The 72,089-nt window shown below is 36.6% G+C and overlaps 1 protein-coding gene across 1 annotated transcript; it reads right to left on the reverse strand.

The window, feature by feature from the left end:
• Positions 1-7,135: 7,135 nt before the first annotated feature.
• Positions 7,136-38,113, reverse strand: LOC149183131 (cold-responsive protein kinase 1-like). The gene is made up of 6 exons (XM_089418678.1): positions 37,794-38,113; positions 37,477-37,604; positions 37,167-37,380; positions 36,833-37,064; positions 36,579-36,729; positions 7,136-7,595 (listed from the first exon to the last, which is right to left on the reverse strand). The coding sequence occupies exons 1-6, from the start codon at positions 38,104-38,106 to the stop codon at positions 7,266-7,268; spliced, it is 1,368 nt and encodes a 455-aa protein (XP_089274804.1). The 5' UTR covers positions 38,107-38,113; the 3' UTR covers positions 7,136-7,265.
• Between the last annotated feature and the right edge of the window lie 33,976 nt (positions 38,114-72,089).

Raw genomic sequence — 72,089 nt, forward strand, 5'->3', positions numbered from 1 at the left:
AACAAAGGAACTAGCAAGTCAAGAACAAGTTCTACTCACACAACTGGAAGAAAGAAGGAAACAAGAGGAACTGCTCTGGAAAAAAAAGTCAAGAATCAAATGGCTAAAAGAAGGTGAAAAAAATACTAAATTCTTTCATCACACAACTATCCAAAGAAGAATGAATAATACCATCTCGCATATTCAAAATCCACAGGGAGACAGAATGGAGAAACAGGAAGATATTGAGAAAGAGCTCACTAATCACTTCAAAACAGTACATCAAGAGCCGCCTATAGATAGACAACCTACAATAAATGAAATACTTCAGCATATTCCCAGAATTATAACAGAGGAGCATAATCAGCTTTTGCTGAGACCAGTTACCTTGACGGAAGTAGAAGAGGCTTCAAATCAATTGAAAGTTGGGAAAGCTCCAGGACCTGATGGTTTCACCTCTAACTTTTACCATCACTTTTGCGATTTAATCAAAGTAGAAGTTTGGAATGTGGTTGAAGAATCCCGAGCTATGCATTGGCTACTTCCATCTCTCAATGTGACATTCATAGCTCTCATCCCCAAAGAAGCTCAGCCAAGTACTCCAAAGAAGTTCAGGCCCATTGTGTTATGCAGTGTCATATACAAAATCATCTCGAAAGTCATTTCCAATCGCCTCAAACCGCTCCTTCCTCTTCTCATTTCATCGGAACAATCTAGATATGTTGAAGGACATCAAATCTTGGACGGCATCATTTTGACTCATGAAATCATCCACTCCATAAAGAGAAACAAACAGGTAGGTATGCTTCTGAAAATCGATCTTTCTAAAGCCTTTGACAAACTTAGCTGGTCCTATATTAAAAATATGTTGACTGCCTTCGGATTTAGCCCGACCTGGGTTAGATGGCTTATGAATCTCATAACCTCCCCCTTCTACTCCATTCTAGTTAATGGAATCCCTTCCAAACCCTACTCCTCATCCAAAGGAATCCGTCAAGGTGACCCATTATCCCCATTCCTCTTTATTATTATGGCAGAAAGTCCGGGTCACCTTATAAAGCAGGCTTTTCAATCTCATGACCTTAGAGGCATCTCTGCCCATGGAACCTCTGTGATCACGCATCAACAATTTGTTTATGACAATATGATTTTTGGACACCCTTCTGTTAGTGAAGCCCGCACCTACAAAGATCTTCTAGAAACTTTTTCAAAAGCCTCTGGAACCACTATAAATACTGTCAAATCTCAAATATTCTTTTTCCACACTCTTGTAGCCACTCAAAGAATCATCGCTAGAATCATCGGATTCTCACAAGCCAAACTCCCATCTCATTATTTGGGCACTCCACCGATAGACTCATCCTTAAAGCATACATCCTGGCAGCATCTCATTGAGAAAATTGAAAGCCGCCTATCATCATGGACCTACAGAACTCTCAACATGGCAAGCAGGTTCGTCCTAATAAAGGCAGCCTTACAATCCATGCCTCTCTATCTCTTCTCGGTTCTTGCAGCTCTGAAATGGGTGCTCAAAAAAATCAAAACACTGCAATGCAACTTCTTATGGGGATCCACAGGGCAAAATAGAAAATGGGCGTTAGTAAAATGGGACATAGTTTGCACACCAAAAAAGTAGGGAGGTCTAGGATTGCGTGACCCGCAACATAGCAACACATTAATGGGAGCACGAATATGGTGGCAATGGGTTTCAAGCCCACCAAAGCCATGGGCACAACTCTGGACTGCAAAATATGCAAACAATCGTCCGCAGCAAGAGCTGATAAGAATCACTACCATGGATACAGGATCTCTAATCTGGAATGTGGCAAAACAGCACAGAGAGATCATCCAAAAGCATAGCTTTTGGGAGATACGCGAAGGGAGAACTGCGTGTTTCTGGATGGATTCTTGGCAACATAGACCAAAAATTGCAGAAATTCTACCCTGCACAAATCATAATGGAAACAACATCAACCAGACTGACCATGTAGCACAATTCTGGACTCAAAGTACCAATCAGGGCTTCAGGCAATGGAAACCTACTGCACAGATAATACAGCAAGAAACTGAAGCCTATAACTTGGAGCTACACAAAGAAATCACCAGCAAAAGAATTAGATATAATACTGGAAAAGATGTTCTAAGATGGGGATATACACCTAGAGGAATATACACAAAAAAAGAAGCCTACCAGTTGATGCTCCAAACACAGGAACCAATTGATCCTGCTTGGAATCACATATGGACTATAGGGATATGGCCAAAAATCTCTACTTTCACATGGATGTTATATCATCAAAGAATTCTCACTTGGTACAACTTAATCAAGAGAGGATTCTAGGGACCCTCCTACTGTCCTAATTGTCAAAATCATGAAGAAACTATTCAGCACCTCATGGACTCCTGCCACATGGCTAACCAATTATGGGAAAAACTTACTTTCCGATGTCAGTGACCCTGCATAATCTTAGGGGATATAAAAGGCACCATTTGCAACTGGTCTCCAGAGCCATATAATAGCAAAATTCTCAATAAGCTATGGACAATTCTGCTGGGCTTCATTTTCTGGACAATTTGGAAGGAAAGGAACAAAAGAATATTCAAAAACCAAAGAACTACTTTAGAGATCATCTGGACCAATTTATGTCAGAATATTCAGGAAACCCTAGCTCTCCAACAGTGGAGTGTTGAGGACTTTCCCACCGAGGCACAAGAATAGAGCATATGGGCAAACTGGAAATTCAAGCTCTAGCAAGCACAATTTGATCCCAACAGAGTAAGCACTATCACCAAGCAACCCTCACATTAGAATCCCCCCCCCCCCCCCCCCCCCACAAAAAAAATGTGATCAAGCTAAATTTTGATGGGGCCTCTGAGGTCAACCCAAGTAAAGCAGGGCATGGTGGCATCTTCAGAGATCATGAAGGCCGACCTTTGCTAATATACTTCGGCTCCATTGGATGGGACACGAATAATTCCGCAGAAATGGAAGGACTGCGGAAAGGTATGAACTTAGCACACCAACATAATTTTCATCCCATCATAATAGAGGGGGACTCTTAAATTCTAATAAATATGGTTACTCAAATACAACTAGGAAGCATTGCTTCAAGAGTTGCTAAAAGCTGGAGACTAGTGGCTAGGCTTGAATTAATTGAGCAATGGATGAAAAACAAAAGAGCAACCACATTTATTCACGTCAAAAGGGACAACAACAAGGTATCTAATCTCTTAGCAAATATAGGAGTTGAACATGATTAAGTCCTACATTCCAGCACAATCAACATTCTACATGACCAATCTCAATTGCAAGCTTGCACTTACCTGGTGCACAAGGACGCACATCTGCCAGATGCAGGTGATAAATAAGGAAAGTAAGGTGGCAATCGACTAGGTTGGCATGTGGCGAGACCACATGGCCTCCCGTAGGTTGGCACAATGGTCCAAAATTGGCATTTACAACAGCCATAACTGCACTTTACATGAGCGTTGTCTCCAACCTGTTAACTGTCACCAACCTCGGCTCTGTGCAAACATGAATCCTCAAGAGAATTTCACCTCTGCTCCTGCCCATCAACCTCTGCAACCTTTGCCAATGCAATGCCTCTGCCCTCAAGCCGCGACTGTACCCAGCTCCTGCACAACCACCGGGAGATGTTGCCACCTCCTTTGCTGCATCGAATTCGGCCCGGGCATCCACTTCACCCATAGCCTGGATTGTCATTTTATCTTCCCTTCCGCCCTAGATGCTCATCCCTCCGCTGAGCAGTCTGCAAGCTCAATTGTGTCGTTGCACCACATTGTGCCCAATTCTGGAAGGAATTCGCATACTCCTGTAGACAGCATGGCAAGAATGTGACACCGTATGCATAGTCATAGGGGCGGGAGCCAAGGGAGCCTGAGTCACCCCCAACATTCTCCTGCTTTGGACACCACTTCCTCTCTGGCAGAGCAAGTCCCCAGGCGTTACCCAAATACACGCAGTGGAAGAGGACGCCTCCACTCGGTGGCCCCTGCCTCGCCTCCCAGTAGTTTTCCATCCATTTCTGCCTCGTCTCCCAGAGGCACTCCACCCCTTCCTCAACTGCAATCCCAGAATACCCAATTCACCTTCCACTCCACCCTGAATAAGCCCATCATCACGGCCACTATATCCATTGTCTTTCATGAGTCGGAGCAGATCACTGAGGAACAGGCCACAGAGGTTGGTGGATGCACCAATGTAATTGTTGAATAGGGAACGATGGGTGGTGGCAGCACCAGGGCAAATGGGGTACTGAACATTGCAGGTGGTGGGCGCACCACAGCAGGATGCAGCCACACCAAAGCCATACAAAATACGGCTCAGACGAGAATACAAGGAGCAGAAGATGATACGTGCAGGGAAGGAGGTGAACGAGGCTCTGCATGCAGATGAGGTAATGGACCCTTATTGCTATCTCATCGAGGAAGAACACCCGGTATTGCAGGCTGGCAACATGGAGACCTCGCTTTTGGCAGGTGGCGACATGGAGGAATACAAGTGTTTCATCGTGGAGGAACACCCTCCGTCTACACCCTGTTCCTAGTCTGCCACCTTGCTGCTACGTGTCCGCCTCATAGTATGCCACCTGTCTGCCACTCGGCACGCCATGTGTCCGCCACACAGTCTGCCACTCAGCATGCTACGTGTCTCAGATTTTTTGGGAATCTGATTTCTAGTTTTTTGTTTCAATGGGGTTTCGATGAAAAAATTATGGGTTTTCGACTCTTCAATTGGTTTTTTTTGTCTCATTAGATACAATTATAACAAACTGGATGCTTTTCTAGTTTCCCCTGCATGGGCAGCAAGCAAATTTTCTGAACTCTTTTCTGTTATGAACTGGTTTCCCTTTTTGGGCAGTCCAGACCTTGACTTTGCTGGTTTTTGCCATTCCTTTGGCATTGTTAAGTATAGGCTAAGTCCTCAGCGTATGATATATTTTTTTCATTAATAGAATTAGCATAATTTAGAAAAAATAATAATAATAATAATTTGGCACATTGTATTTGGCCCATAGGCTTCACCTAAATAAAACCTCTTTTTTAGTGTTCTTAAATATAAAGTGGATTATGGAGAAAATATGAAAAGAGATTTTATTTATTTACCATACCTCTCATTTAATTATATTTTTATTTATTTACCATACCTCTTTTATTTACCATGGTATTTAGCACATAGGCTTCGTATATAATTAGATGTTGATCTCTAATCATATTTGAAATATTTTTATTTATCTATCATAACTCTTTATACATCTTTTATATTTATTTATTTACCATACCTCTTTTATAAATATGGTATTTGGCACATGGTATTAAAATGGTATTTGGCCCATAGGCTTCACCTAATTAAAACTTCATTTTTGAGTTTTTGTAAATATAAAAAGGTTTATAGAATAAATATAAAAATGGGTTTTATTTATATACCATACCTGTAGTTTATTTATATTTTTATTTATTTACCATACACATTTTTTAAGTGTTAGTAAACTTCTTTATATTTAGATTGTGTTTATACATAATAATAATAATAATTAGATTTATTTTTAAATATGGTCGATTAAAAATGTTAAATATTAAATGTTTGATACAAGTGGATATTGGTGGCCACCCGTGAAGTCCACTTGGACCCCACCATTGTTTCTTTCAGTTTTTTAGTTTCCTTAATTGTAGCACAGTTTACTATTTTTAGCAGTTTTTCGCTTCTGGAGCCGTTTTAAGGCCCTAAACAATGTTTTTTGGGAAACTGGGAGCAACATGGGTCCACGGACTGATGTTGCTCTTCCAAAAGTTGTAGTTCTTGGATAGATCTTTCTAACGAGATATTGTACGTGTCAAACTGAGATCGTATGCCAAACTTATGACCCCGAGAAGTTGATGTACCAATTTACCTAAACAGGGCCCACAGTGTGGCGCTTCATCTTCTAAGGTTAGCCTTTTGGATGTTTAGGGTTTTTCATTGTTTCTCAACAATAAATAGGCCTTCGAGCCTCATTGTAACACAGTTCAAATGCATGTAGCCGCCACATCTCTTCTCAGAGATAAGCTACCATCGCCCTAGCTGGTTTATTTCTAACTCTGTTTGTAAGCATATTTCAGTATTTTACATTAATGAAATGAAGTATTATTTCCGTTGTATCTCTGTGTTTATGGTTATCTCTGTAATTTATTGCGTTCCTGTTTAAATCAGGATCAATGTTAAACATTACATGTTAAATATTTACGTTTGCATTTAGGTTTACATGTTTATGTTAGATCTACCCCTTATGTTTATGTTAAATCTACTCCTATGGGCGCAACATTAACTAGCTATTGGAAGAAAAAAAATTAACATGGATATGTAAATAACTTATTTAATTAGCATATGAATTGAGTATATTTGAATTGGTTGGATAGAATGGTTGTTATCTACTACATTCAATTTCAATAATCAAATAATTTATGTTTTTACAAAAGTGAAAATATAATATTTTCTTTACCTTTAATTACTTTATGTTTTTATAAAATTGATATAAAATTATATTACTTTAATTACATGTGTCACCTTAATGTTTTTATAAAATTGATATAAAATTGCATTACTTTAATTACATGTGTCACCTTAAACATGTAGGAATTGCATATCACTCTCATAATGAGTTGTAGAATACCCTTATCCTGCCAATAAACTAGTAAGATTTGTATATTGTTATATTATTCTCATTAAATTAATTTGAAATTTGTTACACTTCCCAGTTAAATATATAACTTTTTTACAATTTTAATATTTTATAGAATCCTGAATCCATTTATATATTCCAAAATAAATTTCAAATGATAAAAAAATGTTATACCAAATTTCTACCCAATATAATCATAATATTCTAAAAATAAGTAAAATAATTAATCTATTTATACATTTAAAAAAATTCCCACATGATAAAAATTTCCAATTTAATAAAAATGGTTTTACCGCCAACCAATATCTCCAAAACTTACAACGTTATTGCATTTGCATTTGTAAACACATCCATGCATCCAGCATTCATTTCATTCTCCCAGTCAAATTTCATTAAATCACAACTTCGCCTGTGCACACACTATGCTCAGTATTTACTTCACGAGAAAATTCTTTAAAGATACATTGAATGCTCAGTATCTAATGAATTTGATTAATGAGAGGGACTGAACCCCGAACGTTCTAGTTTACAAAGCTTCTTGGTGTGCCTGCATTAAAAATTAGTTTCAACAGCAAACAGATTGTAAAAAGATAAAGACCGTTCCGTTTAACGGGGAAGTAAAGAGACGCTGATAGATCCGTGAGATGTCCGAATTGGAGCAGCAGGTTGGGTCGCAGAATCCGGTATGGGAAGAAAATTCGCAGGTGTGTCTGTAGCGGCATCTATGAAAGCGGGTCGTGTGGGCCGAGCAATTACCTCTGAATAGTTGGTTAACATTGACACAACCTGTGACATTGCAGGCCGCTGCATCCATGAGCCCTGGATGCATAGAAGTGCGATAGTAATCACTCTTAGCGCCTGCTCTCGCGGGTACTGCCCCTCTAACAATGGATCAGCAATATCCAAAACTTGATTCTGCTCGAATTGATTCCAAGCCTGTATTATCAGCAAAATAATGAGCACAATTTTTACAGACACATTTACAGATGTGTTTGATATACAATAGATAGGCTGGCTCTGTATTAGACAATTTTTTTACAAGCACATTTGCCACCGCGTTAGATATACACACAGAGGCTAGGCCTATATTACACTTCTGCATGCTTCTTTTCATAGATGGCATGATAAAAAATGTCTGTTAGATATGCTGGGATGGAGTACCCCTGTTTAGTTCAAACATATTGTAGGAATACACGTCAATAACTTTACAAAGCTTTTTCAGGGTTGTTACGCTATTTATGAGATAAAGCTATATAGTCGAAGTTTTCAAGGCAGGTTCTATCTGTTTCATTACTTCAAGTGATTGGAAGAACTTTTGAAATAGTAAGTTTTTTATTTCGAATGACCATTTTGTTTTGTAACATTTATAGTTGTTGGTGGGGAGAGGATGTTTTTAGATACTTTTAAATGGGTATTTATATTTGGAGTTTAAATTAAATAATGAACAATGAAGTAGAGTATTCATATATTTGGAGTTTAAATTAAATAATAAACAATGAAGTAGTATTTTTTATTATTAGTGAATGGAGTTGAGTTAGTTTTGTAAAATTATGTAATCTAATCAAATAGAAGGTATTGGTTTTTTTAATTAAGGAAGAAAGCTAGTTTTGTAAAAAAAAAAAAAAACAAGTTAAATGTATCTCAAATTAATTGGCAATGTATCAAGAAGTTAAGTTAATTTTGTAAATTCAAGTTAATAAGTTAAATGTGGTGGGGTGGCATTGACAATGTATCAAAATGTTAATCTAGCTTTGCAAAATCAAGTGAACAAGCATAAAATTAGTGAGAGCTTTTGTGACTATCCTCCATGCTCTCTCTAACAACCCTACATTGTCATCCTTTAATCTTATTTGAATACTTTCCATAGTTAAATGTATATTGTCAATGAATTTCTATCCTATCCCTCTTTCACCATCCCTAATCTAACTTGAATTATTTCCATAGTAAAAACCATTGAGCACCCTCTAGTTAGTGAAATTCACTCACATGAATAGATGATTTAGCTCTAAGGCCACTAGTACGGCATCTTACCTCCTCCCAACTAAAAGTAACTAGAGGAGATATTTTGTTTTATGATCCATATTGTAAATAGTGATCCCAATGATGATGACTAGCATTCTCTACATGCAACAACCTACAGGTGTTTCATATATCATTGAGCCGAGAGGCTCATTCTATAGCCCAGTATGATGTGTAACTCTATCTGTCCATCATCAAAGATGAAATTTTGCTCATATTGTCCCAAAAAAGAAAAAAATATTAAATTAAATAACTATACAAAAATATTTAAATAATGTTGGTCATAAAAAAAATTGCGCGTGAAGAAATTAGATCCCTCTCGGTGCATATTAGATCCGTATTTAAGATGGATCTATGTTGGTTCTCAATTCAATCATTTGGCAATGATGTTGACTCAATACACACGGGGTACCTTCGTCATTGTTCCATATGAAGTGTTAAATTTTTTTTATTAAGTATTTAAGTAACAATCATGGGTTGAAATCAGAAAATGAATCATGATGCTTCAAATTTATACTATTTTCCTTGATTCCCCTCTGTGGCCATCATATGTATTCTATTCAAGCTTTGTCACTATTGGGGAAGGTGTACTACCAAAGAAACTTGACAAGGGCAATGTGCCCATATGCATTTTGTGCTTAATGCATTTAATTTGTTTCTCTTATGTTGTCCTTGCTTTTGATATGGCTATTACAAGAACCCCAAAAGGGTCCATGCCTCATATTGCAATGAGAAGAAGGAAATTGAATTCCCAAAGTTGATGTTGTTATATAAAGGAAAGAGAAATAGTATGATATAAATTGAAAAAGTAAAATGAAAAAGATAAATAATGAGAACTAAAATCCAAAGAAGTTTGAGCCTCACTTCCTTGCTATGAGGATATCATCCCAAGTCCTAATGCAATTGATGTATCAGTAAATAAATGATTTAATTTATAATCCTAACCCCTACACAATGAAATTCATATAAACAAAAAGTACATTTCAAAGCAAAAGAAAGAAAAATGCAAGAAAGGAGTGGAAAGACAATGTCGAGAAAATAATAACTTGACGCATGAATCACTCCCTTTACAAAGAATCCATAGAGATGATCATTACATGTGGCATTGCCTGCCAATGACACCACTCCCATGAAGTAAACCCCAAACCATACCATAGTCATTCACATTTACAATTTGATTTGTTTGTTGGTAAAGACTCTAATTCTTAGGTACTACCACAACTAATAAGGTTTTATGATGGTCCTCACATACTTAAACTTGAAGGATTTCATAATGTCATGAGCTAATATGAAGATTGAAGAATATACGTAATGTGATTTAATTGATGGCTTTTATATTAAACATAGCTCACTTTTAATGACTTTTATATTAAATATAACTCACCTTTTATGTTACAATGGTATACATGTTATTTAGTCTCGCTTAACTATTTTATCCCCTACATGTTGATCATGGCACAAACAAGGTCCTTTCAGAACATTAATGATTTTCTTCCACACTTTCTTGACGATAGGGCATACCCTTTTCAGGGTGGTTAGACCTTGAGACGACATAATGACTTGTTAAGATACCCCACCTTTAATGATGAATGTTGATCCTTCTCATGATGATTTTGCACTTCATGATAATGATATTCCTTTTTAGAGAGGTCATCAAGCCACCTACCTTGATGATGTTATGCACTGCCCCTCATGGGCACTGACCCTCTAACAATGGATTAACAATATCCAAAACTTGATTCTGCTCGAATTGATTCCAAGCCTGTATTATCAGCAAAATAATGAGCACAATTTTCACAGGAACATTTACAGATGTGTTTGATATACAATATATAGGCTAGCTCTATATTAAACAAGCACATTTTCCACCGTGTTAGATATACACACATAGGCTAGGCCTATATTACACTATTGCATGCTTCTTTTCAGAGATGACATGATAAAAAAATGTCCGTTAGACATGGTGGGATGGCATACCCCTGTTTTGTTCAAATATATTGTAGGGATGTACGTCAATAACTGTATAAAGCTTTTTCAAGGTTGTAATGCTATTTATGAGATAAATCTATAGAGTCGAAATTTTCAAGGCAGGTTCTATCTGTTTCATTAGTTCAAGTGATTGGAAGGATTTTTGAAATAGTAAATTTTTTATTTCGAACGAACATTTTGTTTTTATAACGTTTATAGTTGTTGGGAGGGGCGTGGTGGGAGAGGGGATGTTTTCCGATATTTTAAATGTGTATTTATATTTGGAGTTTAAATTAGATAATGAATAATGAAGTAGTATTATTTATCATTAGTGAATGGAGCAGTTATGTTAGTTTTACAAAATTATGTCAATAAACTAAATTTAACTTAATAAACAGGTAGTGGTTGTTTTATTAAGGATTGAAGTTAGTTTTTGTAAAATCAAATAAATAAGTTAAAGTTACCCAAAATTAATTGGTAATGTATCAAGAAGTTAAGATAACTTTGTAAAGTCAAGTTAATGATTTAAATGTGGTGGCTAGATATTGACAATGTATCAAAGTGTTAGTTTAGCTTTGCAAAATCAAGGGAACAAGCATAAAAGTAGTGGAAGATTTTGTGATTATCCTCCATGCTCTCTCTAACAACCCTACATTGTCCTCCTTTAATTTTTTTTGAATAATTTCCCTAGTTAAATGTATATTATCATTGAATTTCTCTCTCATCCCTCCTTCACCATCCCTAAACTAACTTGAATTATTTCCATACTAAAACCCATGTTGAGCACCCTCTAGTTACTAAAGTTCAGTCACATGAAGAGATGCTTTAGCTCTGAGGCCACCAATAGGGCATCTTACCTCCTCCCAACTAAGGGTAACTAGAGGAGATATTTTGTTTTATGATCCATATTGTAAATAGTGATCCCAATGTGATGATTAGAATTCTCCACATGAAACAACCTATAGGTATTGCATATGTCATTCTCAATGCAATCATTTGACAATGATGTTTACCCAATACACATGAGGTACCTTAGTCATTGTTCCATATGAATTGTTTAATTTTTTTTATTTAGTATTTAAGTAACGATCATGGGTTGAAATCAGATCATGAATCATGATCCTTGGAAATTATACTCCTTTCCTTGTTTCCCCTTGGGCATCATATGTATTCTATTCAATTTTTGTCACTGTTGGGGAAATGTGTACTACCAAAGAGCCTTGATAAGGGAAATGTGCCCATATTCTTTCTGAGCTTAAGACATTTAATTTGTTTGTCTTATGTTGTCCTTGCTTTTGATATGGTTATGACAAGTACCCCAAAAGGGTACATACCTCATACTCCTATGAGAAGAAGGAAGTTGAATTCCTAAAGTTGATGTTGTTATATAAAGGAAAGAGAAATAACATGATATAAAATGAAGAAGATACATCATGATTCGTTTGTTGGTAAATACACTAATTCTTGGGTACTACCACACCTAATAAGGTTCTATGATGGTCCTCACATACCTCAACTTGAAAAATTGCATAATGTCGTTAGCTAGTGTGAAGATTGAAGAATATACCTAATATGATTTAATTGATAGCTTTTATATTAAACATGAGTAACTTTTTATGTTACAATGGCTCTTGTATACATGTCAGTTGGTCTCACTTAACTATTGTATTCCATGCATGTTGATGATGACACAAACAAGGTCCTTTGAGAACATTGATGATTTTCCTCCACACTTCGTTGAGGATATCACACACCCTTTGGGGGATGTTTGGACCTTGAGATGACATAATGACTTGTTGAGATACCCCACCTTTAATGATGAATGTTGAGCCTTCTCATGATTATGTTGCACTTGATGATGATGATATTTCTTTTTAGAGAGGTCATCAAGAAACCTACCTTGATGATGTTATGCACTTGCTTCAAGATGCTTCATTTATGATGGGACATTTCACTTATATGATGATGTATCACTATACTTGAGTCAACCTAACATTATGGATGATGATTGGGTACTTTCATATGACAAGACATGAATTTTGGGTGAGATGTTGCACATTTTAGTGAAAAGATGTGAAATTTGGAGCATTATCAACATATTTGGGAGAACTTGTCACTCTCATAGTATCATTTTCTCCATATGTGTGATTTTTATGGAACATTTATGGAGGATGAATTGATTATCATACATTCATTTTCCCTTGTAGAGGCATTTTTGTGGTCATTCTAGACGTATCCACCTTGTATCATGAATTTATATATGGTTTTAGGGATTTTAACAGATATTAGATCTTGTGGAGGAATAACTCTTGGTTTCCAAATATAAATATAGGAAGTTCTTTCTTCATTTGGATCATTGATAATTGTGGAGTTATACTATTTCTTGTCTACCTTTCTCATCATGAAAAGAAATATGGAAGGATGACTAGAGTGACTTCTTGTGGAGATGAATTTAGTAGATGACCTTGCATCTTCTATGGATTTTCATGGGTATGTTTAATGTATGACATTGATTTAATGAGTAAGTGGTTTGTCTAATATTTTTGGATTTTTTTATGGATGATTTATGTGTAATCATATATGTCTAGTGGTCTCTGGCACATTCACTTGGTTTCTTTTGAACAAATCGCTTCTTTAAAACCTTAGGAAGCTTTATATTGGAGAAAATTCCATTTGATTTCTTGTATTTTTAAGTTATTAGGTATATATTCTAGTTTTAGTAGTTGAAAACCCTAGATATCACCCTATATCCTCTTATTGTTTCCCAGGGGAGTCCTTAGTTGACCTAATATGGCCCAAAAATAAGTAGGGACTAGGCTCTCTCTAATAGTCAATTAAAAAATAGAAATAATTTACTCTTTATTTTCTATTTTATGATGAGATTAGGGTTTATAAAAACTAAATATTAATTTCGGTTATAAAATAACCATATGTATAGGATTTATGAGCATTTGTATATTGCATTGTTGATTTATTTTACAACCTTCTTACCATTGGGCATTTTTCTTTTTAGGGTTTTTGCATTCCCTTTTAATTTCATAATTTTTATGTTGATTCAACCCTAGTTTAATTCTTGCCTTTAACCATAATTTTCGTTGGCATTTAACTTGTTGAAGGGCTAATTTATCTACTGATGTAATAATTTGTATTGTTGCTAAATATATCATATTTTTTCAAGTTTTACAAAAATCATAGCTTTCTATATATTTGTAGTGTTTTGGGTAACCTCTTTTACCTATATTGACTTAATTAACATCATAATTTGTGTTAGAAACTTATACACTAAAAGGTAAAATTTCCCTAATTAAGCCATCTTACTCTCATCTTGAATTTGTTATCCTTATTTTGGTGTTATAAGTAGTTGATATAAGAGGCCTTACACCTGATTACCTATTACATAAGGATTCTTAAAAGCTACTAGTGAAGCCTTCATTGTGTTAATATCCCCTTCACTAAATAGGGAAGTAATTTACGAGGTAACAATGGTAACACTTCCATGTTACACTTCTTGTAGTGCCTTGTGGAAATATTTACACTAGCGTTCTACAATTTGTGATAATAAGGAAAATTTAGAGATCTTGAATTTACAGGGAGGAATCATGGCATAATGTGAAGGATGAGAAAACCGATACAATACTACTATAACGTGAATGTTTAAATAAAACATTTATTTTTGGGTTTTCCTCATTCCTGTTGATTTTACAACAAGTGGTAGTCGCAAGGGGATTACAAGATTTAGGCACTCCCTATTTTATTGTCAACTAAGAAAACGAGAGTAAAATCAATTCAAGGGAAGAGTCACCTTCATACTTCACATGCATATAGTTATGGAAAAATCTAACTCATTGTACCATCATGGAGCCTAATGGCTTCACTACTATTATTGTGGCACTTTTTCTCTAAAAGAATGTGGCTCTTGATGATAGGGACAGTGTGTGTAGGAAGGAGAGTGTGCATGTTCCTTGGCTCTTTTCACTTATTCATTTCTTCAATTTTGTATTTACATGCCCTTGACACCCCCTGGAAAATGTGCATAGCTACCCAAGTGCCATGAAGTAATTACATGTTATGTGGAACTAGTACTTACACACTCCATGGAACTAGATAGAGGCATAAGTAAGAAGAAAGACAACATTGAATCTCTATAGACTCAACTAGTTGTGAAGTTGGCACAAAACTAGTCCATGAAGAAGGAAGTTGATCCTAAATTGGAGTCTATGAAAATAAAAGCCCAAAATCATCAAATCACAACCTAAAAATTGAAGGGAAAATCTTGGGCCACTTTGAATTTCCATTACAAGAATTTCAGTGAACTTTATAATGGGATTTCTACCATTCAAAGGGTACAAACACCATTAAAAGCATGATATGCCCCACCAACAAGCCACCTATACCAAAACAAAAGGAAATGGAGAAAATGGGTATGAATATTTTTAGAAAAGAGATTCATAATATAGGGGTGCCATTATAAAACATCCCTGATATTCCCCCAAAGCTCACTTATATCCAATTGAAAGAAAATAAAAATAATGAGGATGAACATTTTTAGAAATCATCTTCATAATTTAGTGGTACCACTATGGCACTAGAAAATTATTTGGAGTTATTTATGTTCCATTTTAAAAACAAATCGTATTTTTCATGTGCTTAAAGCATGGTATAAGAAAGAAAAAATATAGGTGCATACGAAACTTACAAGAGAGTTGTTACAAGAGAAAAATCACACCATTATTTACACATCATTTATAGCCCGTTAAGAAATACCTTGAATCCCTCCCATTTTTTCTTTTTAACCTCTTAACATAGACCTTAAGGAGGAGACATGATAACTAATCATAAGTAACAAGGAAACATGATATGATCCATAAAGGAAAGCAAATCCTCATATGAATCAAAGGTATTAATATCATGATATTTAATTTTTCAACCTAGAGAGGCTTTAGGTAAATTGATCTCCTCAACCAATAAATCTTGTTATCTAAATATTATACCTATCAATTGAGTAAGTATTTGATTTCCCACTAGAATCTTGTGATTGTTGAGTTGTGTCATTCAAAAATTGTTGTTATTCAATAAATTCCATGTTTTAGCCTTTAATTTGGATTCTTTTTTTCCTTTTTTGTAGGATGAATGTAAGAATGGAGACAAGTAACTTATATATTTCCTAGACATTTGCATATCAAAGATAAAAATGTCATATGACATATCAGATATCAAAATGTCATGTTTTCATAATGCAATATCTGAGTCATTTTATTTTTTTCAATTTGAGAATCATTTCATTTACAATACCCTTACTAACATCTATCTCAATACATATACCAACATATTTACACAATCCCACTATAACACTCTCAATATTTGAATTATGTAAATTCCCAAAGATTTCCTAGTGTCCTACAAAATTGATAAATCCCATAATGGTAACCACAAATTTTGAAAGGGAACACAATTGAGGAAACCAAGTACTTAAAAGGTCCCACACTTCGCTAAAACTGGGCACCATCCCAAACACTTTATGATGATCAACATAATCATAAATAGAACAATAAAGAAAACGTTTGTGGTAAAGATAGATCTCATATTTCCTTGTCCAATTGATTGAATCCACTAGTATAAAGCTAGTGTTGGTGGCCAATACCCTTTGAATTGTTAATAACTACATATTTTTCAAATACTAAATGTAGATGCATTGTCTCCAACATTGTAATCTCCACTATCATCACCTCATTAATGTACTCCACTATATAAACACTAGGAATATTAGTTGTTTTTAAGCACATGGAATGCTGTTATGATTTTTTGTTGCATCATTAATAGATAAGGGTTAAAAAATTGAAGGCATCCAAAAATCAATAATTTCTCAATGCAATTACATGATAATGAGGGTTAAATCTTTACTGTGTTGTAGACAAACAAAGGATTTTGATTTTCAGATTATTTTCCCTTAAAATCTAAATGTTTTAAATTCACATATATTTGTTAGATAACTTTTCTTTCTATGTTACAACCATTACAAATTCTATAAAACAAAATTTGCATTAAAAAATTGTTGAACAAGCCTTTTCTTTAAATGGATGTCATGATTCCTTTCTTAAATTTATGTTCTTCTCATCTCCAATGCTAAAGAACAATGTGATCATTATAATAATTCTAATTTATTTTAAAAACTACTATAAAGTTATAAATCACATTCTGCATTAAAAACTTAGTAAATAAATTTCTTTTTTCTTTTAAATATGCATTAATTTCATTTCTAATTTTCCATGTTAAAGAACAATTTAACCAATAAAATATATATAAACATTTCACCAAATACTTGAAACAATGATTAATCACCATACCTAGTTTCTTAAAAAATTTCTAACACCAACATTTTCCACAAACAAAACTAAAAATTGCATGGTGGTTAAAAAATATTCGAGCACCAATATTTTCCACAAACAAAACTAAAAATTCCAAATGCAACAAGAACTTGTTGACTTGAATAACAAAATGAAATACCAAGGCATTTCACAAACATTTTGTCATAAAAAAGTGAAATACTACTAATAAAAGATGCCAACATATAGTAATTGCCTGCATATTGGATTATTTGGTGATCTAGGTGGATCTTTAGATACAATGGCATGGAAAATCTCAAAATTAAAAGTGGCAGAAAAGCAAATATCTTGACATCAGATTGAAGTGCTTGTCACCCTGATTCCAATGGTGTGAATGGCACTAAAATCCGAATCCGGATGATGAAGTTATCGCAGAAAGAAGATTTCCTTGTTCCTTTGGAAAATGAGGCTTTTTCCTTTAAAAATGGGTTTTTAGCCTTAAAAGGTAAAATCGCAATCAGAGGGTCCAAAGGGGCAGACTTAAGGCAGGTGGACGGGAACCCCGATCAATGATCTCTGATTAATCAGAGTCGGTGGCATGCTATGTGTGATATTAGGACTTTAGAACTAGCTACATGTGATATAGCGATTGTCGATATCAGAATCGGTGATCGGCATCAGCGATTGGCGTCGGCGGATGCCAAAGGCAAGACCCCTGGGCCATAGCGACGCGATATGTCAATGGCGACATGCAATCTCAGCCGTCGGATCAGAAAACATATCAATAGTCTAGATCTAATTAGCATATTGGCGATCGGTTAATCGACGGATCGGCGTATTGGCGATCGGTTAATCGACAGATCGGCGTATTGGCGATCGATGATCAACAATCCCCCAATATACAGGGTCATTGATATTAGCAATATCAATTTGCATTCAGCGTGGACCCGCCAGGAAAATAGGGCCGATTTGATAAAATTTGAAGTCTAGTGTTTACAGTTTTTTAGTGTTTCTGCATGTATTTGTGTATAAACAAAAAAGGCCTATTTTCAGGGCTTGTTGCGCCCACCGATCCCTCTATTTAAATGGCTGGTATTATTAGACAAACAGACCCCCAACTTAAGGGTCCCAGTAAAAAGAAATGATTATAAAACCCAATGCATGCATAGAAGTGAAGGGGGAGAGGATTTTGGCACGCAGTTTGAGGAAACAGCTTGTAGGAGGGGAGATTAGTAATTTGGTTTGAATTGGGCAAATTTTATATGGTTTCTACCCTTCTTGACGCCATAGATGCAGTGGTGCTATCCATTTCTCTATCTGAGTTCTCCATTTCTCAGCTATTCTCCAGAATGGAGGTATAAGACTCCTTTTATGTAACTGATGATTGTATTCTCTTCTTTTCATGCCATTTAATGAATGAAGGCCTCCCCATTCATCGAGCAGGGCCCAGAGATGTAGTCCGAGTTGGACGAACTCTATTGTCAAGTCTTGTTGTCTTCTTCTTATGATTTACGTTTTTCTTCTTCTTCTCTCATGTGCACATTAAATTTTTATGTTAAGCTGCAATTTTCACATGTGATTCTTTTCATACATCTACAAGAAAAAGATCCCTGGATCAAGTGTTATCAGAGCAGGTCTTTTTAGTTGTGAATTGCATGTTTGTATGCTAACAAGAAACAGGCTCCAAAGAGGCGAAGGGGAACTAGAGCCTTTTGATCCCAAAGCGGGGCGTGCACATCAAAGGAGAAACATGGCAAAAGATGAAGCTCATCTTGAAGAGGAGCACAATTTCCGCAAGATCTTCTATTCAATGGCAGAGAATGTCCATCAGTTTTTTTTAAGGCTGGAGAGAGCAGAAGGGAGAAAACCAGAAGAACAAGGTTCAACGCACGGAAATGGTGGAGAAGAGCCCCCTCCTTCTCCTTCCGCAAGTGAAATTTCTTTTTCCTCTCACCACCATAATCAAAGAAATCCTAGGGATGCATCTAAGAAACCTTTCTTCAAATTAGATGTTAAATTTGATATTCCCATGTTTAATGGTGAAAGTAACGCAGAGAATCTTAATAATTGGATTAGGCAGACTGAGGTCTATTGCAGGATTCAACAGATCATGGAGGATGAGGTAAAGATTCTGCTGGCCTCTCTACGGCTGAGCAGCACCGCTCTCGTTTGGTGGGAGAGAAAATTGCAGAGCAGTAAGAATGTGGGTAACCTATTTTCCTCATGGCCTGATTTTATTTTTGTGTTAAAGGAACAGTTTTATCCCTTGCGTTTCAAGCAAAAAGCATTAATGAATTGGTAGTATTTAAGGCAAGGCAAAGGTCAGGATGTTCAGAGTTTTAAAGAGGATTTTAGAAAGCAAGCACTTAATTTTGGTATTGCACTTGATACACCTAAAGTAGTAACTAAGTACATTAGATCACTACATAGTTACATTAGGCATTCATTATTATTGTTTGAACCAACCACTATTGACTTAGCTAGCGTGAAGGTAATTCGTATTGAGAAAATGGGAAAAAATGAAAGAGATAATCATTCCAAAAAACCATCGTTCAAACCTCCCAATGGAAAATATAAAGCGAAATGGAAAGGAAAGGAGAATGTTGGACACCTAATCCTAAAGGGTTAGCGTGGAAGTTGAATGGACAAAGCAGTCCAAGAGACCTTGGGATCTGAATCCCAAGAGTCACCTATTGTACTATAAATGTGTATCTTATGTTAATAAAAAAATGAACTCACTGATTTATCTTTCATATGTGTCTTGCTGTCCATGTGAGTTTAACATGGTATCAGAGCCACTTGTTTTTCTGTGGCCTGTTATGTGCATGTCAGTAGCTGCTCCTGCCAGCGCTGTCCAAGCGATTCTGAGATTCTTATCTGTCAATTTTATTGACTGCGCCCTTTGTCATATGCGTTTTTAAGTAAACATCGCTGTGGTAGGAGCGCTGGTATAACAGCACTGTGATTATTCTCTGACACGTCTTGAAATAGAAAAATACCCTGCCTAGTTAACACTACACATAACGCTCCTGACATGCTGCCTCTGCCATTTTCTGTCCTGCCATTCTGAGTCTGCTCAGTCATTATTCCTCTGTAGTAATCTAACCTGACAACGCATCTGCCTGAATTGTCCATATGCCAACGCATCTAACGTTCTTTGCCTCTGTCGCTGCCCAGAGATGCATGTAACGTTTTTTCCCTGAATACACCGTTCACGCTGCCCTCTCTGTGCATACACTGCCAACACTGTAACGCATCCTTGCACATTGAAATTCCGCGATAGTTTGTTGGGAGCTTGTTTGAATGAAAGTATCTATTGAAAATTTGGGTAAATGTGACGATCAATAAAAAAAAATTAGAATGTAAGAAATAAGCATTCTGCAAGTTGCTTGGCTTTCATAGTCTCTCTGCGAAATCCTCCGATGCTGGCATGGACTGAGCGCTTCTCTCCAACCTCACGCCATGTGCGGTGCATCGTACCCAAATATTTCTGCCTAAAAGTCGTCCTTCTCTGTCAAGTCCTTGCAGAATTAGATCGAGAATCTATCGACCGAGAAAAGAGTTCAACAGCTATGCGACGAGTTCTCCTGGTGAACATTTGATTTTACGAAGGAAAGTACGATAAATGTGATCCGCATCTGCAGAGTTTTGTGGATGGACTGTTTGAGACATTTTCTTCTGCGGTTACTGTTGTGGGCATGTATTTCTTGGAGTTTCCAAGCACCCAGTTATTAGGCATCGGAATGCGGGGCCTGTAAACCAGCTAGTCCATATATGAGAGATTTACTTTTGGTCAATCTACTCCAGCACTTGGGAGCAGAACATCACTCCATCTCTTTTTGGTCAAAATTCGGCTTTTGGAGCTCAGTCAAGGGTGATTGTGAGGATTCGGCCATTGACGAGAGAAGAAGAGCAACAAGGCACCCAGATTGTACAGGAGACCTCGTCCAATACAGTGGCTATGGCAGATCAGAAATTTACGTTTGGCGTTGTCTATTGAATGAGTCGGCATATTGTACGCACTCCCTCGTGCTCGATCCTTCACTACTTTGTCTTCTATCGTCTGTGCATTATAAATGGTTGAATTTTGCTTTTTAATGTAGAACGGTGGTATTGAAGCGCATGCTTGTGTATCTATTGCATCCATAAAGCTATATTGGTATTGTAATACTCAAAGCTGTGGTATAGCTGCGTTTTGCATGGAATTGCTACAGTTGACTTAACTCTTTCTGGAAGCCGCAAGCTCTGAGGGGAATTGGCTCCTGTCACCTCAAATTCATCCATCTGAAAGGCTTCAGAAAGCTTGTCACATTTAGTTTTCAACCGTGCTTCAATCTCAAGAACCAGTGACATCCGATAGCTAGTACTATCCTCAGCAAAGTATGCACGTGGAAGATGAATTTGCCGTAACCAGCCAGGAGTCACTCCAAGAAAACGATTAGCTACGCCTCCAACACCAGGCTCTGAAATATCAGAACTGCTGGCTGATGTCACAGTGTTAGTAATCCCACCTCCAACGCTATTTGTGCTAGCACTGGCAGTTGAGTAAGCACTGGAACTGATAGTGATGCTAGTATTGGTGCTGTCAAGAGAACTCCTAGATATCATACTCCATTTTTCTATTTCCTCTTTAGGAATTTCATCATCCTTGGAAAGAAGGGGCAGCCTGAGTCGTTGGGCAACCTCTGCAACAACTAGCCTTTGTTCTAAAGCTTCATAGACCTGTGGCGAGTTCCTTAGTCCAAGCTGAGAAAACAGGGTTTGAAGGTCTCGAATTCCCCCGAGTATAACTGGAGTTAACGCTGATAGATGATTTGTAAGTCAAATTTTTTATGACTTGGCACATGCTCAAGCAGATTTTAAGAGCAGTATTGAAGCCACCTCCAAGCAGATTTGGTGTTGTCCATGGAACAATTTGAAACAACCTCTGAGTGAAGTGATTCGTGGAGAAGTGATCAGCACTGTGAAGTGAATTTGAAGCATTTTTGAAGACATTTTTGAAAGTCATTTTTTTTGTAGTTTCTTGTAGAGATTTTGCATGATTTCCATAGCAGCTAGATGCTCTGAAGTTTGAAGTTGAGGACAGCGCTCATCTTCACATTTATATATTTTTCTTGCATTGGTGATGTTATGCTCCAGTTCATTCTTGAAACAAACTGTGGACTGTTGATTTACCATGTGCCCAATTGTACCAATGTTTATTGTAGCTTGACGAGAAATGTTTATTGTAGTTTAACTTGGTAACATCCAGCTTACTCAGGTCCTGCTCCATCAACCATTTTCGCGACATTGTTGCCACTTGATAAGCCCTTACAATATCTTGTAGTAAGAGTACAATATTATTTTTCTGTTGTTGTTGCCTCAGTTGTGTTTTTTAAGTGACATTGAAGAAAAATGGCCAGACTTGAAGATGCATTAAAGTTATTGAATATCCTAATTCATTCCACTATTGATGAGATGGTCAAAGTTAACAAAGAAACTCTCTTTGACATCCAAACCTCTCTGCAAACTGCACATGAGAATATTGAGTTTTTGCAGCTTGAAACAAAACTACAGCAGGAAGAATTACACCAGTGGAGTCATCATTCTGAACCTGTTTCTGTTCAGAACAATGAAGCAGACTCCCATAAACAGCAAGTCAATAATGTTACAGTTCATTCAGATAAAGCAGCAAAGTTACATGCAGATGCAGAGGTTCAGTCTGCACTTCCCAAGCCCATCATCAGACCTTGGGAACAGCTTGTCCACAACAAGCACAGAACTGGTCTTGGATATGACAAGGACTTGTCCTTTCATATTCCAGACTATGCCAAGCCCATTCAGTTTCAGAGTGCTGGATTCATTCATGACAGTTCACCTGCTTCTCATGACAGTTCAGCTTCAGCTGTTCCAGACTCTGCCCCTCTTCCACAGCAACAGCAACAACAACAACAACAACAGATCGTGAAATGCCAACACTGTGAACGAGTTGGCCATTTGAAAGATCACTGTTTTGATCTTCATCCATGTAAGCACTGTCATAAAACCAGTCATTCTTCACACAGATGCTTCAGAAACAAACGTCCTGCAAGAACAAAGATTCATCTTGGATGGATCGCTTCTTGGCAATGGGCATCAACAACCAAGAAGATATTCCAAACACATGTCAGAACTTGTTCCAGAGTATTAAACAGTCTTGCAGTTGAGTTTTCTCCATCTTCTCACCTTGTACCTGACAGGGGGGGAAATGATGGTCATCTACAAGCTTCAAAGTCACATCAAGCGAGCCTGAGCCACAACCTGCCACACCAGTTTCAGAGTTGCAGCCAGAGACAAAGATGCCCGTGAACACAGATTAAGAACACTTCCTCTAGCAGAAGACACCAGCTTCTTGCCAGTTTTGGAAGAGTTCCAGGAATTGCATTAAGCATTCCAGAGTTGTTGGTTATCCTTAAACCATCACAGGTTGAGACTTCCCTTTTCAGGTTGAAGTTTTACCTTTTATGCGGGGCGAAACCTCCCTTTTATGGTTGAAGGTTTCCCTCTTTAAAACAATAGGATCACTTCCTCTAGCAGAAAACTTCAGTTTCTTGCCAGTTTTGGAAGAGTTCTAGGAACTGCACTAAGCGTTCCAGTGTTGGTGGTCATCCTTAAACCACCGCCCTTTTTTACCAACATTTCATAGAGCACATTCAGCCTAGTGCTGCCATGCATTTTTTGCACATGTTGTATTACAGCTCTCTTCTTGGACTCATACATAACCCTTCGGATTAAGGGGGGGAATGTTGGACACCTAATCCTAAAGGGTTAGCGTGGAAGTTGAATGGACAAAGCAGTCCAAGAGACCTTGGGATCTGAATCCCAAGAGTCACCTATTGTACTATAAATGTGTATCTTATGTTAATAAAAAAATGAACTCACTCATTTATCTTTCATATGTGTCTTGCTGTCCATGTGAGTTTAACAGAGAAGAAAATGGAAGCAGCCAAAGAAGGAGAAAGGTCGTATTGCAATCACTGCAAAAAGGAAGGTCACGATGACGATCACTGTTGGAAATAGCACCCAGAAAAGAAACCGAAGAAGTATGGAGGAAAGGGCAAGCAGAAGATAGTGGCAACTGCACAACAAGACCTTGGATCCGATTTGGGAGATGAAGCATTAATCACAGCCACGGGAACAAAAGGTACTCTTACACCGCATGTTAATTCTGAATCGCATGAAGGCACTAGTTCTATAAATGAGTCACTTCCTAATGATCGAAAGAGAATTGAACTGTTTCATATCAGAGTTGTCATAAATCATACTAAAATAGAAACTCTGTTTGATCCTAGATCCCAAGCAAATTTAATTGCAGAATCCTTGGTAAAGAAACTTGGCTTAAAAACAAAACCACATCCGAAAGTTCTGTAAATGAGTCCCTTCCTAATGATCGAAAGACAATTGAACTGTTTCATATCAGAGTTGTCATAAATCATACTAAAGTAGAAACTCTGTTTGATACTAGATTCCAAGCAAACTTAATTGCAGAATCCTTGGTAAAGAAACTCGGCTTAAAAACAAAACCACATCTGAAACCTTACCCGCTTGGATGGATACATGATAAGCCAAAACTGAATGTAACCAAGCAATGTAAAGTAAAATTTGTAATTGCTTTTACGCTAATGGATGAAGTAGAACTAGATGTGATCCCATTGGATATCTGTGGCACGATGTTAGGGAGTCCGTATATGTATGGTAGAAAGGCAGTCCTCTTTCGTCACGAAACAAATACCAAATCACAAATGATGGGGTAGAATATATAGTAAGGGCCCATCAAACTAAAATCAATGCCAGCCTTGTAAGCGTAGGACAAATGAAAAGCCTGGTGAATTCCAGTAAGGGTTGCATGCTTAAGGTTGTAAGGGAAAGAGATGCAAAAGTAGCTAATGCTTTCCAGGGTTGTGATCAGGAACATAAACAAGAATTATCTGAATTAATTTCTAATTATGATGAGTTGTTTCACGAACCAAAGGGATTACCTCCGAAGAGGGAAATCCAACATGAAATCCATTTGCAGCATGATGCTCCTTTAACGAATATTGGCATGTACAGGATGTCGACCATTGAGATGGAGGAAATCAAGAAACAGTTGCAGGAATTGCTAGACCAAGGGGTCATCAGGCCAAGCACTTCTCCGTGTGGCTCACCGATTATTTTAGTCCCAAAGAAAGACGACACATCGAGGATGTGTGTGGATTACCCTGCATTAAATAAGATCATGGTGAAAGATCATTACCCTCTTCCACGCATAGATGATTTATTAGATCAGTTAAAGAATTCTATCTATTTCACCAAATTGGATTTGTGCAGTGGTTATCACCAGGTCTGAATTGCAGAGCAAGATGTGTGGAAAACCACCTTCAAGACCAAACAGGGCCTATTCGAATGGATGGTGATGCCACTCGGACTTTGCAATGCTCCAACAACTTTCATGAGGGTCATGAATGATCTCTTTAGGCCTTTCATTGATGAATTTGTTCTTGTGTATTTATATGATATACTTGTCTTTAGTAAAAGTTGGAATGAATATTTCATGTGAATAAAGTGCTTTATGTATTGAAGAAAGAAAAACTCTATGTAAAGTTGTCAAAGTGTGAGTTCGGGAAAACTTCTTTGAGTTACCTAGGTCATATTGTTGGTCATGGTCAATTAAAGATTGATCCCTCTAAAGTTGAAGCAATTGTAAATTGGCCTAAGCCTACTAGTGTAACCGATGTCTGTAGCTTTTTAGGTGCATTCCAATATTGGAGGAGATTTATTACCAATTTCTCTGTTATTGCAGCACCTTTTCACACATTGACAAGTGTGAAATAGGTCTTCCAATGGGGAGGAAGACAACAGAACTCATTCGAAACATTGAAGGAAAAGATCAGCATTGCGCCAGTCTTAGACTTACCCAATCTCCAACAACCATTCGAAATTGAAACCGATGCCAGTGGTTATACCATGGGAGTTGTACTGATGCAGCAAAAGAAGCCAATTTGTTACCATTCTGAGAAGTTCTCTTAGGCTATGATAAACTGTCCCACTTATGACAAGGAGCTTTATGCCTTGGTGCAAAGTGTAAAAAAGTGGAAACACTACCTAATGGGCAAGGAGACCATCATCCATACGGATCATTAGCCCTTGCAGTACCTTCAGTAACAAACCAAGTTGCAGCAATCTCATCATTTCAGGTGGATGGGTTTTCTTCAATAGTTTCATCTGGTAATATAGTATAAGAAGGGAACTAGCAATAAGGTGGTCGATATGATATCTTGCCCTCCTACTTCTGCTTCTGTTATTTTTCATAATGCTTCGTTGTCTTCTAAGAGTTATGTTGTACAATATGCTAACAATGATGACTTTAAGGAAATTTATGCAAAACTAATCCATGGTTCACAGATGGAAAACTATCCCTTGCAGGGGAAACTATTGTATCACCTTGGCAAATTGTGTATTCCCACATGGGAACAAGTACAAGTAATTCGAGAGGCCCACACCTCTCTTGTGTCTGGGCAATTTGGTGTCAAAAAGACTTTATGTCATGTACAAATATTTTGCTTTTGGCCTCATATGAAAAACATTGTGACTCGCTATGTAAAGGGTTATGTGATGTGTTCTGTTTCAAAACCCTCTAATAGAAAATTCGGGCTCTACACACCACTCCCTCTTCCGAGTCATCCATGGGAAAGTGTGTCAATGGACTTTGTAGGAGGTTTTCCTTTGTCAAGAAAGAGTCACGACTATTTGTATGTTGTTGTTTACTATTTTAGCAAGATGTGCATTCTAATGCCTTGTAAAAAGCAGATCACTACAGAGCAGATTGCTTATCTTTTCTTTCAGCATGTTTGGGTCCATTTTGGATTACCCACATCGATTTTGTTAGATCGGGAATCTTGCTTTCTCGAAGAGTTTTGGACCAACTTATGGAAGATGATTGACACCAAGTTGAAAATAAGCACGGCATTTCATCCACAAACTGACGGACAGATGAAGGTTGTCAACCGTACCGTGGTACACTTGTTATGAGGTTGTTATGAGAAACATCCTAAGTTGTGGGATGGACATCTCCCATATGTGCAGCACTCCTACATCCGAGCAGTGCATTCATCTACGCAACATTCACCATTTGAGACATGTTTTGGTTACCTGTGAAATGATCCTTTTGATATGGTCTTTGGAAGGGAAGATGACTCCAGTGGATGTAATGATAGGGACAAAGCTCAAGAGTTCATTTAGCGAATCCAGTTGATTCACCAAGCAGTATAAGAGAAGTTGGAGAAAAGTCAAGCCCGTTACAAGGCTCAACATGGCAAACACCGAGTCGACCATTAATTTCAAGTAGGTGACAAAGTGTGGTTCCATATCAGCAAGGACACAATGAAGGGAGAAGGGAAGAAGTTTTGACCAATCTAGTATGGTCCATTCACAATTCTGGAGAAGATTGGAAACAATGCCTTTCATCTTGATTTGTCGATATATATGTAGATGTACTCAGTAGTGAATGTGGAGAACTTAAAGTTGTATAAACCACCATTGATCATGGACACCGATGAGATGGGAACAATTCCTTCGGTTGATGATTTTGCACCAGAATATCTCGATGAGATACCTGAAGACATCATCCTTGATAGAAGAACTAGGACTTCAAGGCGAGGAGATGTGGAATACCTTCGAGTTGGTTTCAAGGGGATGCACCCCAGCAAGGCAAAATGGCTAGAGAAAGAAAGCGTGAGGGAAAAATCTGTCACTTGCCAATTGACTAATGAAAGCTTTTAGCGATCCAAAAGCTCCTCAGTGGGGAGGATTGATCCAGGTGAATCTTCAAATACAATGGCATGGGAAAGCTCAAAATTAAAAGTGGCAGAAAAGCAAGTATCTTGACATCAGATGAAAGTTCTCGTCACCCTAATTCCAACAGTGTGAACAGCACTCCAATCCAAGTTCGGATGATGAAGTTATGGCAGAAAGAAGATTGCCTTGTTCCTTTGGAAAATGAGGCTTTTTCCTAAAAAAATGGGTTTTTAGCCTTAAAAGAGAAAATCACAATCGAAGGATCCAAAGGGGCGGACTTAAGGCAGGTAGATGGGAACCCCGATCAGCGATCTCTAATTAATCGGAGTCGGGGGCATGCTATGTGCGATATTGGGACTTTAGAACCAGTGACATGCGATATAGTGATTGTCGATATCAGCGTCGGCGGATGCCAAAGGCAAGACCCTTGGGCCGTAGTGATGTGATATGCCGATGGCAACATCCAATCTCAGCCGTCAAATCAGAAAACAAATCAATGGTCTCGATCGAAGAATCGGCAGATCGGTGGATCAGCGTATCAGCGATCGGCGATCGGCGATCCCCCAATATACAATACCATTGATATCAATGATAACGATTTATGGTCAGCACAGACCTGAAAGGAAAATAGGGCCGATTTGATAAAATTTGAAGTCTGGGGTTTTCAGTTTTTTAGTGTTTCCGCGTGTATTTATGTATAAACAAAAAAGGCCTATTTTCAGGGTTTGTTGTGCCCACCAATCCTTTTATTCAAACAGTTGATATTATTAGACAAATAGACCCCCGATTTAAGGGTCCTAGTAACAAGAAATTATTATAAAACCTGTTGCATACAGAGAAGTGCAGGGGGAGAGGATTTTGGCACGCAGTTCGAGGCAACAACTTGTAGGAGGGGTGATTAGTCATTTTGTCTGAATTGGGAAAATTTTATATGGTTTCTTCCCTTCTCGATGCCATGGACATAGTGGTGCTATCCATTTCTCCATCTGAGTTCTCCATTTCTTAGCCATTCTCCAGAATGGAGGTATAAGACTCCTTTTATGTAACTGATGATTGTATTCTCTTCTTTTCATGCCATTTAATGAATGAAGGCCTCCCCATTGATCGAGCAGGACCTGAAGACGTAATTCGAGTTGGACGAACTCCATTATCAAGTCTTGTTGTCTTCTTTTTATGCTTTATGTGTTTCTTCTTCTTCTCTCATGTGCACATTAAATTTCTATGTTAAGCTACAATTTTCACATGTGATTCTTTTCATCCATCTACAAGCAAAAGATCCCAGGATCATTTGCCCTATGGGATAAAGATCAGCTTAAACACCTTATTAATTGATAGTTTCTCCAACACGTCCTAGGACAACGATCACTCTTTTAGGAAATAGAGGACAAACCTTCCTCTATTTCAATGGGTAGAAATAAGAGTTTGTATAAAGGGTTGACACTCTCTCATGAAACAGAGGACAAACATGGTTATGCGTCAATGGGTAGAAACAAAAGTATATATAAAGGGTTGGATATAGGGATCCTCCATGAAAATATTACGCACTGTATTAGGCCTCTAAAGTTTGAAATTATTCCATGTTCCTATAGACCAATCATGATGTAAGTTTTCAGCGTATAAATAGCCTTTGTTTATTGGATCCTCATGAATCCTTGGTGTCTTTATATACTAACCACACTCAATTAGAACCACAATGGAATAAGAACCCTGCTTTGTGCAGTTATGTATATCTTGTTTTGAACTTTATTTTGTAATTATTATTATTATTATTTGTATGTATGGAATGCAACCATTGTTATTATGTTAAAAATTGATAATATAGTTGTTTTTTTCTAATGAAAATATTGACAATCATTGAATGAAGATAAAATCCTACATAAATTTAGATGCCATGAGTGGAATTCGTGACAGGAGTTAGAAATTTCATTGTCAACATAATACCTTTCCCAAAATTAAATATCCAATTTCTCTTGTCTTCCACAATGTCAATTTGGAAACTAAACTACCAATTGCTAGAAGTTATGAGAAGGGATGGAAGTGGTATAGAACTACTCCAAAGGTACTGATGAAGCACCTTCTAAATTGACCACATGGTTTAGATTATAGACCATGAATTCTCACATAGAGGAGGTGTTTGAGATAGAAAGAGAAGCATGTCTAAAGAAAGAGAGAGAATCTCATGAGGGAAGAGACAGACATACAAGGGGCTCTAAGACTATGATTTAAATTAGAAGGTTTGAAAAAAACATTTGAGTAATAGAAACTTATGTGAAATTGTGAGTTCCCTATTTTCGTTAGAGAGGTCAAAGATGAAGTTCTCAACCCTAAGCTAGAAAAAGAGGTCCATGGGTTTTCTGAGCGATTTGTTAGAGTATGCATGAGAATCACTAGGATAGTGGAGGTGATGAGGGATTTTTGGGAAGATAAGGATACCCTTGTGCTATAAAATCCAAATGTGGCAACCCTATAACTGGCACCGGGCCTTGGACTGGTGGGTTGATAGACAATAATTTCATTTCTTTGCGTGGAGAGTCACCTTCATGTCTCAACATTGTATTCACCCTTTTGATGAGTGAATGGAGTTATCTCTTATGGAATGAGGGGTTTTTAGGAAGATAAGGAGCCCTTTGTGTTATAAAATCCAACTATGGCAACCCTATAACTGACATTGAGCCTTTAATTGGTGGATTGATAGACAATAGTTTGATTTCTCTGCATGGAGAGTTTCCTTCATATCTCTACCTTGTATTTACCCTTTTGATGAGTGAGTGAGGATACCTATTTTGGCATGGAATATTTATGATGAGAAATGCATAGTGCATCTAAGCATATGGTTGGGTGGAGAGTGGATCTCACTTCATCAATTTAAAAAAAAAAGTTTAAAATAAATTCAAATAGGTGTATTTTATTCTTTTACATGAAATATCAATATATACATGTATATGTTCAAATATTCATGGATGCATGTATTGTTGACTTGGTTGGGTGAAGAGTGTCTCTCACTTCTTCAATTTCAAAAAAAGTTTAAATTAAATTTAAATAGGTGTATTTTATCCTTTTACATGAAATATCAATATATGCATGTATATGTTCAAGATTCATGGATGAGGTTATTGTAGAGTTGTTTAGTAAGAATGTGTTAATGAATTAAAGCCTAGTGTAATATTATTTTCTTACTAGTTGTAATTACCATGAGAATGAGTTCATGATGGAGAAAAAATAATTATAGATATGTTTACTTGTGATATCTTGGATGCACAATGGTTTTTGTAATGAGAATTCTTGACATATGGGTTAGAGGATCTCAATGGGCCTTAGAATTAGGTCTATCCCAATCCATAGAAAGAAGCTTGAAATATGTGAATAAAGACATTCTATCCAAGTAAGAAAAGGAAAATTGCTATTAAAATTTAAAACTTGTGTAAATACTAATCCTTAATGCAAAAGTAAAAGAGTTCATTTTAGAGTGAAGATTCAAATGGAAGAGTCTTCACATGTCATGTGATATAAGGTGTTAGAAATTTCACTTAGGGAGAAAGAAAATTTCCCTAGTCTATTAAATTTGGGAGATTTACTCTAATAACCCAATGAATCCTTTTGATTTCTTTGAAAGTTTGACTCCTTTTTATTTCGTTGAATGTTTGGATTTGAGAAAATTGTACACCCTATAAGAATTACTTTTAGTTTTTGGGAGAAGGTTTAGAAACTAAATTGAAAGCTTATAAATTTTATTACTTAGGATTTAAAGTCTTAACCTTAATTCCTAGTAACATGGGTTCACAGTTGTTGTGACAGAGGCTCAATAGAGAAAAGGGGCTCAAAAGGGGTAGAGGTTCAGCATGATCTAGATGTTCTAGATATATGTATATACAAGACATTTTGTAGTGTGGAAGTTTTGTAGAGGTTAGATGTTTCAAGTATCTAAATGTTCAACATCTGAAACTTTGTTTAAATTCCAGCTTTTAAAATATTCATAGGCCGAAAAGTAAAGCACATGAAGTCTAGCTAAATCCAGCTTAAACTATATTAAAAATTAAAGTGATGTGGCACACTGATGCGTCAAAACTAACAAGGAATAGAACACATTGTAAGATAATATGGTATATTGACATTATATATTGATCTACATGACATGTAATTGTATAAGGTAAAAATGTTGACATAATATATTAACTTGGCATGCCTATGTGAAAAAAGATACAAGAAAGTTGATATGGTGGCTAATACTGCGTAGGTCGTAGCCCGCGACATGGAAATCTAATAGATTTTGATTGATATTTAGTAAAAAACAAAGGTTGGATTGCTTAAACAAAGAGAGATGTGTTGGAAAGGGAGAGAAGAAAAGGCACAAATTTAACACAAATAATTCACACGCACAATAACACGAGTTGCAGCTTTGTAATTGATCACAAAAACTTTTATGATTACAATGAACTGAATGAGGGTTATTTAAACCTTTTTGACAAGTGATTCGCCTAAAATAACTTGACATATAGCCACGCACTAAATTCGACTTTACCCAAAATAAGACTTAACTTGACTTGACTCAACTTGACTCAATTAACTGACTCTCTAAATTCAACTAACTCTTCATGCAAGAGTAATTAGTTATTTTTAACACTCCCCCTTAATTACGACCGCTAAACTAAGACATGACTCATGACAACTCAAACATGTTTGCTGGTCTAAGTCTCAACTAGGCTTACAACACCCAAGTTTCCTTTATGAAACTCAAATACATCTTTTGCTAATGGCTTAGTAAATATATCATCCAGTTGATCACTAGATTTACAAGGCTTCAAGTGGACTTCTCCATTGCTCACAAGTTCTCTAATAAAATGATATCTAGTATCAATATGATTTCTCTTTTGATAAAACACACTATTCTTGGATACTGCAATCGCTGAGGTGTTGTCACAATATATTTTTGTTGATCCTTGTTGTTTCTTCTTGAGTCCATCAAATATTCTTCTTAACCACACTATTTGGCATGCTACTGATGTCGTTGCTATATATTCTACTTCTGTTGATGAAAGTGTCACAATAGGTTGCTTCTTATATGCCCATGAAATCACACTTGAACCAAGATGGAACACATAACCAGAAGTTCTCTTCCTATCATCCAAACTGCCGGAAAAATCACTATTTGTATACCCAATCAAATCCTTTTATTATGTGCTTTCATGCATTATTCCACATTCTTTAGTTCCTAGTGTTATGTATCTTAGAATTATTTTTCTTGCTCTCCAATGTGTGTCTTTTAGAGTCTCCGTAAGTCTGGAAATCAAACTCACTCCTTACATAATATCCAGTCTTGTAGCTATGAGATACATGAGATTTCCAGCCAATCTTTTCAATAGAGTTGGAATGACATCTGACCCTTCATCATCCTTGCTTAACTTTGTACTTGTTGTAACTGGTGTAGGGATAGGTTTGCAATTCTCCATCCTAAATCTTTTAAACAAATATCTAGCATATTTATTTTGACAAATAAAAATTCCTTTTTCACATTTCTCAAGTTCTATGCCAAGAAAATATTTCATGAGACCAATATCTATCATCTCAAATTCTTTTTCCATGGCTGGTTTAAATTCATATAACTCAAGATCACCTGGAAAAATCATTTCATCAACATATAAGAAAACAATCAAAATATATTCATGCTCATTTACCTTTGTATATAAGGTAGGCTCAATGTTGCTTTTGCAAAATCCATTCTTGATCATGTAGCTATCAATTCTGCTATGCCAAGATCTTGGTGCTTTCTTAAGTCCATAGAGTGCTTTCTTCAACCTATAAACTTTATCTTCTTTACCTTCAACTTCATATAATTTCCACTTGTTTTGAGTTTGTGTTGCTAAGAAGGCTTTCATGGTATCCAATCTGATTACCAGAGCAAACATTTCTCCAAAGTCTATTTCAAGTTGCTGTGAGAATCATTTTGCTACAAGTATTGCTTTAAATCTGTTAGTTTCACCTTTCTCATTCAACTTTGTCTTGTACACCGATTTCACACCAATGAGATTTTTATCCTTTGGAAATTCAACCGAATCACATGTATCATTCTTTTCAATAGCTTTAATTTCTTCATTTATGGCTTGCGCCCAATTTTCATTTCTGATTTCTTCTTTAAACAAAGGTTGGAATGACGAAAAGGCAAAATTTTAACTAACATCCAAATCATCATAAATATCTTTCAGACTTCTCATCTTTCTCTTACCATTTCTTTATTCATCATATGATTGGTTGTTGAGATAATTTTGATTTGTTGATCTACTTGAAGATCCATGTTGCTCAGAAAATCTTGGATTCCTTGCTGGTGTCTGCTCTTGTGATTCTTGCTACTCCTTCTCTCCTACATCCTCTTCCATCAATGGTGCTTGTGCATCAATTGTTTTGTCTATAGTCCCATTCAATGATTCTTGTTCTTTGAACACAACATCTCTGCTCAATATGGTCTTCTTGGTGATAGGGTTATACAATTTGCAAGCTTTTGATTGCTCACTTTAACCAGTAAATATGTGTTTTTCACCTTTATCATCCAACTTGTCTTTTAGCTCTTTAGTCACATGTGCATAGGCTACACATCCAAATACTCTGAGATGAGATATGTTGCAAGAGATACCTGACCATGCTTCTTCTGGTACTCTGTTCATCACACTCTTTGTAGGTAATCTATTTATCACATAAAAAAACATGCAACTGCTTTGGCCCAATACTCATTAGACAAGTTTCTTCCTTTCTATATGCTCCTTGTCATGTTCTTTCTCTCTGCTACACCATTCCGCTGCGGTGTGTATCTTGTTGTAAATTGTCTTTTGATTTCATGTTCTTTGTAGTAATCATGGAATACCTTTGAATCATATTCTCTACCACGATATGACCTCAATATCATGATCTGACAATCATTTTATTTCTTTGCTAAAAATTTGAATTCTTTGAACTTTGCAAAACTTTCAGACTTGTGCTTCAAGAAGTAAACCCATGTCTTTCTACAATAATCATCAATGGATGTGAAGAATTAACAACTTTCACCAATCGACTGTGTCCGCATAGGTCCACACAAGTTTGTATGCACCAGCTCAAGTGGTTTCTTTGTTTTGTATGCAACTCCCTTTGGAAAACTTTCACGGTGTTTCTTTCCCAAGATGCAACACTCACAAGTACTCGCAAGTTCTTTGATGGGAGGTAATCTTACAACCGCCTGTTTCTACAAGTGTCCAAACTAAAAGTGTCATAACCAATAATCATTAGAACATGCAACTGTAAAAGAAATGACTTGATCATTGTAATTCATAATTAGGGGAAAGAGTATGTTCCTCGTCATCTGCACCTTTGCTATCAACTGCTTTCTTGGGGGATTTTCATATATAGCACACTCTTGTCCTTGAAAGATAACTTTGTATCCCTTCCACGTCAATTGACTAGCACTTATCAAATTATGTTTGATACCGGGGACATAATATACCTCTGAGATTGTCTTTCGCTCCCCCTGCCTGGTCATAATGTTGACCACTCCTTTTCCATCTACATCCACAGTCTTTTCAATCCTCAACTTTACCTCTATCTTCACAGATTGACCCAAATTTGCAACCAAATTCTTGTTGTCTGTCATGTAGTTACTACAACCACTGTCTAATAGCCCCACATTATCAAAAGATTCATGCATGGTATGGAAAGCTAGGAACATAAAGATAGTATTCTTTGTAGTGACATTAGCTCTCAGGTTTCCTTGATCAGTTATCTTCTTTCTGCAATCACGAGCATAGTGACCAAATTTATTGCAATAATAACATCTTAGAGTTGATTTTTCAACTCTTTGATTATCATTGAGGCTTATATTGTTGCTTCCACTTTCATGTCCATGCTCTTCTCAACCATCTCTCTGACCACTATGTCTTCTGCCTCGTCCTTTGCCTCTCGATTTACCTCTGCCTCAAACTCTATCTCTTGAAATAGAAACTTAGCTTTTGAAAGCGGTTTCTAAAGCGGAATCCTTATTTCTATCTATCCTTGCCTCATGGGATAGAAGTGATCCCATCAACTCATCAACTGTAAATGTTTCGAAATCCTTGGCTTCTTTTATGGTTGCTACTACAACATCAAATTTAGTAAACTAAGATCTGAGGACCTTCTCAACCACATTTTGATCTTATATATCATCACCATAAATTTTTAATTGATTTACGACAGTCAAGACCCAATTCATGAATGAATCGATGTCCTATGTTTCATTCATCTGCAGACTTTCAAAATCTCTCCTAATATTCTACAACTTAAAAATATTGACTTTGGGAATACCTTTATAGCTTGTCGCCAAAGTCTCCCATGTTGTATTTATCGAAGATGTGATCATAATTTTCTGGAACACTGTTCGGTCCACTCCCTGTTGGATACTGCAACGCTTGTGCATTTTTCTTTTTGTCTTTCTTACATTGTTCTCTGGACTAGTTCTTATGTTTCATTCATAGGTTATGAAGACTCAAACTAGACATGATCTCAAACATCATGAACTTTCCATCTTAATGGCCCACACATCATAATCTTTTCCTATATAAAATTGTTCTTTAAAGCAACTCTATGTCAAATAATAATAAAACTCCCTTCTTTTGTTTTTTAAGAAAAATTATAAAAACCTTTTCTAAACCCGGGAAGAAAAAAAGAAAAAAAAAAAAAACTACTTTTATAAACATAGTAAAAAATACCTTAATTGAATAATTAGATATTTTTACTAGATGTGGGTCGTTACTCATCACGGACGGGGATTTGTATATTTCATGCCAAACCCGCTTAACAAAACAAAACAGAGACTCACCCATTCGAGAAGAAGCTGACGATGGGCGGGCAGTCTTGCCTCGAAGCACTTTCTCCCACTCACGATCTCAAGAACTACGATCCCATAACTGTAAACGTCAGCTTTTTCCGTTAATTGCCCATGAACGGCGTATTCGGGTGCAGTATAGCCTCTGTTTTATACCAAATTCGTGAAAGCTAGAAAAAATTAATGTCCGGACTCGACAGCTTATAAAGTCTTTCAAAAACAGCTAATAAATGAATTGTTGTACTTACATTGTTCCCCCGACTCTGGTAGATACGTGCGTTTGGCTTTCCGGGAAGAATCTAGCCAATCCAAAATCTGCAATTTTTGGATGAAATCTGTGATCCAGAAGTATATTTGCACATTTGATATCTCTGTGTATAATGCGAACGTCGGAATCTCCGTGCAGGTATGCAAGGCCTCGTGCTGTGCCCACTATAATGTTTAAACGGCTTTCCCACCTCAAAGGATTTCTTATCTCGCCTACGGACCTCCAGCCATAGTATACATAAGCCTGTGCAGGTTACATAATTTCTGAAAACAACATGAATTGTTAAAACGGTCGCATTAGTGAGAACAACGTACCGAACAAATGTTTGTCAAGACTGTTATTTGACATAAATTCGTAAACCAGCAAGCGTTTGTGCCCTCGCTTGCAACATCCGAGTAAACGAACAAGATTACGGTGACGGACGCTGCTGATGAGCTTCACTTCCGTCAGAAATTCCTCAGCAGCTTGAGTAGTCTGCCTTCCGTTCAGTTTCTTGACTGCAACATCCCTCCCATCCGGAAGTCTTCCCTACTGATCATCAAACAACTTATTACAATTACTCTGCAAAGCCTAAAGGTACCACATAATTGAACAAAGCCATAAAAACCACGAATATTATTATACCTTATAAACTTCTCCGAATCCTCCTTTGCCAAGCATGTTGTTCCGATCAAAGTTTCCAGTCGAATCTCTGAGAACCTTGTAATCAAAATAGACTTCCCCGAAATTTCCCCTTGCATCTATATTCTTATCTGCGGACAGAATCACAATAATAATTTTCTTCATCGCAGAATCACAATAATAATTTTCTTCAAAACGATTTAATCGGACGAAGTTACAAAATATATATATATATATATATATATATATATATATATAGATATATATATATATATATCGCAATTCACCGTGGGAGCTATAATGCAATCATTTATAATGACCTGTTCTAACAGAGCTTTTCCATTGCCTAACACATCGACCGAACACGAAGCAGAGCATCACAAATAGAGCTGTGGAACCGATGATGCTTCCCAACAATATAACCATTTTTCTTGATGTCGTTTTACCGGACGGGTGCGTCGAATTGTGCGGTAACGGTATCAAAGGGTGTGGCAAATTCGTCGATCTGGGTGGCATTGTGGGCGACCCATGCGGTGACATTGTAGGCGACCTCGAATTGTGCGGTAACGGTGTCAAAGGGTGTGGCAAATTCGTCGATCTGGGTGGCATTGTGGGCGACCCAGGCGGTGACATTGTGGGCGACCCTGTGATTAAAACGAAAATATGAATGAACAAACATTTATAATATATATCAGGATGAGACAACAAACACATGCACAAAATGCTCTGAAGTCGGGTTATCTGTAAAAACAAATAATTTTAGTAGCAAATAGAACAACCCCACCTAGAGACCTCGACCTTCACACTGGGGAATACGTGTGTAATATATCCCTGCTATTCTTTCAGTTACAGTTCGTAATTACTACGCATTACGGAGGTGTAACACCGAGAAAGAACATATAAGGAATCATTAATGGAGCCAATTTTATTTGCAGAAAAGTGGGTTATGACTTTAGCGTAAAGGACTGGCCTCTTTGAGAGAATATCACCTGGATCGCTGTCATGTGTTTAGAAACAGTATGGAGAAGAAAACTAAGCACACAGATCCTGAACATAAAAGCTTGAAATCTCATAGGTGGGGAAACAACCTTTCAGACAAATTCGAATACCAATAGATGGGCGACAATATGCTTTCACTTTTCTCGCGGCTCACCGCTTTTTTGAAGCATTTTGAGCGTTAGAGGGACGTTAAAGATCCTTCCACTCTTTTAATCTATAATTTTTTTACAGATAAAGTTTCAATTTTACTTATTAATTTTTAAAAAATGGTTAATTTAAATTATTTTAAAATAAAAAAATATTAAATACTATTATGCCATAAATATTTTTAATACAAAGCGTTAAAACCATTACAATTTTAAATTAATAATATCGCTTTACTAGTTTTTTCGTCTTAAATTTAACCTTAAATTCAATTATAACTATCCTAAAAAAAACTCTAACTTTCCCAATATTCTTTTAGGTTTTAACAACAATTTCAGTTAATCATGCACTTACCTCAAAGGTGGTTAGATATTTCTATTCAATATTTTTAGTTAATAATTAATGCACTTACTTCAAAGGCTATTAGAAATTTATATCCAATATTTCCATCCAAAAAAACTCAAACAAAAAAAAAAAAAAATCCTCTATAATTGTATGGTTTTCTTTTTCAACCAACTAGGTAAATATAAATAAAATCAATCCCAATTTATTTTCACAAGTAATTTTAATCTTCAATCTCTTCAAGTGAGATTTAAGTTCTCACATTTTATAATTAACTACATTTTCATACCTCTTTCAATAAGATTTAAATTGATAATCTTATTTAGAATAAATAAACACCATACAAACAACAAAGCTTATCAATACTTCAAAATTTAGGACTCTACCATCACCTACAACTCCAAAGCCAAAATCGAAGTTTATTACAACTCCAAATCCAAAGTCGAAGTTTATAACACCACCCCATTAGGTCTCCAAGTTGTAGAATTTAGAATTCTACCATCACCTACAACTCCAAAGCCAATGTTGAAGTTTATAACACCACCGGATCGGGTCTCAATAAAGGCTAAGTTTAAGCATTCGCTGCGATTTGTTTGCACCAGGAATTGGACAATCACATCTCAAAAAGATTGTCACTGTGATGCTTTACTCGTTGTTTTCACTGTTGTCATAATGAAGTGTTAGGTGTGGGGGAGCATGGTGATTGTGGGAATGGTAATGTAATATTTGGCCAGCTAGCCAAGTAGTACCCAACTCTTGTCTCATCGTTCCTTTCCCTTTGGTCAAGCTCCTAAAGTGACTTAAAGACAAACTGAAGTTTATAATACTACCCCCATCGGGTCTCCAAGTTGCATTTCATTCCTACAGGTCTCTTCAGATGTAATATCCATGGAAGATACACAACAAAATAACCCGTTCAATCAATAATTGGCCTAGTTTATATGGTTGAAGCCTCTTTGAAAAATCCAAAAAAAAATGTTTTCCTTATAAAATGATGTTTTAATTACCATTCTTATGTTGGCTGTATGATAGGACCATTAGAATAAAAAAAATGTGAAGTTGAAAGTTGACATTATCAATTGCCCTGAAACACAATTGAGAGGTTCGGAGGGCTCTATCACAAAGTCAACAATTGACATTCCAATCACCAATTAAGCACAAGACACTCGGGATATGTTAGAGTTTTCACCATGTTATCAAAAAATGGGGTTTGACTAGTGTACCCATACATATATACTTGACAATTTTCTTTTAAGCATGTTGTAAATAAATTATGGCCATATTTAAAGAACATTTTTTCCATGAACTTTGAACATTGATCATACTTGACACTTCAGAACTAAATGCCACTCATTCAACAATAAAAGCTCGTGTAACAGGGACAAATCCAATTTGTTATTAAAACTATGGATCCAAAAGATTATGTTTGAAAGGCCAATGGCTTAGTATCAAGGGTTTTGATGTTGGAAGCAATAAGAGAAGAATATTGACAATTCACCAAAACAAGTTTAGATTTTGGCAAAGAAGGCTCTTGTGAACCTTTCCTCTCTCAAATCCTACCCAATGCGATGAAAGAGGAATCTATCATTTGTTAACATGGAAGAAGAAATTGACCATCGATATGGTGAGAGTTTTATCTGAGGTGAAATGTGTAACAATATTCTATTACTCACAATGTTCTTATGTAAAAGTACATAGAAGATCTCCATTATATAGCAATGGAGGATCCCAGTGTTAGTTAAGGATAACTATGACAACTGGGAAAATGAAAATCCCTATGTGAGATTACGACTAAACATAGCTAGCTCATAAAGAAATGAAGCATTCGAAAAGACCAACACTAACAACCCCCCCCCAACCAAAACATAGGAAGTAAATAAAGAAGAAGGAAAACAAAGAATGGTTCTAGGAACAACGGTTGCTTAGGCACCCATGTACAACCTCTCATAAGTCGAGAAAGAGAGAAAAACTCATAGGAAACCCCCATGTCCTATCCAAAAGGAAGAAATATGATAGTGCTCATATAACCATGGAGTTGTAGATCCCATAATGGTCCACTAAATGGAAATAACAAAGGCCCACTGCAATTAAGAAGTATGAAATGTTGAAGCATTAAAACTCTAAAGATGAGCGTCATGAAACCTCAATGAGATCGTTCAATCTCTGAAGTAGAAATGTTGCAGAGCCACAAGGGAGGAAAACACTACCAACTTCCCCAAAAATTTTCAGAGAAAATAAGTGTCAATAAATAACTAGGACAAAGGCTTCAAATAGAAGAAACACCATCGACGAACAAACAAATAATTAGGTCTATAAATATGGAAAACTCATCTCAACCATGGTATCACAACACTCAATGAGGTTCTTTAAACATCATCACCATCACATTGATCAAACACAAAAAATGACCATAGGCAAAGCAACGATAACATTATCTATCACCATCTAACTTCCCCCCTAAAACATAACTGTGGGAGCAGGAATCAACGATCTCTTTCATCAATAAATTCCCCCCCTTGAAACACAAATGAGGGAACAATGGTAATCGACAATGAACAAGAGGAACTTTATGATTGCATAATTGATGGAACACAAATATATGAATTCTGCAAACATTGGTTTAAATGATGCCATGACCATCCATCAATCCATGCACAAACAATCTTAATGGTCGACATTGGTCCACAATTCATTCTCTCACATCTATTATGTAGCGATATGAATAAAATATTACCATGTGATAAAGAATATTGGTTCTGGGATGATTTCCTTTGATCCTAAGAAGGATGACATGGCTTAGTTTTTGGTTTTGCAGACTTAAAGCTAGATGCAACAAAATTGTCATTTGGAATTACATTTGGAGACATGACATTGATTTGTTTATTACATTCGATGGGAGCATTTTCTTCTAAAACCTTAGTCTGAATTTATTTGACAATAAATAACACCTCTCGAGTCTCAACAGAGTTGGAAGTAGGTTATGAGGCAGCAATAGGATCATATCCAAGACATACTCTTAATGTGTGCACTACAATGTTAATAGGAATAGTAATGCTTTGTCCATTCTTTCCAAGTCCTCGTCTAGTATATCTCGGTTTGCTTAGCAATCAAGACGTAGTACCAACTATATGTTTTTCAAAACTGGTTGTAACAAAAGCATGTGATGAGTCATGACCATCAACATCAAATTTTTTACTATCAACATCATGAAGTGTGGAAGAAGGTGATTCTGGTAGCTCAACATCAACTATCTCCATCTCAACTTTCTAAATGCGACAAAGTTCCAAATCAAGTTGATGCTTATACTCTTGCAACTTTTTAATAATATCATCCTTCTTGATTAACTATTGAGATAATGCATCATAATCGTGTTTCAAAAATTTCTATTGTTCTAACATTGATTTTTTTAACAGCTATAGGCTCTCTAACCCATTGTGCCTCCATCGTGTGAACTCGCTTCTTCAAATTTTTAGTTTCTGAGGTAAAAAATATTCAACTTCCTCCTCCAAGTCATTGAGGAGGTTAATCTTCTCTTGAAATTCATCTGCAAGCATATGGAAACATGTGCCCATGGTTGATTCCAAGTGTTCAACCTTCTTGATTTTCTTAGCTATTGAATTTTGCAGCCTATTCTTTAGTGTTACATTCTCTATTTGTAAAAGAAATATGACTGAATGCAACTAAAGGACATCATGACAAAGTTGAAATATCACCTTATTTTCGTGAAGCTCCTACAATCTTTTACCCATACTGATAACACTAAGTTGGCAAATGTGTTTCCACTAACCACAAACAAAAGTGATACAAAATAAAGTTGATGATGACAACAACAACTTTATGCTTTTAATCATGATACAAATCAGGCTAATCCACATAGATTTTCATTGATATCCAATAAGAAAGAATTTCACAACCACTAAACAAATACATCGATTAAACAGATATATGATCATTATCTAATGAACATGATTTTTATAAAAAAATATTAAAATTTTAATATTTTAGGAATTAATATCTTCTTAAAAGCTTCCTAAAAAGAAGAAATTGTGAAAATATCCACTCCTGATCCAGGTGGATATTAGTGGCACTTGGACCCCCAACATTGTTTCCTTTAATTTTCATTAATTCTAGGACAATTTTCTATTTTTGGTAGTTTTTTGGATCCTAAACTTTTGGAATCATTTTAAGGCTCTAATCTACTTTTTTGGAAAATGTGTCAAGCCCATAGCCCATTGGCAAGGACTTGCCGGGAAATTTGTTGTCTTTGGATAGATATTTCTACCAAGGTATTGTGCACGCTAAATGGAGATCATATGCCCAAATGGAAACCCTAGGAAGTTGGCATTCCAACTAATCCCAACAGGGCCCACAAACATTTGGCGCTTCATCTCCTAGGGTAAAGTTTTTGGATATTTAGGAATTTCCATTATTTCTCAATAAGAAAAATGCCCCCAAGCCTCATTGTAACACAATTCAAAAGGCATGTATATGTCACGTCTCTTCTTAGATATCAACTACCATCGCACAAGCTAGTTTGTTTCCACTCTACATGTAAATAATTTTCAGTATTGTTATTAATTAATTGAAGTTCAACTTTCATTGTAACTTTGTGTTTCAATTTAAATCTGTATTTCCTTTTGTTCCTACATGAATTTGGATCAGTGGTGTCAAAGTGGTCTTCTCTTTCTCTATTTTTATGTATATATCCCAAATGAGGTCAAAATATAAGGATTTGGGACTTGAACTAGTTGATCCCTTCCAAGATAAGTCTCATCGACCTCGAAAACCTTACATGGCGAAAGAAAAAAAGATGAGGGAGCAAGAGATCCTTTCAATTTTTTGCTCGAAGAATACCTTGAGCAGTAGAGGAACAAGGTGATGGATCATTTTTCCCCAATCCTTCGATGACTACCAGTGGGCGAAGAATTTTCATATAGTAGTCAATTTATAGGTTCCGCCCCCTTTAAGGTACAAGTTAACTTTAACATTCCCATATTTGAAGGCCAAATCGACACACATGTCATAGCTAGAAAGATATTTTTCGGTCCACAATTTTTCCAATAGGAAAAATATTAACTTTTCACTCCTCAAGTCGCCCCCCACATTAGGGACTAGTGGGAAACCTACTGTGAGCAGAGGGACGAATAGAAACCATCACTATTTTCAACCGTGTTGAAAAAATGTAGTAAGAAAGGCTCAATTTCATTTTAGGCTTAGTCAAATTTAGTAAAATTGAATTTCCACACTAGCAAGATAACTTGGAGGTAGTTAACTAGTGTGACATGGATATTGTCACTCAGTTTACTCAGTAAATTCTAGTTATATGGCTTGGAGTTCAGTTATGCATGCGTGATTGCTAAATTTTAGTAATATTTTTTAGTTATTTTTAGTTGTATTTAGTTAACTAGCCTATAGCTATTGATGGAGTTAGTTGAAGGTCAGTTGTGAAGTGGGACAATAATATAACTCAAAGATCTATCAGTTAACTGATCAGTCAACCCAAAATAGCTAGTGCATGCTAGTAATTTGAATTCCTCAACTGAGGTGGAGATAACAAGGAAGTGTAACATCAGTTGTAGACTAGTTTTTAGTGTATAGGTGTTGCATGAAATCAATGACCAATCCTTGGGAATTGCCCAATCAATTGGAGGATATTGCTAAATAATAGGGGCTGATTTCCTCAAGATTTGAGGAAGCAAGTAGGAGGCTTGGTGTGAAATTAATTAACTAAGTGTTGGAAAGAGTTTTTCATTGAGAAGAGAGAACAATTATTCTTTTACAGGTTGAGCTCAGAGCTAGAGCTAGAATTTATAATAGTTTATCTATTAAAATTATTAATGAAAAGAGGATTGAGGGGTTTTTCCCAGTTGGATTCCTCTAGAAATAACATTTTATTTGTGGTTTTTCTTATTGTAGGTTTATGCATGTTGTTATAAATTATGAATTTCATTCTGCAGGTCAATAGAGTAGAATTGTGTCTCTTGTTTTTCAGTGTGAAATCTTGAGCAATTGTAATTTATATCAAATTTCTACATGGCATCAAAGCTCTGAAATCACATTAGAACTAGTATTTTGAGCTTGTCTCTCAGGAATTTTGAATTTATAGCTTTCATGCAGCAATTTTTCTTCAAGATAGGGGGAGTTTCTTTCAGAAAAATGAGATTAAAGTATGCCCTAGAGGGTGGCTTGAATTTCATAACCTATAAGGATGCAATGGAAGCAATGCTCAATGATGATGGTGTGTTAGAATACATCAAAACTGACATTGCAAAACCCGGGTAGTCAGATGCACAACAATTAGCCCAATGGAAGAAGGATGTTGCAAAGGCCAAGAGACTCCTTATGGGAGGCGTGAGGGACCATGTGGTCTCAAATATACATGGAAAAAAGACACCATTTACTATGTGGAAGATACTCACTGAGCTATTCAAAAATATAGATGACCATAGAAAATTGTCCCTAAAAGACAGACTTCAAAACATAAGGATGGAGAAGAATGATACTATTACACAGTATCTCTCCAAATTTACACATGTTCGTGATGAGTTTGGACGGGTTCGGGTGAATGTTACAGAAGATGATCTAGTGAGCCTAGCTCTTCTAGGCTTTCCAAAATCTTGGCACAACTACTAGGACTCTATGAATGGAAGGGAAAAATTACCGAATTGGGAAAGATTGTGGTCTGATTTAGTTCAAGAAGAGTTCAAGAGAAATAAGAGAGATGGAACATCATCCAAAGCTTAGGAGGAAGAGAATTTTTCATTGGATGGAAAGGGGAAGAAGGAAAAAGGAAAGAATACCTAGAGAAAACCTGAATCCATTCAAAATAATTGCAAGAGGAAACACTTGACCAAGATAAAATGCTTCCACTACAACGAGTTCAGACACTATGCAAAAAAATGTCCGCAAAATAAGTCTCCCAAGAAGCCTTTAGTAGGAGCAGCAAGTTAAGCACTAGCTTCACAGTTTGAATTAGACTTCACCCTAATAGCATGCATGGTCAACATTTTTATGGGGAGTGTGTGGTACCTTGATTATGGTGCCCTTTTCCATATGGTAGGGTGCAAGGAATTTCTCAATAGCCTGGAGGAGAAGGATCTCCAGATGCATGTCGAAATGGGGGATGATGGGAGGTAAAATGCTGTGAGAATTGGTGTTGTCACCTTTGATAGGGAGAAAGAAACTCTGCTTCACCTCAAATATGTTATGTTTGTACTCGGGCTGAGGAATAACCTGATATCTGTAGTATTTTTGGAGTATCATGGCTATGATGTTATTTTCAGTAAAGGGAAATCCTTTCTGAGACACATAGCCACCGGGAAAGTGAAGTAGATTGAGGTTTGAGTAAAGAAGTTATACAAAATTGAGGTGGGAGATTGCACTACATTGAGAAGTAAGGTTGAAAAAGGTGCAGAGTCAAGATTTTGGAGAACTCTGGCATAGGAGATTGGGTCATCTACACCATGGTGCCTTAAATATCATGAAGCAAATTACAACCAATCTCCCTAAACGCTCTTTTGACCAGCATGATGTCTGCAAGGGTTGAACATTGGGGAAATATGTCAAATCCACTTTCCAAGGTCGAGATAGCAGAGAATATGCAATCTTGGAGCGATTCCCCTCTGATATTTGTGGACCCTTTTCTACAGCCTCCATAGCAAAACATAAGTACTATTTTATTTTTATTGATGGTTTCTCTAGAAACTCTTGGATCTTATTCATGACGAAGAGGGATGAAGTATTCACAAAAAATTTTGAATTCAAAGCATTAGTTGAGAAGGAGACTAGGAAGAAGGTGAAGGATCTCAAGAGCGACAATGAAGGTGATTCCTTAAAGGAATTATTTTCCAAAGAAGGTATTTAAAGATAACTGATCGCACCCCATAACCCATAGCATAATGAGGTAGTCAAAAGGAATAAAAAGAGAATAGTGGGAGTAGTAAGGGCCATGTTTCATGATCAGGGGTTTCCATTGCATCTATGGGAAGAAGCATGCAACACAACTTTCTACCTGCAGAACAGAGTCCTCATAGAATACTTGGCATGATCACACTAGAGGAAGCCTTCTCTGGGATAAAGCCTTATGTGTCTCATTTCATAATTTTTGGAGCTTTAGTTTATTTTCATGTCTCTAAGGATTTGAGGAAGAAAATTGAGCCTACAACAAAGTTGGTATTTTTTGTAGGATGTATCGAAATTTCAAATAATTACCGGGTGTATTTACCTTCATGAAGGATGATAGTTGTGAGGAGAGATGTCAAGTTCGACGAGGAGAAGGAAATGATATGTTCTATGGAATGAGAGCTGAGTATCCTATTAGAGCAGAATCTTCTACCTCCAAAGGAGGAGCCTCAGGATGAGCTTGCGAAGGTTGTGGAGTAGCCACATGTAGCGGAGCAGACAGGATGAAAAGTGCAGGCACCCACTCGACCAAAATCTTCTAGAGAGGGGAGAAAGAGAACTAGAGAAGCTGTTAGATTGTTGCAGGATGCAAGGGTAAATGTGGGAGCCCCCATATCACATTGCAGAAAGAGGAGGTCACCTAATAGGTACACTGGTTACATGTCTCTCATGACCAAGCTCATTGAGATAGAACTTTCCTCATTTGAGGAAGTCTTTTCTCAACATGTTTTGGTTGATGCCATGGCAGAAGAATATGAATCAATCATGAAGGACATTGTATGGGAGGTGGTACCAAGACTAGGAGTTAAATCAGTGATTTGTTCGAGATGGATATACAAAGTGAAGCATGCAGCTGATGGGAGCATCGAGAAGTACAAGGCCAGATTTATGGCCAAAGGATTTTCTCAAATATAGGGAGTAGACTATGAGGAAAATGTTGCACCAGTTGCAAGATATTCCACAATCAAATCCATTATATCATTGGTTGTGCATATGGGGTGGAAAATCCACTAGATGGATGTGAAGACCTCCTTTCTCAATGATGTTTTTGAGGAGGAAATTTACATAGAGTAGCAAAAATAATTTTATACATATGATCATGAGTCGCATGTGTGCACACCCAAGAGAGAATTGTATGGTCTCAAACAGGAGCCTTGAGCATGGTACACCTGGATAGACAATTATCTTAGTGGATTGGGCTTCACCAAAAGTGAAGCAGTTGCAGACCTCTATCACATTATGGTAGATGGAAATCTTTTTATTCTTTTTTTGTATGTTGATGTTTTAATATTAATAGGTGATGAGCATCTAATATTCTCTTGCAAGGAGGATCTTGCAAGGGAATTTGAGATGAAATACATGTGCCTAATGCATTACTTCCTTGAGCTAGAAGTATGGCTAGGTGATGATGAATTTTTTGTGTCTTAGGGGAAGTATCCTCTAAAATACTTCAGATATTTCACATGGAGAATTATAAGCCCATGGACACACCTCTAGGCACCAAAAAGAGGAAGGATAATGCCACGTCAGGTGAAGAGATTGATGCTACCATTTACAGATATATTTTGGGGTCTATGATGTATCTTGTGAAAAAAATACTCGGCTTGTGCTATGCGCTAAACAAGCTAATTCAAGTTATGGTGAAGCCTACCAAGTTGTATTGGAAGGAAGAAAATGTGTTACAATACCTTAGAGGAAATACCAAGTATGGATTATGCTAGAGGAGGACACACAGAGTGAAGCTTCAAGTCTTCACTGATGCAAATTGAGAAGGGAATCCATCAAACAAGAGAAGCACTTTAGGTGTTATCTTTCGTGTTCGGTTCATAACTATTTCTTGGTACAGTAGGAAGCAGAGGTTTGTGGCGCTCAATTCAGCAAAGGTTGAATGCATGGTTGCAAGTCAAGCAACATGTGAGGCCATATGGACGAGGAAAATACTTTTGGGTCCTTTTAGTCAGGAAATGGATATGACCATGATATATTGTGATAATTAGAGTTCCATTAAGCTCTCTAAGAACCCAGTATTTCATGACAAGTTGAAGCACATTGATATTTGGTATCATTACTTGTGGGACTATGTGCAGAGGAGAATTATGTTGCTATAATACATTCCAACTGAGGATCAATATGCTGACATCCTAACAAAGAAATTTTCAAGCGGTAAATTTGAATTCCACAGGTGTGTGATAGGGGTGGTAAAAAATCCCTTTCTTGCTAAGTGGGAGTGTTGAAAAAATGTAGCAAGAAAGGCTCAATTTCACTTTAGCCTTAATCAAATTGAGTAAAATATAATTTCCACATGAGTAGGACAACTTGGAGGTACTTAAATTGTGTGACATGGATCTCTTCACTCAGTTTACTAGGAAAATTTGAGTTAGAGGGCTTGGAGTTTAGTTATGCATGTGTGATTATAAATTTTAGTAATCTAGTTCAGTTATTTTCAGTTGTATAGAGTTAATTGGCATCTAACTATTGATAAATTCAATTGAAGGTCAGTTGTGTAGTGGGACAACAATTTGACTCAAAGATTTGTCAGTTAACTGATCAATCAGTCTAAAATAGCTAGAAGACTCTAGGAATTTGAATTCCTTAGTTTAAGTGAAGATGACAAGGTAGTGTAACATTAGTTGTAGACTAGTTTGAGTGTAAACGTGTTGCATGCAATTAGTGATCAATCCTTGGGAATTGCGCAATCAATTTGAAGGAAATTCCTAAATAATAGGGGCTAATTTACTCAATATTTGTGAAAGGAATTAGGAGACTTGGTGAGCAAACAATTGGCTAAGTTTTGGCCAAAGTTTGTGATTGATTAGAGAGAATGATTATTCTTTTTCAAGTTGAGCTCAGAGTTGGAGCTAGAAATTGTAATAGTTTCTCTATTCAACTGATTAACGTAAAGAGTCTTGAGGGGTTTTTCTCAGTTGGGTTCCCCTATAAATCACTATGTATTTTTGGTTTTCCTTATTACATGTGTATTCATTTTGTTTGAAGGTAGATCAGTAGAGTAGAATTGTGTCTCTTGTTTTTCAGTGTGAAATCTTGAGTGGGTGCAATTTCTGTCAAATTTCTACAAGTCGCACCCACTTGAAATTATTTTCGATACATTGTCAAGGAACAATATTACTTTATCGTATATATGAATATAAGTACATAAAATGGACCACGCTATGGCAATAAAGGGACCAAGACATGCCAGAGTTCACAAATATTTTTCATACCCTGTGCACGAAGCTGGGTATCAAGGACTCTGAGTGACATGTGGTGCTCAAGCACCATGGTTCTCTGAACATATAAATCTATGAAGAAATGGAGTTCCTAGATATCTCCTTACTTACCGTGGTGTACTTATATGTTTTTGAGATCGATAAGAATTTTAAACAAAATAAGTGGGAATTTAGATCAATGAATCTGAAGTAGGGAAAAAGCACCTCCAAACTGTAGAAAAAAGGATTGAGCTAAGAGGGAATGCTCCAAGACAACCCATCAGAGCCAAAATCAAAGAACTACAATAGGAAGATAAAGAAATACATAGGAAAGTGGTGTGAATTCCATAATAGACCCACTCACAACACAAATGAGTGTTGCGCAAAGCACTCACTAGTGGCCATGCTAAAATCTTCCAAATCAAATGCATGTTCTGACTGAGAGTCAAAACCTAACAAGGGGAAACATATCATTGATGTAGAACCCAATGCCACCATTTCCACCACCAAATTCAAGAATATTGAGCTTGAAGATCAAGAGGATAGTGTGCATATCTTCCACTCGCAGATGTGGTGTAGCATCCCCTAGTTGATTTTCCATGCAAAAAAAATATAAGACCAAGGTCATGGGATGCATATTCCAAGTTGAATAGTGGGAAGACATTATAGTGGGGATTACTTTTGTTTTATTTATGTCTAAGGAAATTGGCAAAGGTAAAGTGGCAATAATTAGCATTTTATTTATGGAAATAAAGGAAAATAGGAGAAAATGAAAGTGAAGAGACACAAATTTTCATGCAAGGAAATTTAGAGGGAAAATTAAGGAAAATTAAGAAAATAGAGGCATTGATGACAAAAAGATTATGAGAGGATTAGTTTCTATATTTTTTCATAGATAAGTTTTGGAGCTCTCATTTCATTCTCTCATTCTCTCATACTCTTGCACACTTATAGCATTCTTGGAGCACTCTAATATTCACTTGGATTTGGAGAAAGAAGGAAAAGGAAAGAAAGGGAGCACAAGGAAACAGTTGGATCAAAAACTACAACTGGATTACGTTTTAGGTAACAAGTTGCATGTGTGATTTCCTTGTTTATTTTTGGATGCATGGTATATGCATGTGATTATCCAGTTATGTGTTGTAATAGGCATGGAGATTCACCTAGATTAACGGTGGTTTTAACCTTTCTTTTCCATTTCCTTCATAGTCATGGATTTGTGGGTGTTTCCACTTGTTTTTGTTGATTGGTTTAAAGTTTATTAATGCCTAGGGGTTGCAACAAACACTTTGGAAGCCCTATAACAAATTGGGTTGCATTACTAGTTCCCGGATTCGTAGGTTGGGATAGGCCTTTTGAAGCCCTTGGTGGGTTTAGTTACTAGTCCCTAGAGTCGTAGATGGAAGAAACGCTTTGGAGCCTTGGAAGGTTGTGGGTTGAGTTACTAGTTCCTAGATCCCTGGACCACTTGGATAGAGACCAATATGGTTGATGTTATTGATTTCTATACCGTGGAGGTGGAATCACTAGGGTTGAGGTGGTTTGGCCCCCAGAAGCCCTGATTGGTTTTGTTTTGCTTTAATTCATAAGATCCCAAATTCATGCTTGGAATATGGCATGGGGGTGAATGGATGAAAAAAATATTTGGTTCATCCCAATCTATGGTAGGGTGGTACATGGAAGTCCCTGATGTGGTTGGAATTTTCATATGTTAATATAATGTATCTTGCTATTGTGATCTATGATATTTTTTAGTGATTATGTTAGTAATATTATGGTTCGTTTTCCATGCTTTCTATGTTGGTTATTTGTTGGTTATATGTTGGTTATATGATATAATATTATTCCATTCATGATTTGATAAGTTAATTATTGTTTGATGAATGCATGGACTAACAAGTGCTTTTGTAGCTATCTTGAGAGGGTATTAGACCTTCTTGGTGATTCTCGAATGAAGTTTAGAGGTTTACGATCAGATATGCATTCATGACCTGTAGCTTACATGTTTACTATATGTTTGATGAAATTTCTGTTGTGTACTAGACGTGTTTAGGTCAAGATATTGTTCAAGTTTGAATGATTGGTATTGTTGTCACCTTAATCATGCTTCTGGAAAGTTCCAGGTAGTTCTAGGCAGGGTTTTGGAGGCTAAGTTGAAAAGGCGGCATAGATTCTGGAACCACATGCAGATAATTGGAAGATTTGGGTAATAACTATTGGCATCTAGGCTTATGAGTGCAGTTGGAGCCTGATAACCGCATGCATGCCTTGTTATGGGTGAAATTGGGGTTAGCTTAGAGAAAAAGTAGTTCCAGCTCAGGATCTAGACATCAGAGGTTGTCGAATAACTTCTAGGTGATCTAGTGCTCCTGGGGGATATCATTAAATTGTCGGTTAGTAAGCCCCACTTCTACAATTGGAACTTTGAGGTTGGGGCATGTCATAGTGATGCTAGTCTCATGTTTTCCCTAACGAGCTTATGAAAATTGGGTAAATGTAGGAGGAGGTGTTACAGGGTGGTATCAAAGCATCTAGGTTCAAACACTTTGATTGGATGGGATAAATGTATAAGGTTATGCATGCATACTAGGTTAGACATGGATTGGTGTGGTCATTATGTAGTTTGTGTTATCATGATGTTTTTTGTATGTTATGATGCTAATATGTTGGTTGAGATGGAGCAGGAGATGCAAATTATTAGAGCAAGGTTTCAACGCTAGACCTCAATATTAAAAGCATATTGTCATACATGTTTGTGCCTATAATATTGCATGAAGAAATGATCTGGTTTTAATATGGTTGTACTAACACAATATGTGTTGGGATAGCTAATATGCTCTTGAGTGAAAATAGGTGTTAGTTGGAGCATTATCACTAATTAATGTGAGTTGATTAGACTATGACATGGTTTTCAGTCTTGGTAAAGGTTGATTTCAAAATAATAGACACGATGTCTTGTTCTTTGGAATATGTGATTGACATTTGTGAACAGTTTGAGAGCAACATGATTGGTATTAGCGTGACAAGGTAACAATTGATTTGTTTCTATAACTAACAACTAGGAGATGTGATAACATATAAGAAGAGACAATTGCAACAAGGTAAAACGGAAAAAGAAAGGAATTGGACGAGAATCCTTTTGGCTATGTTTGGAAATAACAATTCCAAATGAATGAGGGCTTTGCATGAATACAGGAAGTCTTCTTAACCTTTATTTTGGCTGACATTATGTGGATATGTGCTATATTCATGAACATGTACTTGACAAGTTGTTATCTTAAGGTTGATATTTGAGATAAGACGTTGAGTTTTAATATTTTAAAGGCATGAAGAAAGGCATAAGCTAATGTTGTGTGATGCAGTAATAATAGTTGATTTTTAGTTATGGATAGAATCATCAAGGAATCAAAATGCCTTGAGAGATGACATGTGTAAGGTAACTGATATCTTTTTATATTTACTTATGCACTAAAAATTGTGTGTTTACAGTAGTATGATGTAGGGAATTGCATGGAAAAAAAACTACCATAAATCTTGAAGAAAATTCGAGTTGAGCATTCCTTTGGAAGCACTAGGAACCATGGGGTTGGGTCATGGTGTCTGTTGCTAATTTTGTGCTTTCAAACTTTTGTGATTTGTTTGCATTTGATTTAAAGTTTGTTTGTGTCTAGTTGGAAATGCCACTTTGTTTATGTTGTAGTATTGTTATTGGATTTCATGGTTTTCTTATTGCTTGTTTCTTGTTATTTCCTTTTATGTTTTGAGGGCCTTGGGAATTTATTGGGGAAAGACGAAAGTTAATGGAGATGAGGTGGAGATGAATGAAACCCAACATGTAATGTAAGACTCGGGAAAAGCTCGGTTCATGAATAAAGGGCAGTTGGAGGTAAGAATATGACAGTCATTTTGACTAGTTGGGTCCATTGGGATAAATGGACAGTAGCAAGAAAATCACGAGAAAGGTAATTAGGAAAGGTAAAGTAAATGAATTTGAGGAGCAAGATGCCTTGGTTGTGTTGGGAACTTTTGCTCTCAATGTTTTTCATGATGTTCACAGATAAAGTAAGTTCTCTTAACCTTGACCTTATGAACACTGATAATTATGTTGTGATCATGATTATTTTAATGTCTATATATGTATATATGTATGTATGTATTATGTATGTAATTTTCGAGAGGGTCGTCACGATGATTTTGTGGAGGAATCATTTCTTATGCAGGTCAATGGCATGAAGAGGTTATTGGTATTATGAGGAATCAAGTGGGTAGAGTAGCTCTGATAGATCTATGAGGTTAGTATCATGTGGATATGATTTTGATATTATATGCTTAAAGCTATGCCTATGTTTATGTTATGGTAGACTATGTTGAGGGATACATCAGCAGAATGAAATCAGTGTGATTTTTGGTATGTTGGGATAAGCATGGATAGTTAAAAGAACCAAAGACCTAAAATTTGGATTATGGATGCACGTCGTAAGGCGTGAGAAAGGCACTATAAGCAAACCTCATTAGAGGAATTTTGAGGTCTAAAATGGGCCTCCTAAGAAAATTATAAAATAATAGTGGAAATAATAGAATAAGTGTTAGGAAAAATACTAGGGGGTGAATCAATATTTTACACACTTTGGATTTCAATTTCTTATTTTGATTATTATACGTGATTGTCATGAATAAAACTAGCATATGTACGTGATTATTACTACAGAAACCCACATATATCTAGATAACTTATTTGATCATCTGTGCAACATTAATCAATGCATTATTATTCTATTATTCATCAATTAATCAGTTAGTATGAGTAGTTAAGAAGAAGATAGAACATAAACTCACACAACCATATGAACATCAGGATTTTTAGGTGGAAACCCAATGTGGGAGAAAGCCATCACTCTTGATTTCTTTGTCTTCTTCTTTTATTAAAAATAATCTTCTTACAATCTTGTACTCATGCATATTTTAACCAGTATGCAAGATTCTACCCGTAGAAGTCTACAACCTTCTGTCATTTTCCAACTCCTACTGGAAAGGAGATACAACCCCCTTTTTGAAGACTACTATCTTTAGCTCTTTGTGGATCACTTTTCAAAATGTTTCAAACTAGATCCACTCTCAAAAATTCTGAAATCAATTAATCAAAAAATGGATTATCAAATCTTATAATGTAACCAATGCAACTTGAACAATTCAATATAAATCATACCAATGCATACCCACTCATCAATGTACCAAGTCAAACATTGTTACCCATCACAAACACCAACCATTTCCACTGCAAACCCCAATCAAACATGCGTCAAATTGTATACACTATTGTTACTAATCATACATGTGTATGTACATGCTTCTCCTAAAGAATACCCACATACATATCTCAAAATATTGATAATTGGATATGAATCACTATGCTACTGAATCAATCACCCAAACAGATACTGAAGCCAACATAAATCACTAAACCAAATATAGATTATCACGCAGCGTTATCATCACTTAGTGAACTTCTAATTCATAATCAATTCAACACAAAAAATACTATCAAACACAGATTATTATAAGAAAGGATTTATTGACAAATAATAGTAAACATAATAGAATAGATCAAACATTATCATCAACTCATCCTATAAAACCCTAGCAGATGTAAGGGACTCTTTTAAAGCATATTCGCGTATATACGCTCTTAGCATTCACTACACATGAATACAGATATGTCCATAATGTAAAATATATACACAACTATCCAATCGTGGATTCGCGTGTGTACATGACTTCTCAGTGTCAAACCCATGTACAGATCTATAACCACTGAGACATATGTTCGTTGCAATACAGAATATACTTCACACCCCTTACTATCTCATATTTATGTTAGAGTATCATTAACACCACAAATCGATCACAATTATATATAAATAAAACAAGCAAGTGCATATGATACCATGCTTTAGATTTTTCATATCCTGTGTCTTTTCCCTGCTCCTTGATGCACACCTATTTCATATCAAATCATTCATAGAAAGAAAAAAATTTGCACACCTAGCACTTGGATCTCCATCTCCTTATATATCTTAAGCCTTAGCCAATACCTTAGGCCAATCCCTTACTAATTTCGATGACATTCTCTAACCAGATCAAATGTATGCTATCGCGTTCCTTAATATGGGCCAATACCATGGTCAAGACCCCTGCTATTGACAATACCATGGTGCAGAAAATATACACGAATTTTCTTTACCATGCATGTGTATGTACGTGGACTTTATTTGTAGGACCCGCATATACTTTCCAAACTTCATTTTTATCATTTATCTATCTCTGAACTAATATTCTTGTGTCTATCTCACCTGTATCATCTGCATATTCATAATGTTGGCAATTTTATCAAGTAGGTTTCCATCAAGGACAGCGCATTAGTCATAATTCCACAATCTCCCCATTTGGACTTGATGGCAACTAGTTTGGTGTTTGGTCAGCACTATCTTAGATACATATAAACACATTTATAGACATACCAATCTTCTCTCCAATCATTCTGCTCCACACACCAAGATACTCTCCCCCTTTAACATCTAGGGAAAAGGGTTGATCAATGTTGAATGAAGAATGCTTGCTCCCTTTGTAGAGAAGATAATTATAGGGTTGATCTACTAAATATGAATATGGACCATGCTCCCCTGAGCATATGCTAAATATTTTGAAATGTTTTCAAGGTAGTACATGACTCTATGACTCAACTAAATATGATTTTTCATATCACCAAGGACTCATTCTTACATTAATCACCCAACATAGTGGGGTTACATATTTGACTCGACATTACATCAAATGCCCAAAATAATGGGATTACATACATAGTTGAAGTAACAACCCTTGTAAAAATTCCATGTAATAAAAGTTAATAAAGGAAAAATAATAACCACGGTTATGGGACACTTATTCCAAGCTGAATGTTGGGAAAGAAATCCTAATGTCAGTGTTCATTTAGTTTATTATGGCTAAGGAAATTGGAAAAGGAAATGGCAAAGGATTTGGAAAGACAAAACGACATTAATTGGCATTTTATTTATGAAAATAAAGGAAATTATGAGAAAAGGAAGGTGAAAGCTCACATGTTTCATGTGAGGAGGAAAATGTATAAAAATAATGGAAAATCAAGAAAATAGAGGCCACATTAATATAAAGGCCTTTGAGGATCAGTTGGTACCTTTTTTTAGTTTAGTTTTGGATTTTTCTCTTTATTCTCTCTTTCACACGCTCTTGGACACTTAGAGTTTTCCTGCAACACTTCAGCATTGGATGAAGAAAGGTAAAGAAGGCAAGAGGAAGCAAGATCAAGTAAGGATGAGTAGGATATAGAATCTACAATGAGTTTATTTGCATGTATCGATTTGCATGTGTGATTTCCTTGCTAGATGTAGCATGCATGGTTATGCATGTGTGTTCTTGGTTCACTTGTTGTCATGGGCTTGGGTTTTTTCAGGTGTGATAGTGTTTTTCATCTTAGCCTTGCCATTTTCAGATAGCCATGGTGTGGTGGGTTCTTTTTTATGTGATTGAGATGGATTTTTAGATGGAATCGAATCTGAGTGGGGTGGTCCTAGGATTATTCAAAGGGCATAGGAATCTCAGGATGGGATACACAGTAAATCCTTAATGTGAACACCTCGATTCAGCCTAGGAATCCCTTGACTGGTGAATGTCAGGATACATAGTAAATCTTAGTGGTGAGTAACCTTTATTGGGCCTAGGAATCTCAGGATGGGATACACGGTAAATCCCAAAGGGTGGAGACCTAGTAGGCCTAGGCCTAGGAATCCCTTGACTGGTAATGGAAAGATACATGGTAAAGATGAGAGGTTGGGATGGAAAAATCCCTAATGGTGTAGCTGGAGAGATCTGGCGGCATCCATGCTTATTTTTAGCCTAGTGATCCGGTGAGGGTTGCAGTAAATCCTAGTATTGTGTGTTTATTGTTTATGGCCTAGTGATCCAGTGGGGATTGCGGTAAAGCCTGGTTCTATTATTGAGGGTGAGGTGGTGTAGTCTCGGGAATCCCTGATTGATTTTGGTTATAAGTCCCACATTCATGATTGGAATATGGCACAGGGGTGATTGGTTAAAAGAAAGATTTGGTTCAGCCAACCTATCGTCGGGTAGTACGTGAAAGTCCCGAACCTAGTTGGCCTAATCATTTATTAACAACAACTATTTCTCCTTGGTATTTTGTGAGAAAATGCATTGATTCATATGAGGCATTTATGGCTGATGTAGCATTTTTATTTCTATTTGTTATATGTTGGTTATGAGCATTTTTTATGATAGTGATGATGTATGCCTCTCATGATGTTTTGATTTGTAAACTAATGTACAATGAATATATGACCTAATAGATGACAATGTAGCTAATGTGACCAGGCATCAATGTTTCTTAGCGATTCTTAAATAACTATGAGACCCCTATGCTGAGATTTTTTGTTATGACCAGTAGAATTAATATTTGTGACATGTGTGACAAAATGATTGTCATCTCTAGTAGGGGTCTAGCCAAGTTTTTGTTCAAGTGTTTTCATTTCTATCATTGTTTCAATGTTAATTTTCATTCCTGAAATTTTCATGGAGTTCTAGGCAGTGGCCTGAGTCTTGGCCCTAAAAACGTGGCACAAAATCCGAGGTCGTAGGCTCATAACCAACTAGAAAATACCCTAGTTGCTTGCATGCCCGTGATGTGAGAGCGCCTACAGGGCCCTAATCTCATGCATGCCCATGTCATGGTAGGAACTAAGGATCTAGGGCAATGAATTGGTAAGTTGCTGTAGGAGTTGATCACCTGGAAGTGTCGGTTGGCCCCTATAGGTTCTGTGGTATGTGCAGAAGGTCATATTGGTTGTGTTTTGTTAGTTCCACTTCCTTAATTATACATGGGAAGTTGAATTAGATTGTAGTATCCTCTCATCACATGTTTACCCCATCGAACCAGTTAACTTGGGTAAATGTGGGAGGAGGGTCTTACAGAGTGGAATTAGAGGATGGTTCACCCCTTCGACTGGATGGGTAGTGTGTGTTGGTCATGCACCCATGTTAGTTGAATATGTGTTAATTATACTTGTGGTATATGTGTTTGTTGCATATGCATGGTGTTATTGATGGTTGCAGTGATGTCGCCATGTGAAAGTGGATGGTGTGTTGTTGGTTATGTTTATCATGAGTATAGGTCGGTTATGCACTGGTTATGCATGTCAGTGTTTGTATGTATTATGTATGCATGCATGGCATCCATATATTGATTATGAATACATTGATATGGGTGTAGTTTTCATGCATGAGATCATGATGTGTGGTTTATATGGTCATGCATTGATGACTGGACTATGGTTATGATGATATCTATATGTTGTTGTGATTATGTTTATACATGTATTGTTCTAATTTGGTTGAACTTGTAGAGAAATATCATCCTTGAACTATAGAAAGGTATGTTAATTATGTTTATATGTTGGTTTAACTGACATGGTATGCTTTGCAGGAATAAAACAACAAAGATGACTAGCAAGATGGTAGACTACGTTTCTCAAGACTCTCCCTATGGACCAGATCAGAAGTGTGGTGTTGGGCATTCTTTTGACTTAGAAGACACATTGAGAATATTGAAGGAAGAATTAAGGAGACGCGAGGTAGATAATGACAGAATTATGTAGGCATAGGAGAAACAAGTAGAATTGAATGTAATAATCCTTTAGAGTTTTTCAAACTTGCAAAGATAGGGACCACGTCAAATCAGACATGGACAGGAGAATAGTACTAATGCAACATATGGAAGTAGATCTCATGGTGGGCACATGTTAGATAGGAATGCCACGTTTAGATATGTAAGGTTGTTGGATACCCTGGATCGGAGAGGTCATCGACGCAAGTAATATTCTAGTTCTGATTAGGACAAGCATCATCCTTACAGGAGGAGTGACAGGGGACATTTTCCAGATAAGTTTAATAAAGCTAAGAAACCTAAATTTGATGGAAATTTGAAGAAGCTAGAGGATGGAGAGACTTGGTTAATTGGGATGAAGAAGTTCTTTCAGTTGCATAATTACACAGATAATATGAAGGCTAGAGTAGTTATCTTCAATGAGAAGGGTAAAGTGAATATCTAGTGGGAAGTGTTGAAAATACTAAGAGAGGGGGGGGGTGAATAAGTATTCCTTAGAAATTAGAACTTTTAAATCTTTTCAGAGCATTATTTAATCTTCAATTATCATTAGTGTTTATCCAGTAACAACATTAAGCAATAAAACACAATAGGCACAATATTTTTAGGTGGAAAATCCCCTCCAGGTCAAAAACCACTGAACTCTTTTCTAATAAATTATTTTCATATTAAGCCCTAACTAAAATCAAACTTACAACTTCCTAGAATTCTAGAAAATCATTCTTCTCCAGCTCCCACTGGAAGGATGCCCCAACGCCCCAATTTCTTCTCTAGCCAACTGAATGGATTCCCCAACATCCTAGACAAATGTACCACCCTAAAGTGTTCATAGGCTTAAACCTAAAGATGACTTTAGGCACCAGCCTAGCACCTCCCTTGCCACCCTATAAGGATCAGATGTGAGACAAGAGTGTGGACCCTAGTATCAGGGACAATGATCCACAATATAATATGATTTACAATGATTTTCTTGAACTTGACCGAACACCCAATCACACTATCACCTACAACCCAACCATGACATCATCCCAACTATGACTCCTATACCTCCCAAAAGTGCCTCTTCGACTCTAGGTAGATTGACTCTTTTATGATAATGACTCTTTCAATGTTGACTCTTTTACAAATTTACAATGATGACCCTTTACAACATTGGATTTTTTGCAAGACCTGACACTTAACTCTACATTACATCTTGGATCACTTTCAGCTGCTGAGGTACTATTGTGCTTACTTCAAGTAATGGCACTTTCGCATTGCATGTCCTTCTAGTATGTGTCTGAGTTGTTCTAAAGTGTCATCCTTCCTACACATGCATTAACAATCAAGACCCAAACAAATACAAAAAAATATACTTAAACTGTCCTGCAAAAGCATATGTCAAAGATGATACTCAAAATTAAAAGGCAAACACTAATCACATGTACATTTCTATAGTCGACTTACCCTTGACTGTTGATGTGTGGTCCTTACTGTAGTGATCCTTGAATGCATACTTTTTCTTACCTTCTAGAAGCTCGATATTGAGTCTTTTGTATCTATGTAATTGTAGATCCCCAAGATCTAAAATTTAGGCTTGTGGTATCCCTTTGAGTTCTCTTTCCAATCCCATAGGTCTGATCGATATTGGATTCTTAAATAAAGAGTTATGCACAATATTCCACAATGACCCTACTATAGACTAATTCAGTAGAGTAAACTTATACGAAGTGCCACATCTCACTTTTTTGACCTCCGGCCCTGAAAACGATACCCAACAAACAAATTTTTTTCCTATTTCTACCACTGTTTATGAAATTTGAATCAAATTCTCAGAGAGAAAGTTATGACAATTTTCTCGAGGTCACTTGTTTGACATGGAATTCAGGAGCTTGCAAAAACCCTAACTTCCTCAAATCATATCTCTGAAAATATTGTGAACCAAGAGCAGAAATTTCATCACAAGCTTCATCAAGATTTTGTCTCAAATATGTTTTAATTTTATCTCCTAAAGCTTCGTATAAAGCAAGTTATAGCGAAAATTTCATGATGACCTATCTAAAGCTGCGAAATCATAGAATCCAAGGCTCTAAACTTGCTTCAAAACAGACCTTCAAACTTGATCATAATTTTGTGCCCTAACCAGACCTCAATGAAACCTTAAACTTCCTACAACAAATCCTTCATTAGAATCTCATGAGGGCCAAAAAATTACACAGGTCATCTCACAAGATAGTTCATTGAAAGTGCTTGCTAGAGGAGAATATGAGGGTCACTATTTATAGAAATGTCTTGGGTTGAGAGGGTCCTCAACAAGTGAACGTTGGAGGGATTTTAGGAGCATAAAAAATTATTAATTATTGACTATTCAATGACCACAACCGATGATGAGTTCCATGCCACAACCTCATGGGGCTTTGGCCTGCTAACTGGGGTCACTAACTTCAAACACGAATAACTCTCAAACCGTGAAGAACTACGTGGTGTGCCATATATCAACGAAAACATCTCTGTTGTGGGGAAAAGTATCCGACTCGGATGACCCTATCCCTACTCTAAGGGTGACAGTCCTTAGCAACAACTGAAAGTAAAGCTTTGATATTTTCCTTTATGAAAGTACAGAGAAGGAAGGAAAGATTGACCAACCGATGTCGTTCGCTTTTGTCGATCCTGTCCTCTCTCTTTGTCTCTTGTTCCCAGCTCCTTGCTCCCTTTGCCGGCCCAGCTACACACAGATCCTGCACAAACAAGAGAGGGAAACTACAAGAAACATGTACTCATAACTGATGCATGGATTAGAGTGAATCAAATATACAAGTAAATACAATACATCAATGCAATACAAGTATATAGGAGAACATTCAAAGCTTTATTGATAGAAGTAAAAGGGTTCTGAGAAGGTTACAACCATCAATGGCTCCAATCCAGCAGCACCTCCCCAGCAGCAAGAAATCTCCTCTTCACCTCTATAAAAGCAATCACCCAATAGCTCTAACTGTAAACCAACAGCACTTCCTTGCTTTGCACAAAATTCCAGCCTCCTTAGACCTCATAGAAGAGCTCTATATATAGGAGATTTGGAGAAAGGATGAGTCAGCTTGAGGCTGGCATAAAGCTGACTAGTGTCCTCTCCCACTTTAGTTAAACTTCAGTTCTTGAGTCCACTTGGAGATCCTTGCTTACACATGGAGATCAAGTACCTCTTACTCATCACAGGGCGAATCCCTTGAACCAAGTGTCAGTTTGGAAGCTTCCTGGGCAATTGACACCTTGCAGAATGACTGTGCCACTTGGCCAATCTCGCCCAGCGCAGGTAGCCTTCATTAGATTTGACTTTCAGCGCAGGTACAAGGAGGAGCAGTTGCATTCCAGCGCAGATGCTCAGTGGAGCAGCTGACATGATCCAAAAATAGCCTGTTTTTGAGTGTTTTCAGGTGGAGAACTGATGGGAAGTGCTGTGGTTTGCTGACCTTGTTCTTCTAGGGATAAGAACAACATGTTTAGGGACTGAGGATCCCTGTAATTATTGACATTTCATGTTCCATGCTGCGAGGCACAAAAATGTCTATAACAATCTCGACGATTATATTTCATATAGAAGAACCCTTACTCAAAATAGGATGAGTTCTCAAGTCAAAACTCCCATGCAAGATGGGGGTAGCCCCTGCTGCTGCTTGGGTTGACATCAATGACAACCACTGATCAACAATATCCCTCTTTGGCACTGATGGCAACATAAGTACTCCCCTTTTGATCATGAAACCTCTTCCTATTGCCTTCTCTCCCCCTTTTTCATCAATGGAAAAGGGTAACTCCCCTTGACAAACTGTCATCCTGCAGACTTGTACACACCTCCACTCTCCCTTTCTAGTTAGTTAGATAAGAGAAAGTGTCTAATTAGAACTTTGGAGAATCTCAAGCTTTTGAAGAAGATACTCAAATGCTTCATGAGGTAATGGTTTGGTAAAGATGCTAGTGATTTATTCCTTTGTGCCACCACATTCAAGCTTGATATTCTTTTCGGCAACCTTCTTCCTATTGAAATAATATTTGATAGAAATGTTCTTTGTTTTTTAATGCATCACAAGATTCTTAGAGATACTGATGGCACTGGTGTTATCGTAGAATATGGGAATAAGCTCATCAAACTTGACTTGAATATCCTACAAAGTTTGATTCATCCAGAGAACTTGAGTACAAAAAGATGTTGTCGTGATATATTCTGCTTCTATTGTGGATAACAAGATTGAAGACTGCTTTTTACTTAACCATGAAATAAGGAAACCACCTAGATAGAATGTTGCTCCACTGGTACTCTTTCAATCATCAACACTTCCTTCCCAATCTACATATGTATAAGCTTGGATAACTAGATCATTTCCTTTTTGATACCATAAACCATATTCTGTTGTGCCCTTAAGATATCGAAGAATTCTTTTGATGACAATAATATGAGATTCTTTTCGTGCTTCTTGGAATCTTGCTACTTGTCCAACTACTTGCATTACGTCTGGCCAAGAAGTTGTCACATATAGAAGACTACCAATCATAGATCTATATAACATCTAGTCCACATCCTTTGACAAATCTTCTAAACTTAACTTGCAACCTATTACCATTGGGGTAAGGACAAGCTTTCAATATTCCATCTTTAATTTCTTGAGCATTTCCTTGATGTACTTGGTTTGATATATAAATATTGCTTTATCCTAATGAGATATTTGAAGCCCTAAAAAGTGTGTCAGCTTGCCAAGTAGAGACATTTCAAACTCACTTTAGATCTTTGTGGAAAATGTTTTACTTAATTTGTCATTATTGCATCCAAAGGTTACATCGTCCACATATACCTCGATAATTGTTATGTTATCTTGATCCACTTTCACATAGATATTGTTGTCAGCTCTTCGTTTCTTGAATCCTTGTTGATGAAGATGTCCATCAATATGAGCATACCAATCTCTAGGAGCTTGTTTGAGACCATATAGTGCCTTCTTTAATCTACAGGCGTAGTCTCCCTTGTAAGAGAGAATAAAACCTTCAGGTTTTTCATTGTAAACTTCTTCTTCCAATTCACCATTTAGAAAGGTTGAATTAACATCCATTTAGTACACCTTGATTTTTCTCGAGAATGCATAAGCGAGAAACATCCTGATAGCTTCCATTCTAGCAACAAGAGCAAATGTTTCTTCAAAATCAATTCCTTCTACTTGTTAATATCCTTTGCAAACTAATCTTTCCTTATTCCTGGTAACCTGTCCATCCTCATTCAATTTGTTTCTCAAGACCCATTTAGTTCCAATAATATTTTTATCCTTTGGTCGTGGAACCAATTCCCAAGTGTCATTCTTCTCAATTTGATCCAGTTCTTCATTCATAATTGTTACCCAGTGTTCATCTTGATTAGCTTCCTCAAAATTGTTAGCCTCAAAAGTTGTTAAAAGAGTAAGGTGGGCTTGTTGTGATGAATGAAGTTTTCGACTTCTTATCTTTCCAATTCCTTCATTTTTGTTGTCAATGATTTGATTTGACAGATGATTCTTTTGACATCATTCTTTTAAAACTTTTGGAGAAGTTTCTTGTACATCCTGCTGATCATTTCTTATTTCCTTTTGGTTCACTGTTGTTTCTAGATTTCATTGGTGTTGTTCTGGAGCTTCTTCTTCAACCTTCATAGACTCAAGCCCCTTAGAGACGGTCTCATTGCTATACTTTAGAACATAGTCTCTGTCAAAAGTAACATTTATGCATTCAAATATTTGTTTTCGCCTTAGATTGTAGCACTTATAATACTTTCTTGTTCATGAATAACCAACGAAAATACCTTCATCAATACGGGAATCGAACTTGCCCAACTTTTGGTCTTCTCTTTTGATGTAGCAGTTGCTTCTAAATATTTTGAAGTATTTAACGTTAGCCAATCTTACCTTCCATAGTTCATATGGAGTCATGTTACAATTGCTCCCAAGAAAACATCTGTTTATAATGAATACGAATGTATCAATTGCTTGTCATCCAATTTGGAGTCATTTAACATTGTTCTAGTCATTTCTTGTATGTTTCTATCTTTTCTTTTAGAAACTCCATTACGCTCTAGACTTCTAGCTGTTGAAAATTTCCTTTTTATTCCATTTTCATGACAGTATTGTTGAAATTCTTTGGACATGAATTCTCAGCCATAATTTGATCTTAGACATTTGATATTCAAATAGGTTCCATTTTTTACCAATTCCTTATAGATTTTGAAACATTCAAATGCCTCAAATTTTTTATTTAAGAAACTAGCAGTTGTCATTCTGGTGTAATCATCTATCATTAGCATAAAGTATAATTCACCATCTAAACATTTTGTTCTCATAGGACCAAATATATCAACATGTATTAATTCTAATGGACGTGATGCAAAGTGTTCCTTTATCTTGAACTCAACCTTTTTCTATTTTCCATGCCGACAAGATTCACATATCGTATTGGTAGGTTTTAAGATTTTAGGCATTTCTTTTACTGCTTCCTTTTTGTTGATCCTGACCAAATTGTTGAAATTTATATGTCCCATTCGTTTGTGCCATAACCAACTTTCATCTTCCTTTTCCAAAAAGCACCCTTTAGGTGTTTCATCCAAAATGTATATGTCATTTGGAGCTCTTCTTGTTGTAGCCATAATTTTTGCAAAATTGCCTTTTTTGAAATAACATTTCTTATAGTTAAATAACATCATGTGTCCTTGATCGCACATCTGTCCAACACTGAGTAGATTGTGATTCATATTTTCAACCAACAACACATCCTTCACCAATGCATCCTTGCTTCCAAGTGTGACCATACTTGCTCCTAAGAAGTTTGAAGACCCATCATTTCCAAAAGAGTTTGTTCCATCCTTCTTTTCCTTCAAGGATATGAACTTATTTTTATCTCCAGTGATATGCATTGAGCAACCACTGTCAACATACCAAACTTTTATGTTTCTTTGAGCCTTGAGAGCGATAAGACATTTTTCAGTGTTATTTTTCCATATTTATTCATTCTGATTTTGCGAGAATTCCTTTGAAGAGCTTCCAAATATGCAATCTTTAGCTATATGTCAAAAATTGTTACGTTTGTAACATTCGACATCATCTCTCAAATGATCAAATCTGTTGATATTCTGTTGAGTTCTAGAATATCCATTTCTAAAAGATCTCCTAGAACTATATTCATTCCAAACATACATGCAACATTCTACATCTCTATGTCCAAACCTTCCACATGAATAACAATGACCATAAAAGATGGTTTGATACCTAGGAGGAAATCTTCTTCGAGGAATTGTTTTCCATTGTTCTTCCTGTGAGTCTTGATCTCTTGATTTAGCTGAGAGATCTACTTGCTTAGTAGATTTTGTATATCCATATTCTTTTGTTGTCATAGAGGGACTTGACTACTTTTTGGACTTTTCTTTGTAACCAAAACCACTCTTGTCACTGCATGATCATTAATTGCTAATGAGTTCTTCCAATTCCTTTGAGCTATTGGCATAGTTTTGAAGAGTTTTCCCATTTTTTACTTCCTTTCGTATAGAGACTATTTCAGCATCTATTGCCTCTCTTTCCTTGTTTATTTCCTTTAATTCTTTTCTCAGCGATTCTTCAATTCATTCGTATTATTCAACCTTGATTTTAAGATTTAGGACTTGTTCCCTTTCTATCTTTAATTCGTCTTCAAGAGTATTTACGTGCTTCTTCTTGGCCTTAAGATCTTTGATAACCCTGATCACTTCATTTTGAAATTCAACCTCAGTCATCTCTTCTTCTTCTCCTCCTTCTTCATCAGATGCCTCTTTCTTATTCTGCTTGGCCATAAAAAAGTAAATTAAAAACTTCCATTGATTTCTTCTTCATTATCACTTTCTTAATTCGATGAGAAGTTATCTTCTTTGGAGAAAAAACTTGTCTTAAACCATTTTTTCTTGCCTTGCTTCTTGAACTTCCTAGGGCCTTTCTTTCCTTTCATAACAACCTCATTTTTGTGAGGACATTTGGCTACAAAATCCCAACCTCACCACAATAAAAAAATATCAATGGAAGTTTACCTTTGAAATTTCCTGTACCTATTCTCATGTTTCATGTGAAGTAGGCAAATTCTTTATCTAAAACTTTTTCTTCATCTTTACAGCTGCAAGTTTTGGCTTTTTGAGTCTTCTTGTCCTTACTAGTCTTACAACAAATTTTGTTTCTAAGTGAGATGTGCCACCCTCTTCTTCAATTTTCATTTCATATGCCATAAGAATCCCATGAAATTTGTCTATGCTAAGATTTGTCAAATTCGATCTATCTTCTGAGATAGATACCTTTGGGTTAAATGTTGATGGCAAGGTTTTGAGGATATTTCGGAAAACAATTTTCGTATTGACAGGTTCTCCCAAACATTCCAATGTATTTTTTGTTTCATCAATAAGCTGAAAGTATGCAACAATATTTTCATCTTCCTTCATTTTGAGTTGCTCAAATTTTTCCCTATAAATTTGAAGCTTTACTTCTTTCACCTTTGAGTCACCTGCATATATATTTTCAAGCTTGCCCCATATCTCTTTAGATTTTTTTCAACTCAATACCTTAAGATAAACATATTTGATAATCCCATTGATAATAAGATCTTTACCCTTGGTATTGTTAGTGTCAGTATATGTATACTTCCATCAGCGATACATTTTAGGTGTCTCATACTGAATTTTTTATCATTCCACTAGACCATACCAAAAAAAGTCCACTGATGGTTGTCTTCTTCTCAGGAAATCGAATTTTCTATCATGAGGTATATTTGCTGACCCATCTTCATGTTGCATTCAGTTATGGTTTTAGTTATGTTATTTTTAGAGACAAGGCAGTCATGTTTCCATTATTTCGTAGGGTTCATTTCCAAGGTCAAAAGCATAGTTTCATTGTAAATAAAGGGCAGCAAAGGTATGAGGAAGACCAATAAACAAAGAGTGATTGGTAGCAAGTCATGGTTATTGTACAAAGTTCTTATTTCACTGATGCTATTTTCATCTCAAAAACATGTTTTTGAGATGAAAACAGAGTATTTTAGTTTGTTCATATTTGTGATGTAATTCAAGTCATTTTATGTAATAATTGTTCCCATAAGCTGCCCAATCATTTCTCCTTGCTGCAAGAAATGAGCCATTGAAGAAATCAACTCAATCAAATCATCATCCACCTAAAAAGAGATAAATAAAAAGAATCATCAGACAGAGATTTGAAGACAAAGTAAAAAGTTCCAAACAAATATTATAAAGTGGGTTTTTCTAAGGAAAAATCAAAACTCATCCTCTATATAAGATCTTCAAGGAATCTTTCAAACTTCATCAGCTCTTTTTCAACCTAAGCTCTCCTTGCCAAAGAGGAAATTGAGTGAGAATTTGAAAAATTTCAGAGGCACTCCGCGTTTCAGTTGGACGTTACGCACTGGTCAAAGTCATTGTGCACCTGGGTGTGGCATTGTGCGCCTATGCAGTGAAGGGTGTGTTTTCCTGAAACTGTCAGTGTGAATTTCAATGATGTTGCGCACCTATGCGCTGAAGGGCACATTTGTTGAGGACGTTGCGCACTGGCACTTGGTGCTGCGCATTTGGCTAGAGGAGCCTGGAAAACCCTAGGAGCACCAAAACACCACTTTCCTTCATTTGCTCAAGCCACAAAAACTTCAATTACCTACATACAACAAGTAAGTGGCCCAGTATCTCTTTTTCTCCATCAATTAAGCAAATTGGCACCCTAAATTTTGAAACCCTGGCAAAGCTCTCTTGTATGTTTCCAAAATCACCTATTTGATCAAAGTTACAGCACTTCATAGACTTTGTCACCTTCCAATCATCCTGACTGTATTTCACTCCACCTCCTCACTATTTCACTCACCTTGACATATATATTAGTCCCTCAAGTTTTCACCTAAAAAGCATGGCAGAAGACAGTATTTCAGAAGAAGGGGAAAGACAGCAAGGAGGCCAACCAAGAAAGGAGGGAGAATTATCATATTTGAACCCACTAATACTACAGAACTTGCGGCATCACCACTTGCAGTATCATATTTCACGTACATGGGTTGTTTTGAATTTTTCCAAAGCATTGAAAGGGTGAATTTTCATCAGCAGTAAACCAAGTTGTTCATCCTCAATTCGCAAAACAACCAGGTCACTTTAGCCGAGGTCACATTCACTATATCTCCTACCATCATATCACATGCCACAAGAATTCCAAATGCAAGAGAGAAATGGTTCATGCAAATAAATCTGCATCACAGTTTTTATGAGTCATATCTTAAGACAACGTTAAAAAATGATAACAAAAGAATTTTCACTTTCTCTTATCTTTTGGACAAGTATGTTCCATTAATGAAGATCATCATGAGGCATTTCACATGTCAGGGCAAGATTTCCAGACTATACTCATATCATATCATGCTTCTCATGCACTTTACCAGGGTAATAATGCTCAGTTTTCCATATTACCTTTTTAGAAGTATTGAAAAGATGACATATATTGCTCAGAAAAGGGATCCAACTCATTAGATGCCTAGTATGTTCCATCATTCTCTTATCAAAATGATAGTCCTCCATCACTTAGATCAACTAGGCATTGCATGGGATACCTTCATAGTTAATGAAATATTCAATGAACCAACTACTCAGCCAGCTCCCCGCATTCCTCCATCATCCTCCACTCATCCATCTACTTCTTCTCATTTACCACATCTTACTTATCACTCATCCTCAATAGATCATTCTTCACCAGACACCTCCGCACCATCTACACCACCATTTCATGCAGCCATTCACTCTCCCAATAGATATGGTGACAGCGATGAGGAACATGATGAGCATGATGGCAGTGAGGGACATGATGTACACACTGAGCATGGTCATAGTAGTATACCACAGAGGAACAGTTTGTAGCCATTTTCTTTCACATATCAGAGGGGAAAGAGGCAGGTGTTTACCCCATAGAAAGGGGGAGGGGCCTTTCCTTCGTCATTAGCATTATAGGTTAAAGGAAAAAATAGAAAATGGTAGAGGAAGCAGAGGTCAAACAAAAAAATGAAGAACATGACATTGAAAAGGAGTTTCTCCTTATGGACACTAGTGATAAGGAGGGAAACAAATCTTCTCAAGCTGCGTTGAGAGAAAAGGATGCCAAAATCAGGGAGCTTGAGGTCATTTTAAAAAGAGCCCAATATGTTCTCTCCTTTTATGAGCAAGAGAATAAGCAATTAGAGGTCAAGCAGGAGTTTATGCAAACCAAGTACATCAAGGCAAAGAGGGAGGCTGAGAAAGCCAAGTTTAAGCTTGATGAGGCTTATGGAGATTATGGAGAGTCAGATGATCAGAATAGGGACAAAGAAAAAGGCCAAGTACAAGAGGATTTAAGAAAGCCTTAGAGCTTGAAAGATAAAAGGAGGCAGAATTGGAGGAGAAACTCACTCTAGATGAGCAATTGGTCAAGGACATAGCTAAGAACAGAGAGTCATGGCTTGAGAAAGTGAACACACACTTGGAGACCCTCTTGGAAAAAGTAAACAAAGATGTTGAGATACAAAGGAAGATGGCCAAGTATTATGCATGGAGGAACCAAGTGGCAAGAAGCAAGCTCAAAAGAGCTCATGAGAAAATTGAGCAATTGACCAACCAAGAGGAGAGGAGGAGACATGACATACTTGCTAAGGCATCCCTACATGCCTCTAAACTTTTATTAGTCATAAAATTAAATTTTTGGGCATGTTGAACCATTTTTGAGCTTGAAGGAAATTGTTGTTTTTTTCAGTCTAGTTTTTGCACAGCCATGAAGGGCAAACGCGTAGCGCCTTGGGCATTGCGCTCTTTTTTGAGGAATATAATCAGAAAAAGGTCAACATTTTTGGGTTTCTAGTGATGATTACATACACCCTATACTTTTTCTAAGGATTTGGAGGAGAACTGGTTGGTCAAAAGGTCAAAAAACACCCAAAAAATGACCTTTCTGCCCTCTTTTTGCCTTGGGCGCTACGCGCTAAGAAGTGTTGGGAGATTTGGTTTTTGACTGGGCAAATGACATCCAAATTCAGAAATTCAAGTTGTTATGGAAAGTAGACAGGCAGATATTTCCAACAAGCTATTGTGGGCCTAATTGGGACATCGGGAAGGCCTCCAAAAGTGCAACTAAATTTGAAGGGCGCACCTGCACTTGGCGCTGTGCATTTGACACTTTGTCCAAAATTCTACAAATTCGACCCAGTTTTCACTTCTACCATGGCAAATGATGTTTTTACCCTTGTAATTGATAAGTTGAATGTAATTATGATGCTTCTAGAGCTTACTAGGGTAGATT

This window comes from Pinus tabuliformis, chromosome 3_2 (assembly GCF_031772625.1).
Source record: "Pinus tabuliformis cultivar Carrire ecotype Pingquan chromosome 3_2, CPIR1, whole genome shotgun sequence".
Lineage (NCBI taxonomy): Eukaryota > Viridiplantae > Streptophyta > Pinopsida > Pinales > Pinaceae > Pinus > Pinus tabuliformis.

Excerpts from the sequence above, each read along its gene's own strand:
- LOC149183131 (XM_089418678.1), bottom strand. The coding sequence starts at position 38,106 with ATGTCACCGCCTGGGTCGCCCACAATGCCACCCAGATCGACGAATTTG. Across the intron at positions 37,605-37,793 it reads GAAAAGCTCTGTTAGAACAG|ATAAGAATATAGATGCAAGG; the intron begins GTCATTATAAAT and ends TTCTGTCCGCAG. Across the intron at positions 36,730-36,832 it reads ACCAGAGTCGGGGGAACAAT|AGGCTATACTGCACCCGAAT; the intron begins GTAAGTACAACA and ends GGTATAAAACAG.